Consider the following 70,537-nt stretch of genomic DNA (forward strand, 5'->3'; position numbering starts at 1 on the left):
CCAGAGGTCTAACCCAGACTAATAAATATTTTCACTCTAAATGATAAGGTTTCTTCGGATCCCCCAAAACATTTGCCCTGAAAGAGGAACAGTCTAAAGTACGTGTTAAATGGAAAGATCTAGAAAGTAATTAAGGGAAAGGCTCTGATATTCTTATGCCAGGGTAAGGCCGTGTTTATACCTTTCCAGAAAAATGAACTAAGTCCCAGAAGGCTCCTTGCTCCAATGCATCCAATCAGAGCAGCCTCCTGGAGACCACAGAAGATTGGTTCAGAAGGTGAAGGAGGAAGCTACCAAGAGGAGACATCTCAACAGATAAGCTAAGCTGAGGACTTATGGAGACAGGGACTTGGTACTACTGACCCAGAAAGGGTGCTGTTACATTTGCAGACTGCATTACACGCTCATTCCCAGCTGCCAACGCAAAGTCTAAACAGATCCTCAGGGAGGATCAAAAGCACACATTAGTAATCCTAGCATTTGGGAGATGGAGGCAGTCAGATCTCTATGAGTTCAAGGCCAACCTGATCTGCAGAGAGAGTTCAGCCAGGGCTACACAGAGAGACCCTGTCTCCAAAGCAATAAACAGTGAAAAGAAAGACTGCCTGTGGTAGAAGACGGATGGTGCTTTGCTAAGGGTTTGTTTTTGGTCCCAGAAATGAAGACTGGAATACAAAGGGAGGTTTCAGAAATGGCCTTTACGGTTAGTACAACTGCTGACATGACAGCAAAAGTATGAGAAGAAATTAGTCAGGAGATAGGCAGACAACAGCTACTCTGGGTTGTTTGTGGCTCAAGTGTAGTCCTAGGCGGTCAATAATTTCCTGGCGTGTGTTACTTTAATGTGTCAGGTTTTTCTCATTCTATTGATGGTCAAATTAAAGAGATCTGTCTGACTAAAGAGATAAGCCAAAGTCCCTCAAGTGAACTGTGGATGGCCATCTTGGTTAAGATGGCTTCCCCGTGCCCTGGTTGTCTGTTAGCTATTCTTGTAACTATCCTATGCTTTCTTTTCTTTTTTTTTTTTAAAGATTTATTTATTTATTATATATAAGTACACTGTAGCTGTCTTCAGATACACCAGAAGAGGGCATCAGATCTCTTTACAGATGGTTGTGAGCCACCATGTGGTTGCTGGGAATTGAACTCAGGACCTCTGGAAGAGCAGTCAGTGCTCTTAACCACTGAGCCATCTCTCCAGCCCTATCCTATGCTTTCTAACAGACTAGCCACACAGTGATCCATTCAACCTTGGCCTCTATTACAACTGTAAGTTTCTCTTTTTAAAAAGACTTTGAGATGCAGGAGACAGGGAGATCCTTGTGCTCACAGATGAACAGCCTGCAGCATTAAACACAGGGGGTGTTCCTTCACAGAAGGGAATACAAGGGCTGCATAGCCTGCTATCGGCAGAGAAGGCCTGGAGAAGATGTGGCCTTTGCACTATTGTGTGACCTCTCCAAAACCACACTGGGTCCTCCCCCAGACCAAGCTCTGGATCTTGTCGCTTTATAAAACCCATCTTTATGAAAGATGTCACATCTATAGAAGCCATTTCCTTATTTGTTTGTTTGTTTATGGTTTTGTGAGGCAGAGTTTCTGTGTAGCCCTGGCTGTTCTGGAACTTGCTTTTAGACCTGACTGGCCTCAAACTCAGAAATCTGCCTGCCTTTGCCTCCCAGGTGCTGAGATTAAAGGCTAGAGCCACCGTGCCCGGCTGTAGAAACCATCTTTTTTTCTTTTTTTCTTTTTTTTCCTAATTATATATGAGTACACTGTCGCTGTCTTCAGGCACCACAAGAGGGCATCAGATCCCATTACAGATGGTTGTGGGCCACCATGTGGTCGCTGGGATTTGAACTCAGGACCTCTGGAAGAGCAGTCAGTGCTCCTAACCACTGAGCCACCTCTCCAGCCCTGTAGAAACCATCTTAAGAGAAGATGTCGGGTTGGGGATTTAGCTCAGTGGTAGAGCGCTTGCCTAGGAAGCGCAAGGCCCTGGGTTCGGTCCCCAGCTCCGAAAAAAAAAAAAGAACCAAAAAAAAAAAAAAGAGAGAGAAGATGTCACAGGTATTTTACACAGAGTTGCAATGGAGTCTCAAGCTTTGTTGTGCTCATGGGACTGAGTTAATCATCACCAGGAAGGTTTTCACCAACTTGGGATGTGCCTAAAATATGTGTGTCTAAAATATGCCTAAATAAATTCCTCTGGTCAGACTCCTTTTGAACCAACACTGGCTACTGACCCACGTTAAACTAAACTATCTTTCTTGACTCCTGTGGATTGTTACTCTTCTGCCTATGGTAGTCTCTCTCTCTCTTTCTCTCTCTCTCTCTCTCTCTCTCTCTCTCTCTCTCTCTCTCTCGCACACACACACACACACACACACACACTCACGCACACACACCCTGCAAAGTAGTGTATACTCACAGTTTCTGAGTCATCTCTCTGGCTCTTTATTTATTTAACTTCAAAATACTATTTGTTTTATTATAATTTTTTGTGTATATGTGTTTATCCCTTTGACTTTAGCGACCTCAGAGTCCAGAAGAGGAGGACATTGGATTCACGGGAGCTGGAGTTACAGCTGTGGCTGTGGGTCATCCAACATGGGTTCAGGGATCTGAGGTGGGAGCCTCTGCAAGAACAAGTGCTTTCCCACGTGGAGCCGTCTCTTAGAACCTATTTACACTTTGGAGACGGTTCTATGTGGTCCAGGCTCTCATATTCATATGTATACACACACATATATATATGTATATATGTATATATGTATATATGTATATATACATACATTCACACACATACATACACACAGATACATACATACACATACATACACATATACATATATACAGACATACATACACAGACATACACATATACATATATACAGACATACATACATACACACACATACAAACACATACACATACATACATACACATATACATACTACACACATACATACACATATACATATATACAGACATACAGACACATACATACACATATACATATATACAGACATACAGACACATACATACACATATACATATATACAGACATACACACACATACAAACACATACACATACATACATACATACATACACACATACACACATACACACATACATACACATATACATATATACAGACATACATACACATACATACACATATACATATATACAGACACACATACACACATACACATACATACATGCATGCATACATACATACATACATACATACATACATACATACTACAGCCAAGGATGGCCTAGAAGTCCTGTGCGCCATGCTGTGCTCTTCTACGCTTGCTTCCACAGCCCACACAGCCCCTGACTAGACTACCAGACACCCTTGTGACTCCACTCCTCTTCTCCCCTCTCTTCCTTTTCTCTTCTTCTTTCTTTCTGGTAGTTGGGGCTGGACCTAGCTTTACACATACTAGCTCAAACGCTGTACCACAGAGCCTCGCCCTCTTCCCTTCCTCTATTTTAAGAATTTTCAATTTTAACTGTTTCCTTTACTTTTGTGGGGGAAGGGAGACAGGATCTCTCTGTGTACCATGGCTGTCCCGGAACTCACTCTGTAGATCAGACTGGGCTCCAACTCAGAGATCCACTTGTCCTGCCTCCTGAGTGCTGGGGTAAAGGCACCACAACTGCCCAGCTCCTTTCCATTTTTTAAAGAAATTTGTGTGTGCCAGCACCTGTGTGTGTGTGTGTGTGTGTGTGTGTGTGTGTGTGTGTATTGGTCAGATGACAGCTGGCAGGAGTTTGAGCTTTTCTTTCACCCTGTGGGTCCTGGAGATGGAATTCAAGTTGTCATACTTAATGTGGTAAGTGCCTTTGCCTGCTGAGAAATCTTGCTAGTGCCCACTCTGCACTCTTAAATGACATGTGCATTAAGAAGAAGCAGAACCCCGACCCACACAATGAAACACAGTTCGGTTTCCTGCCACCTGGGTGCCCCATGAAAAGGCAGCTGGTGATCTCGCTTCCGTTGAACATTAACCATTCTTTATTTTCTCGAGATTTATTACATAAATATCTCATTATAGGTGGTTGTGGTTGCTGGGAATTGAACTCAAGACCTCTGGAAGAGAGCACCTGGAAGGCAGCACCCAGTGCTCTTATCCTCTGAGCCATCTCTCCAGCACTAACTACTTCTCATTCTAGAACTTATTTTAGATCATGTCTGTCAATATTTCAAACCTTCCACTGACTAAAGAAAACTTTTGTTTATTGAGACAGGGTCTCAAGTACCACAGGCTGGCCTCAAACTCCTGTGTAGCTGAGGCTTGCCTTGAACTGCTTCTCCTCCTCCATCTCCCAAGTGCTCGGATGATAGTGTGTGTTACTACACCTGTGTGGTGGTTTGAGCGTGTTCGGCCCATGGGAAGTGGCACTATTAGGGCTCCTGGCCTTGTCTGAATAGATGTGGCCTTGTTGGAGGAAGTTGTCACTGTGTAAGAGGGCTTTAAGACCTCCTATGGTCAGGCTTTGCCCAGTGCGGTAGATAGTCCTCTCCTGGCTGCCTTTGGTCAGGATGTAGAACTCTAGGCTCCTTCAACACCGCATGCCATCTTACCACCATGATGATAATGGACTGAACGTCTGAACTGTAAGCCAGCCTTAATTAAATGTCGTCCTTTATAAAAGTTGCCTTGTCATGGTGTCTTTTCATGGCAATGGAAACCCTAAGGCAAACTGGCTACACTTTTTTTTTAATTGGGCCTCACAGCTGGACAGTGGTGGCACATGCCTTTAATTCCAGCACTCTTGATCACAGCCTTCTCAAGTCAGAGATAGGCAGATCTCCGAGTCCAAGGCTAGCCTGGTTCAGGATAGCTAGAGCCACAGGGAGAAACCCTATCTCAAAAAGCAAAACAACAAAACAAAACAAAAAGCCTCACTAGCTCATGCTTCCTGGAAATTACTCTTCTTGTCTCAGATCACAGTCTATTTAGTTTGAATATGTGAATTGTTTCGTATCTCCCAAGGGACTTCTCTGTCACTAATTGTTCCCATGAGTGTGTGTGTGTGTGTGTGTGTGTGTAGAGAAGCTGGAGGGCAGCCTAAAGAAGCTTCTTGTATTGCTTTCCAGCCCCTCCCCCACCCCACCCCCCGGGGCCAAGTACTCTACCACTGAGCTAAATCCCCAACCCTGCTTTCCAGCTTTTTTTTTTTTTTTTTTTTTTTCTATTCTTTTTTCCGGAGCTGGGGATCGAACCCAGGGTGCTTTCCAGCTTTTTAAGGTTTGGTTTTAGTTTTTTTTTCAAGATTTATTTATTATGTATATGTACACTATAGCTGTCTTCAGACACCAGAAGAGGGCATCGGATCCCATTATAGATGGTTGTGAGCCACCATGTGGTTGCTGGAAATTGAACTCAGGACCTCTGGAAGAGCAGTCAGTGATCTTAACCACTGAGCCGTCTCTCCAGCCCCTGGTTTTAGATTTTTAAGTTTATTTTTACATATGTGAGTGGTTTTTTGTTTACCTTTGTGATTGTATGTCTGGTGCTCAGGAAGGTAAAGAGAGCACGTCAGAATCCCCTGGAACTGGAGATATGGGTGGTTGTGAGCAGCCGTGTAGCTGCCATGAACCGAATTTGGGTCCTCTGCAAGAGCAGCCAGTGTTCTTGACAGCTGAGCAACTTCCAGCCCCTCCACTTCAGCTTCTGAGACAAGGTTTCCCAGTGAACCTGGAGCTCTTCAGTCAGATAGACTGGCCGGTGAGCTCCAGGGACCCAGACCTGTATTTACAGGTGGATGGTGGGACAGTGGACCTGACCACCCCCCCCATGTCCTTTTTGTCTTCTTTTTCCTTCTTTTCTTTTCTTTTTCTTCTTTCTTTCTTTCTTTCTTTCTTTCCTTCTTTCTTTCTTTCTTTCTTTGATATTTTAAGACAGAGTCTCTCTACATAGCTATGGCTGTCCTGGAACTCACTATACAAAATAGGCTAGCTTTGAACTCAGACAGAGCATCCTGCCTTTGCCTCCCAAGCGTACAACCACAACTAGCTTTTAAGGCTGAGGCAGCCTGTTGCCCATGCTGGCTTCAGACCCACACTCTTCAATCACCCACCCCCCTCACCCACCCCCCTTACCCACCCCCCTCATCTACCCCTCTCACCCACCCCTCTCAGGATAGGTGTTTTCTGCACTTGCAGCTTTTCTCTTTCTTTCTTTCCCCAAAGATTTATTTATTTGTTTTATGTATACGAGTACACTGTGGCTATGTTCAGACACATAAGAAGGGGGCATCGAATCACATTGCAGATGGTTGTGAGCCACCTCGTGGTTGCTGAGAATTGAACTCAGGACCCGTGGAAGAGCAGCCGTCTCTCCTGTGCCCTCACAGCTATTTTCAAAACTTCCTTTTCAGGGTGGACATGGTGGCATACACCTTTAAACCCAGCACTCGGTAGAGGAAGGGATATCTCTCCCAGTCCGGTCTACATAGCAACATTCAGGACAGCTAGGACCCCAGGGAGGCTCAGTCTCTAATATAATAATAATAATAATGGGGGTTGGGGATTTAGCTCAGTGGTAGAGCGCTTGCCTAGGAAGCGCAAGGCCCTGGGTTCGGTCCCCAGCTCTGAAAAAAAGAACCAAAAAAAAAAAAATAATGGTGATGATGATGATGATGATGATGATGATGATGATGATGATGACGGGTGGTGGTGGTGCAGTCCTTTAATCCCAGCTCTCAGAGGCACATGCAGGGATATCTCTTTGAGCTTCAGGACAGCCAAAGCTACATAGAGAAACTCTGTCTTGAAAAAACAAAACAAAACAAAAACATCTAACCCAATAACAACCACCACAATAAAAAAACTTTAAAAAATGATTTATTTTGTATTGGAGAGTGAGTGTACTGGCTGGTTTTATGACTGGACACAAGCTAGAGTTATCAGAGAGGAGAGAATCTCAACTTAGAAAATGTCTCCACGGGGCTGGGGATTTAGCTCAGTGGTAGAGCGCTTACCTAGGAAGCGCAAGGCCCTGGGTTCGGTCCCCAGCTCTGGAAAAAAAACAAAAAAAAAAAAAGAAAATGTCTCCACAAGATGGGCTGGAGGCAAGCCTGTAGGGTAGCTTTTTAGTGATTGATGTGGAAGGGCTGAGCAAGCCATGGCACACAAGCCAGCACCTCTCCATGGCCTCTGCATCAGCTCCTGCCCCCAGGTTCCCACCCTCACTGCCGTTGGTGAACCGTTACATGGAACCTTGAGTGAACTAAACCCTTTCTTTCCTCCTCTGGTTGCCTTTGGTGTTTCCTTATAACAAGAGTAAACCTGTCTAAGACAGAGAGGTAGCTCACCAATTAAACACATTGGCTGTTTTTGTAGAGGCCCTGAGTTCAAGTCCCAGCATCCATACGATGGTCCACAATTGCTAGTAACTTTAATTCCAGGGGATCCATCGCTCTTCTGGCCTCTGAGGGCACTGTATGAACATGGAGTACAAACATACATGTAGCCAAACACACATACCCATAAAATAAAAGCAATACAATGAAAAGGCAACCTTCAAGGGTAACTCATTGGAGGCTGGAGAGATGGATCAGTGGTTAAGAGCTCCAACTGCTCTTCCAGAGGTCCTGAGTTCAATTCCCAGCAACCACATGGCAGCTCACAACCATCTGTAATGGGATCCAAAACCTTCTTCTGGTGTGTCTGAAGACAGCTACAGTGCACTCACATACATAAAATAAGTAAAAATCTTTAAAAAGAGAAGAGTAATTCATTTATTTTTTGTTTGTGTGTCTGTGCTTGCCTGTGGTTTTTTTTAATGATTATTATATAAGACTTTACTTCCCATGGCTTCTCCAGGATCAAGGCAGGTGAGAACATTCTGGGATGAGCATGGCTGGGTTTTTATCTTTATGCCACTTGACTGCTCGCTTTTTTTGTTTTTCTCTATCTGTGTGTATGTGGGTGCACCCAGGCACACGTTGAGTGGAGGTAAGAAGAGGGCATCAGATTCCCTGGAGCTGGAGTTACAGGTGGTATGTATGTTCCTGCTGTGGTTGCTGGGAACTGAACTCAAGTCCTGAGGAAAAACAGCCAGTGCTTTTAGCCAAGAAACCATTTCTCTCCAGCCCTGCCTTCCTTTTCTTTTCTTTTTTCTCTTTTTTCTTCTTTCTCTCTCTCTCTCTCTTTCTTTCTTTCTTTCTTCCTTTCTTTCTTTTCTTCTTTCTTTCTTTCTTTCTTTCTTTCTTTCTTTCTTTCTTTCTTTCTTTCTTTCTTTTCTTTCTTTTTTTTGAGACAAGGTCTCACTATGTAGCCCTACCTGGTTGGCAGAGAACTAAAGGAGATCCTCCAGCTTCTGCCTCCCCAGTGCTGGCTGCCAAGGAACATTCCGCTCCTCCTATTTTATTCCCTCCCAATTTGTGTTCAAACTCTCAAATTCTTGCCAATCGAATGAATGAACAGAAGACAACTTTTTCTTCATCTACTAGTTCACGGTCAGTGCTCAGAACCCGGACAAAAATTGACTGGCCGGTGATGGTGGAGCTCACCTTTAATCCCAGCACTAGGGAGACAGAGGTAGACGGATCTCTGAGTTGGAGGCCCAGGGCTGCACAGAGAAACCCTGTCTCAAAAAAAACAAAAACACCAAAACAAAACAAAACAAAACAACAACAACAACAACAACAAAAATGACTGGCAAGCAGATGCAACACACTAATTGTTCACAGAGAGGAGTCCACAGAGACAGACAACTGGAAACAAGAAGGTGGCTGCCCCCAACGCCCCTCCCTGGCCACGCCCCTTGTGGCGCGGGACTGCCATAGGCGGCGCGCTGGGGGCGGGGTCAGGCGGGGCAGGGCGGGGCCTGAGGCGCGGTGTCTCCCCGCCCGCTTGGGTTGGGGTCGCTCTGGCTTCGGACTCAGCTCCCCTCGGTTGCGGCCATGGAGGACGATCGGAAGGACGCAGTGTATGGTAGGAGTAGCCTCCGGCCTGTAGGTCGCCTGTGCGGACTTGGAAAGGAGGGGGTTTTGAGGAAGGGCGACATCTGAGAGCCTTAAAACAAAACGCTCGTGGCTGCAGGCAGGACGAAGGCCCTTCTGTCCGCGTCCTCAGGCCTCTGCATCCCGCGCTGGCTCAGCCGGAGCGCTTGGCCCTAGCCCACGTTGTCCCCTTTTCCCCCTGTGTTTCTTTTCGGGATCTTCAAGCTTACCCCCTTCCTGAGCGATGGGCCGGGACTTATGGCGCATGCTCCTCCCCTGGAGGTCCCGTTATCTAGGAGGATTAGATGATGGGCGGGGGAGGGGATGCACGGAGATCTTAGCTTGGGGTGTGGGCTCGCTTCATGTCCCATCTCCTTAAGACTCCAACGTCCCCCACGTCTTCGCAATTTACATCCAGAAGTAGTGACGCCAAGCTTTAAGACTAGATGGGGAAACTGAGGCAAGGCTTGATAGTCCCGAATAACTGGAATTAGGTGCCCAACGCGAGGGTGCCTTTGATAAGGGAGCAGTGCCTTTGATAAAGGAGCAGGCGGGGAGCAATGTAGAAACTTTACCTGCCTATTCTGATTGTCGCAGGTGCCTGTAATTTTAAGGTCCAGGAGACCCGGACCTAAGTAAGGCCTGAGGGTGGCCTCTGTCACTTGGAGCTGGAGCTGGGGGTGGGGCCAAGATGCGGCTTTCTCACCCCACCCGACTCCGGGTTCCCACGGACGGGGTGTTGAACTCTGAGCCTCCTTCCTCTTATCTATTTTGGGTTCCCTGGGCCTAAATCTGCCACAAGCCTTAAGAGGCATGGCTGAGACTATGGCGGAGGGGCTCTATTCCTCCCCCGAAATACCACTTAGTGTGATGGGAACTTCCTGGAAACTGCTAGACTCTAGAGTCTTGGGGAGGGGGCCGGAAACGGTTCAAAAATAACTAGAAGAGCTAAGTAGGCTCTCTCTGAGCTTTCCTCCTCTTTCCTGGGACTGTGCCCTCAGGGGAGAAAAAAAAAAAAAAAGAATAGACAGATCCCAGACACTCCCTTCCTGGCCTAAAGGAAGGTAGAAGGACCTAGCCTTTAAGGGATCTCCCAGCTTGAAGTTGACAGCCTCAGACCTCCAGAAGGTCTTCCTGTCTGAAGCCTCAGGCAGTGGGGGTTGCTGTGCAACTCTTGAGTGCCGCTGGCTGTCTCTGGTGTGGGAGGCTTAGTCTGGGAACCTGGGTATGCTTGGGTGGCAAACCTAAGAGAATCTTTGGTCTTCTTGAGGTCTGTTTGGAATAAGAGTGGGGCAGACTGAGCAAGGATATGATTTCCCAGGCTTCAATTTGGCCAAGGGGTGGAACTGTTTTTTGTGGGGAGAGGCAGAGGGGAGCTGTACGTTGTGCTGAGAAGGAAACTGGGGACTCTCTGGGCATGGTCAGTAAGCAGTGGAGTTGAAAAGCTAGGACCCTGGCTCGTGTTTAGCAAGAACTGGACTCTAAATGGTTTCACTCATGCTCAGAAAGCACTGGTGCTTATGTGTGGGTGGGGATGGAACCCAGGGCTTCTTGTGAGCTCTGCAAGCGCTGAGACTGAAACTTAAGGCAAAAAAACGCTTGCTCAGCAGGCGGCAGGGACTGGAAGCCAAGGCCTCTGCCATGTTCAGCAAGTGGTTGAACCTAGATCCCACTCTGCTGCTCAGCAAACCCCGCCTCCCTCCAATTTCAGGCCCCCTAGAATTTAATGAATCTTTTACAGGCAAAGGTCTGACTGGGAACGCAGCAGTCCACCCAGCAGAGGAAGGCTTAGACCGCAAGAGGAGGAGTGAACATGTAATTGTAGGTTGTTAAGGTTGTAGAGCGATGGACATGGTGCTATGTGTGGAAGAGCCACTAGGGTCTATTTTAAGAAGTAAAGGTTGGTGTGTGCTGGTCAGGTGAGATGACGTGAAACAAGTGTGTTTCAGGAAACACATCCAGGTGGACCACCCTGACTGCTTGCAAATGGATTTTTTTTTTTTTTTGGTTCTTTTTTGGAGCTGGGGACCGAACCCAGGGCCTTGGGCTTGCTAGGCAAGCGCTCTACCACTGAGCTAAATCCCCAACCCTGCAAATGGAATTTTTTTGTTCTCTTTTTTTCTTTTCTTTTCCTTCCTCTCTTCCTTTTTCTCTCCTTCTCTCCTTCCCTCCCCCTTCCCTTCCTCCCTTTCTTTATGGATACTGAGGCTTGAACCTAGGCCTTGAGCATGCAAATTTGTGAGGTAGGTTCTCTCTCGAAGGGAAACTCAGACAGCCTTGACCTTGGTCATCCCATCTTTGTACCTCAAGCCCTTACAAGACTGGGATTGTAGGCTACCAGGCCTTACTATGGGGAGGACCTTGTTTTGCCTGAAACTTAGTCCACCTCACCAAAATGAAAAAACCTGGACTGCACACGCATCCCCAGAACATTTCTGCAAAATAGTTTAAGCTTCCTCTCTAAATTCACTATGTAGCTGCATGACTGCTCCTCTTGCCCCGCCCTCTAAATTCTGGGGTGATAGTTGTACACCACCGGGCCTAGTTGATGCAGCAGTGGGGGAAAAATATCCAAGGTTTCCTATATGTGTAAGCACTCTATAGCCCAATGTCAGCTTTCTCATGGGCATAATGGCTAATCCTGTGGTAAGTGACTTCCCATTCTTCACTGTGACCAATGGGAATGGCTTCAGGAGATTGTTACAGGATAGCTTTAGACAGATCCAGCTTCAAATCAAGGTTCTGATCTTTTTGGTTTTTGAGACATGGTTTCAGGATTTTACTGTCTGTCTGTCCTAGAACTCGATTTGTAGACCAGACTGGCCCTGAACTCAGAGATTGCCTGTCTCTCTGTCCCTCTGCCCCTCTCTGCCCCTGCCCCTTCTGGGATGAAGGCACAACCATGCCTGGTTAAGGTTCTGATCTTTACATGCTGTGAGACTGGGTGAGCGGGTGGCCTCTCTGAGACTGCACAATTATGCATAGGACTAGCGGTTGCTAGGTTTTTGACACAGGATCACATGTAGTGCAGGCTGGACTTGAACTCACTACCTAGCCCAGGATGACCCTCAATTTATTATCCTGCTCCACCTCCTATGTGCAAGGGTGACAGGCATGTGCCTGCATGCTTGGCTGGACTCACATTGTCAGTGATATGTGGGAAGGCCTTGTGTGCTCAGATATCCCTGGGGCTGGTGGCATGGGGGGTGGAGTTTTTCTATGAACTAATGGATGGGCAAACCTATGTCGGTAAATAGTGAGGCATGACCCAGCAGGGCGGGGCAGGAAGCACCTTTCCTGGTAGATTACATGAATCTGGAAGAAGATGGCAGCTTCACAGGAAAGGGAAATGGCTCAGGGCCTAGCCGGCATCCTTAATGGCCTTCCTCCCAGCCCAGCCTTGGCATGAGCAGGCAAAGGTTCTAGGATCCAAAGCAGAGTAACACACAGTGAAGCCTGGCTAATAAGCAGACATCTTTGCTGGGGATTGTTACCACTGGCACAGTGCTTGCCAGGGATGTATGGATCCCCAGGCTCTGCCCCCAGCACCTCATGGACCGGGTGTGGTCGTGCGTACCAGTTCTCAGGAGGGGGGGGGTAGGAAGGTTAGAATTCATCGGTGGATAAAGTAAGGCTAGGAGGCTCAGTATTTGAGAGAGTTTCCTGTTCTAATAGGGGACTGGTTTCCAGCGCCCAAACTCAGAACACAACCGCTAGTAACTCCAACTCTGTAGGATCTCGCAAGGATCCTCTGTAGGATCCTCCAAGGGCATGGTGCACATAAACGCAGGCACACATACCTCACACATGCACATACACACTGGGTGTGGTGTGTGCATCTTTAGTTCCAGCACTGGTAGACAGAGGCAGGCAGATCTCTGAGAGTTTTAGGCCAGCGTGGTCTACCTAGTGATTTCTAGAGGGTCAGGGCCCAGAAAGTGTTCTTAACTACTGAGCCTTCTGCTCAGCCCCGTTATGATTATTTTTATAGCACACTGGATGTACTTGAATCATAGTCACCCCTCACCCCCTATCACCGCTCCCGGGTCGATCTTTCTAACAGATCTTTCCCCACTACCCTCCCCATCCCCCTGTGATTTTGTAACAGTGGAACTTACTCTGTAAACCAGGCTGGCCTTGAACTCACAGAGATCTGCCTGCCTCTGCCTCCTGAGTACTGGGATTAAAGGTGTGTGGCACCACTGCCAGATGCACAAACCCCCTTTTCCTTTCCTATCTTTTAATGTGTGATCCAGCGAGTGGTGGGGTCACTTACACAGTGTGTGTGAGGGGCTCAGGGCTGTTAGCTTCTCACCAATGGTCACGGCACTGAGGAAATGTCTCTCCCTCCCCAGCAGCCATATCCTCCCATATGGATATATGGGTGTGTGTGTGTGCGTGTGTGTGTGTGTGTGTGTGTGTGTGTGTGTGTGTGTGTGTGTAGGGAGGGTCCGAGTTCTGCCTCACCACTGAGGTGTTTGAATGCTGCTCGGGCAGACAAAATGGAGAGGTACTAGGCTACATTCCATTCTTGGGGTGCCAGGCTCGTGGAACGCAGCCTAAGATGGGGACCCCAGTCCAGGTGAGAAACAGTGCAGGCCAAGGCTCAGGCTGGTTCCCAAACTCCTGGGCATCCAGATGCCGCTGCGAATTGAGAGGCCCTTAGAGGTGGGTGTTCGGTGCTTGGAAGGGCCGTCTGTGGAGCCTTAGGCAGCTTGGCTATGTAGTGAAGGTTTCCTCCCACCGAGGTTCTTGATGAGAAAGACAGTTCTTGGATACCCAAACCGTTTACTCATCGTGGAAACTCGGGGTTTACCAGATTAAATACCTGGAAGGAATGTCCAAGAAGGGAAGCGTGTTGGCTAAACCCTCAGGTCCCATCTACATACCTCATTAACATGGAGGACCCTGGGCTCTATGCTACACAACCAGTCGCCGTGGTCCTCATGTACAGTGTCATGGTCACATGCCCCAAGGCAGGAACCGGGTTGGGAACAAATTCAAATACCTACCGTTCTCAATGATGAGAATTGCTGGGGTTTTTGTCTGGTGACACAGTTCCACATGCCCCACATGTGCGGTCATGTGTACATATGTGGAGACCACAAGCTGACACCTGGTGTAAAGTTTCCACTTCTTTAAAATTTATTATTTATGGGCTGGAGAGATGGCTCAGCGGTTAAGAGCACCCGACTGCTCTTCCAGAGGTCATGAGTTCAATTCCCAGCAACCACATGGTGGCTCACAACCATCTGTAAAGAGATCTGATGCCCTCTTCTGGTGTATCTGAGGACAGCTACAGTGTACTTGTATATAATAAATAAATAAATCTTTAAAAAAAAAATTTATTATTTATGAGTACACTGTCGCTGTCTTCAGACACCAGAAGAGGGCATCACATCCCATTACAGATGGTTGTGAGCCACCATGTGGTTGCTGGGATTTGAACTCAGAACCTCTGGAAGAGCAGTCAGTGCTCCTAACCACTGAGCCATCTCTCCAGCCTAAGTTTCCACTTTTATAAGGTTTTCACTTTTATAAAGTTGGGGTTTTGTTTGTTTTGTTTTTTGTTTTATTTTTGTTTTTTTCCTGAGACAGGGTTTCTCTCTCTGTGTAGCCCTGGCTGTCTTGGTACTTGCTCTGTAGACCAGGCTGGCCTTGATCTCACAAAGATTTACCTGTCTCTGCTTTCCTAGTGCTGGGCATGGCCATGGCTACCACTGCCCTGCCACTTTCGTTAAGTTTTTAAGAATATATTTACTGTGTTTGTGTGAGACGATGTGTGTGTGTGTGTGTGTGTGTGTGTGTGTGTGTGAGAGAGAGAGAGAGAGAGAGAGAGAGAGAGAGAGAGAGAGAGAGCGGTTCCCTTCAACAGTGTGAATCGAGGATGGTGCAGAGGGCATCTGGCTTGGCATTGAGTTTGCTTGTTGTCTCTAACTTATGTTCAGAGACAGTGTCTGTGCCTAAGCATGTTACAGTTTTTACCCCAACTTTTATGTGGATGCTGGGGTCTGGAAAACCAAGGTTTTTGCCCACTAAGCCTATTTCCCCAGGACTCCTCCTTATCTGTATCTTTTTAGACTTATGATTTTAGTCTTATATGTATGGGTGTTTTGCCTGCATGTCTGCGTAGGTGCAGAGGTCAGAAGGTGTTGGGTCCCCTAGAACTGGAGTTACTCGTGGTTGTGAGCCACCATGTGGTGCTGGGAAAGGGTCCTCTGTAAAAGATGTGCTCAGTGAAATACTGGAGTGAGGGATGGCTCAGTGGTTAGGAACACTAGCTGTTCGTTCCCAGAACCCAGGTGGTGGCTCACAACCATCATTAACTTTAGTCCCAGGGGACCTGGTTCTCTCTTCTAACCTCTGCAGGCATCAGGCGTGCCCATTGTGCACAGAGATAACATGCAGGCAAGACACTCCGGTAAAATAAAAAGAATAGGTCTAATTTAAACAAGCTTTAAATAGGTTACTTTGTAGCCTTATCCAAGAAGGAGGTTAGACTTGCTGGAGAGAAATAATATGTAGTTCTGTTACCCTGTGAATTAGCCAGGAGGGAATAGTGTGGGCAGTGAGATTCCAGGTGTGGGTGAGACTCAAAGACAGTAAACGTTCCTGTGGTTCATCCTAGCACCAAACACATGGAGCTTAGGAGACAGTGGGTTACAGATGTGTTCGGTTTGTGGCCTGCAGACAGCATCTGGAGAGAAAGGGGGAAATACTCAGAACTTGCCTGGGGGAGGAAGTGAGGGTAAAAGTGGCTCCTTCCTCTCTGTCTTTTGACTGTTTTTTTTTTAAGATCTATATTGAAGTGTCTGTATGTGCTATGTGTCTGTGTCTGTATGTGACAGGGTCTTTAGTAGCCCAGGCTGCCCTCACACTCAGATTCAGACTCAGTTGAAAGCACAGGACTTGCTTTGAACTCCTGACTTGCCTCCCTTCACCATCTGAAGGCTGGGGTGACAGACATGCACCATGCCGCTCAGTCGATGCGATGGTGGGAAAGAGCCCAGCTTTCTCAGGATTCACCAAAGCCAGTGCTCTAATTTATGAACACAAAGCCAGGGCTCCACCAGTGATACCTGTGAGCCTTTATTATATTTATTTATTCATTCATTCATTTTCTGAGCCAGGGTCTCTCTACTTAACTCTGGGTGTCCCGGTACTCAATATAGAACAAGGCTGGCCTCAAATTCATAGAGATCTTCCTGCCTTTGCTGGGACTAAAGATGTGTGCCTCGGGGTTGGGGATTTAGCTCAGCGGTAGAGCGCTTGCCTAGCTAGCGCAAGGCCCTGGGTTCGGTCCCCAGCTCCAAAAAAAAAAAAAGATGTGTGCCTCTATGCCCAGTTTTTTTGGTTTTGTTTTTTTTTTTTGGGGGGGGTTCTTTTTTTCGGAGCTGGGGACCGAACCCAGGGCCTTGCGCTTCCTAGGTAAGCGCTCTACCACTGAGCTAAATCCCCAGCCCCGCCCAGTTTTTAACTAATTAATTTATAAATTGTTTAGTTTACTTCATTATTTTATTTTTAGAGGTAAACTCAGGCTGCTCTAGAATTCACTCAGCAGCCTCAACTGGTCTCAATTTTACCATCCTCCTGACTTAGTTACCCGAGTGCTGGAATTTCAGGCATCAGCTACCAGACCCAACTCTGTCCCTTCACTGCATGGGCACTGCCCCCAAAGCCTTGTCAGAAGAACTTGTCTGAGGAGCCAAAATCTCTCTGGGCCAGGCCCAGACTTCTGGGAAGGCAGTATCTGTGTAGGCGAAGCCTTGGACACTGGAGCCCTTGACTTAGACAGTGTTTGGAAGTTGTGGGGGCAGGGTGCCACTTGATGTCCCGGCAAAAGCATCATGGCAAACTGCCTATGTCAGTTCCCTTATCTCCCACCCTGACTGTGCTTGGGTAGATGAGCCCTCATGCCCAGCTTGGCTGGACCTCCCTCCACTGACTTCACAGTCTAGCTGCTGCTGCCCTCTCCCCAGCCCCCACTGCCTCTTCCTGGATCTGGGTCTGGTTGGTTTTGCTCTTAACTCCATGCTGTAGACCATAGACCATGTAAGTTATACAAAACGAGAGTTAGCTCCGAGTTTGATCCAAGGTCACAGGATTTTATGTGGTGGTGATTTTCTTGCTGGAAGAAATCTGAGGCAGGTGACCCCCCCCCCGGTGTGTGTGTGTGTGTGTGTGTGTGTGTGTGTGTGTGTGTGTGTGTGTATGAGAGAGAGAGAGAGAGAGAGAGAGAGAGAGAGAGAGAGAGAGAGTGTTTCCCCATGATGCTAGGGATAGAACTGAGGGCCACTGACATGGGGGGCAAATGCTCTTCCCTAGAGCCATGCCTTCGGCCCCTCACTGGCGGATTCTAGGGAGTTCTACCACTGATCCACACCCCTATGCCTCACTGGGGATTGTCTTAGTTAGGGTTACCATTGCCTTAATGAAACACCATGACCCAAAGCAACTTGGGGAGTAAAGAGTTTTATTTGGCTTATATATCCAGAATCACAGCCCACCAAAGAAAGGCAAGTCAGGAACTTAAACTAGGGAGGAACCTAGAGAAAGGAGCTGAAGCAGAGGCCATGGAGGGGTGCTGCTCACTGGTTTGCTCTCCTGTGGCTTGCTCAGCCTGTTTTCTTATAGAACCCAGGTCCACTAGCTCAGAGGTGGCATCACCCACAATGGACTGGGCCCTTCCCCATCACTCACTAATTAAGAAAATACCCTTCTAGTACTAAGAAGTAGTGAATTTCTGTGAGTTCGAGACAAGCCAGGGCTACATAGACACCCTGTCTTGGGGCAGGGGACAGGCTACAGCCAGATTTTATGGAGGCTGTATTAATCAGGATTTTCTAGAGTCTAGAGTAACAGACCTTACAGAAAGAATCTGTCTGTCTGTCTGTCTGTCTGTCTATCTATCTATCTATCTATCTATCTATCTATCTATCTATCTATCTAAGTATTGCCTTAATTAGGGTTCCCATTGCTGTGAGGAGACACCATGACCAAGGCAACTCTTATAAAGGACAACATTTAATTGGGGCTGGCTTACAGGTCAGAGGGTCAGTCCACCATCATCAAGGTGGAAGCATGGCAGCATCCAGGCAGGCATGGTGCAGGAGGAAATGAAAGTTCAACATTTTGATCCCAAAGCAGGCGGAAGGAAGAGGGTCTCAAGGTCCATGCCCACAGTGACACACTTCCTCCAACAAGGCCACACCTCCTAATAGTGCCGCTCCCTGAGCCCAGCACAGTCAAGCCTCCACAGGTTTATTAGAATGATCTACAGGCTGCAGTCCAGCTAATCCAACAATGGCTGGCTGTGAATGGAAATCCGGGAATCTAGTAGTTGCTCAGTCCTCCAGGCGGGACGTCTTAGCTGGTCTTCTGTATATGCTGGAATCCTGAAATCCAGAAATAGGCTTTAATGCTGGTGAAGAAATGAACTTGCCAGCAAGGGCAGGGTCAGCAGGCCAAGTACAGATGGCTCAGTGGTTAAGAGCACTGACTGGGGGTTGGGGATTTAGCTCAGTGGTAGACAGCTTGCCTAGCAAGCGCAAGGCCCTGGGTTCGGTCCCCAGCTCCGAAAAAAAAAAAAAAAAAAAAAAAAAAAAAGCACTGACTGCTCTTCCAGAGGTCCTGAGTTCAAATCCCAGCAACCACATGGTGGTTCACAACCATCTGTAATGGGATCTGGTGCCCTCTTCTGGTGTGTCTGAAGACAGCTACAGTATATTTAATAAATAAATCTTTTATTTTAAAGCTTCCTTCTTCCATGTCCTTTATAGCCTTCCTGCAGAAGGCATGGCCCAGCTTAGCTCTGAATAAAAGATCTGGATTAAAGGTGTCTTCCTACATCAAAGATCTGGAGTAGAAGTGGATCTTCCTACTTCAAATTATGCAGAAATTCTTCACAGGTGTGCCCTCCAGTTTTGGAGTTTTAGTTCCATATGTAGTCAAGTTGACAACCAAGAAGAGCCAACCTGGAGGCATTTTCTCAATTATGGTTTACTCTTAGATGACCCCAGCTTGTGCCAAGTTGGCATAAAGTCAGCTATGACAGGGATGCCAGGCAAGTGCTGTACCACTGAGCCACGCCCCTAGCCCCTCAATAGTGGATTCTCTCCACAAGGATTCTACGGCTAGTCACGTTCAAAAGCTGACCTTTTGGGGGGCGGGAGTATAAAGAGAAATGGTTTATTTGTCACACTTGGAGGTACAGTCATGTGGGGAGGGTAAGACGACAGGAGCTTAAGGCAGTGGGAAGAGAATGACCGCGTTAGGGTGGTTTTGCGCCCCTTCTGTGTTTGAATTTGTTATACTCTGGCCTCAGCCTCCTCAGTGGGGAGGATGACAGGCTGGTGCCACAGACCCAGCTCTATTAGAAAGCCACCAGGGCTCAACCACGAGGCAAAAAAAAAAAAAAAAAAAAAAATCCCTAATCATCTCCCAAAGGCCCCACTGTGTACAGCTAGTCTTTGTCTTATACCTCCCAGTGAGGATTGTAGCTGGGGAGGGCACAGACTGCATTCCAATCCTACACGCAGGAGCTCCCAGAGAAACAGCCAGATTAGACGCTGGAGGGCTTGGTTGTCATCTAAACTGTGGTGCTATGTTGGTCACCAGCTATGTGGATTAGCCAGAGGCCTCAGTTTAACTGTCAAGCAAGATCCCACTTAAGTTAGCTTTTGCTTTTCTATTTTCATCTTTCCTCTCCACCTCTGTGTGTGTGTGTGTGTGTGTGTGTGTGTGTCTGTCTGTCTGTCTGTGTGTATGTCTGTGTCTCTGTGTGTGTCTCTGTCTCTGTGTGTGTATGTCTGTGTGTGTCTCTGTCTCTGTGTCTGTGTGTGTGTCTCTGTGTGTCTCTGTGTCTCTGTGTATGTGTCTCTGTGTGTGTGTATGTCTGTGTCTCTGTGTGTCTCTGGGTGTGTGCCTGTGTGTGTCTCTGTGTGTATGTCTGTGTGTGTGTGTGTGTGTGTGTGTGTGGGTGTATTGTGACAAGGTCTCATGTAGCTCAAGCAGATTTTGAAAAAAAATGTTTGTGCCAGGCATGGTGGGGCAGGCCTTTAATCCCAGCACTCACAAGGCAGAGACAGGAGGATCTCTGTGAGTTGAGTTCGAGGTTAGCCTGATCTACAGAGTGAGTTTCAGGACAGCCAGGGCTATGGAGAGATATTTTTTTCAAAACAAACAAAACAGCAGCACAAAAAGATTTATTTATTGTATGTGCATGTTTGTGCCTTGAGTTTCAAATGTAAGGCAGAGTACAGCCTGCTGAGACTGCTTCTCTGGCATCTCACTAGACCAAAGCGACACTCGCCATCTTCTTTGTGTGTGGTATGAGCACTTGAGAGTAGAGAACTGAGGTAACCTTGTCTTCTTCGGCTACTCTCTGCCTTTTGTTTGAGGTTTTTTGTTTGTTTTGTTTTGAGACAGGGTTTCTCTGTGTAACTTTGGCTGTCCTGGAACTCACTTTGTAGACCAGGCTGGCCTCAGACTCAGAGATGTGCCTGCCTCTGTCAATTGGTGAGATTAGGGCGTGAGGCGCCGCCGGCTTTTTTTATTTTTCTTTCTTCAGGGTCTTTCTATGCAGTACTGACTGACCTGGAACTGACTGAGATTAAATGTGTGTGCCACCATGTCTGGTTTATGCCATTGTTTGACAACATTTCCTGAGGAAAGGAAACACACTTGTCTACTCACCCCAGATAGGGAACTCACAGCAGACCAAAGTGGGGCAGATACCAGCTTGGTGAACAATGAGTTTTACCAGGGGTTACTTACAGGAATAATGGATGTGGAGTTACAGGAGAAGTAAATCAAAAACTGCTACATCACCAAAGCCCACCCCAGCATGGGTGACAACTCCCAAAGCAGGGAATCTGGAGCACATTTGCACAGCTCGCAGGCAGCTCAATAGGTTGGAGGGTGACCTTTCTGGGAGCCTCAGTTGGTCTAAACCTCTTCCAGGCAGTTCTTTTTGTGTGGGTGTCTTTGCAGTTTTTTCCTCCTCTCCTTTGCCTCTTAGCTTCATCTCCTCTGAGAGGGACTCTCAGCTTTTATTCTTTACTCTGACAAAGAGGGTCTAGTGAATCTACTCAATTTTAGGGAGTTCTTGAAGCCACTTTGTTGTTCTTTGCCCTCCTGCAGGATAGAATGTTTTTAGTCTTGGAGGCTGCTACACACATAGTAAGACCTCTGTTGTTGTTTTTCTTCATCCCCCACCCCAGGGTTTCTCTGTGTAGCCCTGGCTGTCCTGGAATGCTGTAAGACCAGGGTAGCTTTGAATTTACACAGATCTGCCTGCCCCTACCTCTCAAGTGCTGGGACTAAAGGCATGGCCACTATGCCCAGCTGAGTGACTCCTTTAATGGATTCTTGGAATTCACACTTGGGCCCTCATGCTTATAGATCAAATGCTCTTACCCATTTAGCTGTAGTCCCAGTCAGTGACCTCAAACTTCCCATTCTCCTACCTCTTTTTCCCAAGGGTTGACATGAAGCGCAGAGCACGTGTGTATTCTGCACTAGGAGTGGAGAAGGACTTCATACCTCCTAAACAGGGGCCTTAGCCACTTCCCCTCCCCACTCTCACACTCAGCTTTCTGTTCACATTGTCTGGTTTTGTGGTTGCAAAGACCCAGGCCTCTCCCATCCTGCAGTGGGTGAACCAGCCTCCATGATCAGAAACTCTTGCAAGCTTCCCCTCCTCTCTCATCCAGCTTCCCTTCCCCAAGCAGCTGAGCTTAATGAGGGTTACTGGAACCCATTAGACTGTGCCAGGAATGTTCTCAATTTTTCCTGAGAGGCCTCGGTACCAGGCTGGAGCCAAGTCCGTCCCGGTGCCTTCTCTACAGTTACGTGAAATTACATCTATCTATTCTGTGTGTGTGGGCCTGCAGGCAGGCATGCTCGTTTATTTCATGGCATCACACGGAGGTCAGAGGTCAGAGGTCAGAGGCTAACTTGCAGGAGTCAGTTCTTTGTCTTCAGCATTCGAGGCCTGGAGATGGAACTCAGGTCATCGGTCTCTGCAGCAAGTACCTGTAACCTCTGAGCCATCCCACCGCTCCCAGTCCCCGCAATCCCAATTCTATCTGAAGGTTAATCTGAGTTCTATCTTTCTGTAACAGAGAGAGCTGTCAGCTGCTAGACTACACAGACGTTTCCTTCCCTCACAGGTTTATGCTACTGCTCAGTCACTCTCAGTGGCTTCCCCCTGCCCATCAAACCTAACTGGGGGTGGACAGTGTAGGAGGCCTGGCAGGGATGGGTTCCCCAGGTAAAGAGGGTGACACAGTACCTGTCTTCATGTGGCTGTCCCTTGGGTCAGGGACCCCAGTTGACAGCAGAATCATCGAATACTCCCTTATCTTGCTCCCCACTCCGTCTGCCGGCCTCCCTGTCAAAGACACAGTTTCTTGCAGTTTCTTCATGCTTCTAATAGTTTGGGTTTTTGTTTTTTTTTTTTAATATTAGCATGATTAATTCTTGTGGAATTTATTGCCTCTGAGTCAGGGCAAGGTTAAATTTATTGACTTCCACCTACATCCCAGGCCTGCTGACTTAAAGACTTGTTTTATCTGTGGACTGAAAATCTGTAGCTGGGGCTTACCTTCTATGTAGTAGGCCCTCAGTTTACTGTATAGCTGAGGCCAGCTATGCATCTTCCCCAGGGCACCTTCATAATGCTGGGTCACAGGTGTGGGACACGGGGCCAGCTTTAAACTCTTGGTTTAGTTTCTGTTTTGCTTTGGTGTTTTTTTTTTTTTTTGTTTTTTTTTGTTTTAAAAACAAAACAAAAAAAAACCCCAAAAAACCAAAAAACCATTGTCTTACTGTGTAGCACTGAGTTAGAACTCCCTATGTAGACTAGGTTGGCCCAGAACTCAGGAGGTCCACTTGCCTCTACCTCCAGAGTGCTGGGATTACAGCTATGGGCTACAGTGACCTGCTCAGGGGTTATAAAATGTTTAAAACACAGCCAGGCAGTGGTGGTGCATGCCTTTAATTCCAGCATCTGGAGGCAGAGCCAAGCAGATCTGAGTTCCAAGATAGCCAGGGCTACGCAAAGAAACTGTGCCTTGAACACCCCACCCCATCCCAATAAATAAATACACACATAGAGTTTTTAAAGCACTTATTTACTTTTTTGTGGTTTATGTGCATGTGTGAGTGCCTGCATGCTTATTCATCATGTTCCTGCATGGTCCCCTTAGAGGTAGGAAGAGGATGGCTTGTCTCCTGGACTCGAGCTACAGGTGAAGCTGCCATGTGGGAGCTGGGAACTAAATTCCCATCCTCTGCAAGGACAGCAAGTGCTCTTAACCACTGAGCCACCTCTCCAGCCCCAAGGGTTTAAATTTTTTTTAAATTCAGGGTTTAGCTATGTAACTCAGGGTGGCCTCAACTCAAGGCATTCCTCCTGTCTCAGCTTCTCAGATGATGGGTGCAGTTGTAGGCCACCAAGCCCAGCATTTAGGGGAAAGAGTTTGCTGAGGACTGGATTGAACCTAAGGCTTTACAGAAATCAAGCTACTAAGCTCTCTATCTCAAAGGAACTGGGTAGGAGACAGACTCACTGGGCTCTGACCTGAGCCCGGCGTGGAAGGAGCAGTCATCACCTTGCTGGTCCTAGCTGAGAGATGGAGGTTTGCATGTGACCTTGACAAGGATAAGGTGAACCTGAGGCCTCTGTGAAGAGTTGTGGGCTCAGGATGAATCCGTGGGAGGGAGCAACTAGAGGGCTGTCATTGAGGATGTGGTGGTGGGGCGACCGCTCACACTGTCTAGCTGGGAACAGAAGCTGCTTGTAGCCTGGGACCGAATCTACTCTGTCCACTGCTAAACCTAGTCGAGGCGTACCTAGCTGTGTGAAGGCTGCTTGGGGCTTTGGGAAACAGCTTCTTTGGGAGTTCTGGTCAACCTCAGTCTGGAAGCTTTTGGCCCTGCCTGTTTGTTGAAGCCTGTGGCTTAGGGGTCACCTAAGGCTTCCTTACAGTGAGCCAGAGGAGGGGAGGTGGCCTTTTTCTAAGGACAACTGAGGAGAGTGCAGGGCCTGGCTGGGTGTGCTGGGCTGGGAGGCGGCTGCTGTAGGTATTCATGGTTTTTGTGTGAGAATGCTCAGTGCTTTCAAATCTTAGGCAGTCGTAAGTCTGGCCACTGAGCCATGCCCCCATCATTGGGGGATTCTACCACTGAACCACCCCCACCCCGTCCTTCACTAGGGAATTCTAGGTAGGGATGTACACCTCTAAGCCATGCGCCAGTGTGGCTTGGTGGTTGGTTTGAGTGTGTGTAGTAGAGTTGAAGGTACAGTGACTCTCACCATGCACACATTACATGTCCTATGGTAATGTACACATCACAATCACACCAATGGCATACCTGTTTCTTCAGTGCACTTCCTGGTGGATTAAATACCCTTATGGAAATGTACAGTATACTTAAATTTGTGTGGATACCTTTATGCCAATTGTATAGCATTACTCCAGCTGTATGCCCCACACTGGCACCTGCTGCTGGCCCCTACGTTGACTGAAGACTGAAGAGAAAAGTTACTAGGATGTGGAAGAAGTGGACCTGTTTAGCAACAGTTCTTTGGGGCAAGCATGATCTTCTTTGGCAGCAGTTCAGTCCTGTAGCAAACATCAAATACGACTCAGCAGTAGCAGACCAGTCCTCTAGGCAGGCAGATACCAGGCACGAACAAGCAGCTACAGTCCAGTCCTTTTAGCAACCAGAAGCAGAAAGCTGTTGCAGGAACCACCCTTTTTGGTGAGTTTCTCTCATTGGGGGCATTAACACAAGTTGAGCTTAACAATGCTATGTAAGGAGAACCAATACTCGAGAGTCGTTAGCAAAGAGTATCAAGGCAGAGTAACCAAACCAAGCTCGTCTCCCGCTGTTGGTGGGGTCATATTTATGCTCCATCAAGCATCCTTTCTTGTGTCTGCTATATCAAAACATCCTTTCACCTGTGTCTGCCTCAGGAAAACATTCTTTCACGTGTTTGCTTTAGCAAGACCTCCTTTCACCTGTGTGCCCCAGCAAACCATCATTTGAGATAACTGACTTTCCAAAGAACTAGACGTTTCCATTTTTGCAGCCCTAGTGCTAGCTGCTTCCCCCCTGGCCTCCTGTGCCCAATCTCTGAGGCCAGGATTGGTGTTTCCTACAGCAGTAGTTGTGGGACTCTGTATCCCAGACTCTTGAACTTGATTTTACATTTGATCTAGCCAGATATTTCTTGTTTTGAGAGATTGGAGAGGCTGACCTCTTAGATTTATGCAAATTAACTAACCAACCCATATACATACATCATACACATAAATAGCAAATTAAAAATTATATATGTATGACAAGTTGGCCTGTGCCTTTTATCCCAGCACTCTGGAGGCCAAAGTGGGTGGCTCCTTGAGAGTTAGAGGCTAGCCAAGGCTACATAGTGAGATTCTGTATCAAAATAAACCAGTTAATAAATAAGGGGGCTGGAGAGGTGGCTCAGTGGTTAAGAGCACTTGCTGCTCTTGTGAAAGACCTGGGTTGGGTTTCCAGTACCCACATGGTGGTGTGGCTCTCAAGAGTCTGTAACTCCAGTTCCAGAGAATCAGATGCCCTCTTCTAACGTCAGCGGGCACCACACATGCACATAGAGAACATGTGTGCACACAGGCAAACACCCATACACATAAAATAAGCTAAATAAATCTAAAAATAAATTAGGAAATCCAAACTTTCAAGGGGTTGGACTTGAGCAGCTAAGTGCTACAATTGTCAGGAGGATAGTGAGTTCCAGGCCAGCCTGGACTACACAGTGAGCTTTTGTTACAAACATCCAATCCAGAGTAAGGGTTAGAGTTGTAACTTGATTCATTAAGTGTTTGCCTGGTAGGTGAGAAGCTCTAGGTTCCATTCCCATCGCCTAATAAACAGCCTAATTTAATCCCAGCACTGGGAAGGTGGAGACACAAGATGAGTAGGTTAAGGTTATGCTTGGTGGAACAGTGAGTTGTACACAAGCCTAAGCTATGACACTCAATAAATAGATAAATAAAGGGCCAATCGACCCCCCCCCCCATTCATCCATTTATTTGAGTTTTAGACCAAATGCCTTCTCTTTGGTGTCTGCTGTTTTCCTTCCTCCCTGTGCCTCAGTTTCCGTCCTGCAGGGTGGAATAGTCTAGGTGATGTTTTAGGGTTTAGAGGTGTCCCTGGATACATTGCCTCTTGGGTAGGTGGAAAGTGGGTGGGTGGAGGACAAAACCAGAGGCACCTCAGGCTCCAGGGTAGGGGCTGGGTAAAGGTGGGGGCAGGGAGGGCTAAATCTGGCCTGCCAATGAGTGGCAGTAGCAGCTGCGGCCCCACCCGGCTCTGCCCCCTGGCACGGTCCCTCCCCTTGGTTCTTTGGCTGAGGCCTGTCCGACCGGTTTGGGCTGTCCTGGAGCAGCTGCAGCGGGTGGCGGCTGTGTCCCGGAGAGCTCCGACAGCCCGGGCGCCGTCAGGGCTGCACCGCAGGAATGGGGAAGGATTCGCAGCATTACTACGGGAAGCACGGTACGCGAGCTTTCCTTAGGCACCCCAGGGGCAGCAGCGGGGACCGCGAACTGGCAAGGAAGGTTGCAAAAGGGAGGTGAAAGGGATTGCACTTGAGTCGCGGTCCCCATGCTAGATTCCATCACCCCAGTGGTCCCCACAGCTGCCACAGACACCCTTCCACTCTTCTCTACGGAGGACCTGGCCGGCACGCTTCCCTAGAACACCAGTGCCTCTCCACAGAGAGCTTTGTGTTGTTTACTCTGGTCATTGTAAGCCCTTTCAGGCACTTTTCTTGGGTGACAGCCGGCTGACGAATCAGACCACGGACAATGGTCTGATGACCTCGGACCTTGGGTGTAGTCCCCTGTTGGAAGGATGCAGATACAATTAAGAGCTCCTGATGGCTTAGGAGCCAGCATCTTCTGATGTCTGTATCATTTTCTCACCCTACTTCATCCTGTTGACTTTCAGGGACGCCTCAGAAATATGACCCCACCTTTAAAGGACCCATTTACAACAGGTAAAAACACTTCCCGGGGTTGGGGATTTAGCTCAGCGGTAGAGCGCTTGCCCAGCGAGGGCAAGGCCCTGGGTTCGGTCCCCAGCTCCGGAAAAAAAAAAAAAAAAAAAACAAAACAAAACACTTCCCTCCTGGGCACGAGGGAAGGAAGGGGAGATGTGTCCCATTGTGTGTACTCTAGCAAAGCAGGATAACCATTGCAATGTTCAGTGATTCAAAACCTAGTTCCCGTAAGGTCCTAGACGACTCCTAGTGGAGCCTGGAATAGAACTGAGCCTCGCACACACTAGGCATGCATTGTGCACATATACACAGATCGTTTTCTTTTTTACATTTATTTATGTGCGCTCCTGCCTGCATGTACGGGTGTGGTGGTCAGAGGACATCTTGTATGAGTTGGTTTTCTTCATTATGTGTCCCAAAGATCCAAAATAGTCCACTCCCATCTCCTGAGCCATCACCATGGCCACCTCCCTCACCCCCACTCCCCTGCCTCAGTACTAAGCCAGGGCTCCACCACTGGGTGCTATTCCCACCCCATCTTTTTGTTTGTTTGTTTAGTTTGGGGTGATTGTTAATTTGTGTTCGAAACAGGGTCTCTCTGTGTAGCCCTAGCCGTCCTGGAACTCTCTATGTAGTCCAGGTTGGCCTTGAACTCGCAGACCCACCTGCCTCTGCGTGAGCCTTGTACACATAGACAAAACTATTTTGAGCTGAATAAGTGCCTTTCAAGTTCTGTGAGTCCAGCTACTTAAGAGGCAAGAGGATCAAAAGTTCAAGGCCTGGGGGAGGGAAGAGGTATTGATACACTCATGATCTATTGTATGGAATTCTCAAATTATTAATAAAAGTATTAATTTAAAAAGAGCACTGGGTTAAAGGTATGTACTGCTACACCCAGCTTCTGCTTAGTATTCCTTCTTAGATTTAATTTTATGTGCATGAACATTTTGTCTGCATCGCACCATATGGAGGATGAGAGAGGGTCTCAGAGCCCCTGGAACTGTAGAGATGTTTTCCTACCTTTATGTCTGTGGTCTGCGCTGTGGCTGGCTGCTATTCAAGGAGGAGAAGAGGGGGTCAGATTCTCTTGGACTGAAGTTACCGAAGGTTGTGGGTCTCCAGGTGAACGGTTGGAATCAAACTTAGTGCTTTTAAACTGAGAACTATCTCTTTTAGTGTGTGTGTGTGTGTGTGTGTGTGTGTGTGTGTATTATAAATATTATATATATATTTGTTTTTTGAGACAGGGCTTCTCTGTGTAGCCTTGGCCATTCTGGAACTTCTTCTTTAACCAGGCTGGCCACCACTCCCTGGCTAGTTATTTAAAAAAAAAAAAAAAATAGTTCAAGGCCTTCTTCCTGGGAGATTTGTTTTGTTTTTTTTTACATGTGTGTTTGTGTGCATGTATGTATGTATGTGCATCACATGCATGTGTGCTGCCCACTGAGGTCAGAAGAAGGCATCAGACCCTTTGCTGTCGTTACTGACGGTTAAGAGCCACCATGTAGGGGCTGAGAACTGAGCCCATGCCCTCCAGAAGAGGAGAGCAGCAGGTCCTGGGTTGGTTTGGTCTGCTTTGGTTTTTCAAGACAGGGTTTCCCTGTGTAACAACGCCCTGGCTGTCCTGGATGTGATTTGCTGGCCTCAAACTCACAAAGGTCCAGCTGCTTCTGCTTCAGAGTTGGTGGGGTTGAAGGTGTGAGCCTCCTGTGTGCTTGGGTTGCCTCCTCATCCCGGTTGAGCTTACTCAGTGCGGGAGGGGAACGCAGGGCTTCCTGCATACTGGGTAAACACTGTCAGCTAACCATATCTCCAGTCCTGCGTGAGGTTTGTGGTGGTGGTTTTTGGGGGAGGGGCGGTGGGGTTGTTTGTTTGTTTTTTGTTTTGTTTTGTTTTTGAGACAAAGTTACAAGGTTTCTCTACATGGCCCTGTAACTCCTTATGTAGACTAGGCTGGCTTCCAACTCAGAGATCCACCTGTCTTTGCTGGGATTGAAGAGGTGCATACCACACTCAACCTGCAACAAGTGGTTCTTCACTGAGAGAATTTTGCAGCACCTCGGACTTTGTAAAAATTTTTATTTATTTATTTATTTATTTATTTATTTATTTATTTATTTTTAACGTATGAGTGCTCTGTCTGCCAGCACACCTGCATGCCAGATGAAGGCATCAGAGGAGTCGCCATGTGGGTGCTGGGAATTGAATTTAGGACCTCTGGAGAGCAGGGGTGCTCTTAACCACTGAGTCATCTCTCCAGCCCCAGGTTTTTTGCTTTCTTAAAGCCAGGACTGGAGATATGGTTAGCTGATAGAGTGTTTACCCAGTATGCAGGAAGCCCTGCCTTCTACTCCCGCACTGAGTAAGCTCAACAGGGATGAGGAGGCAACCCAAGCACACAGTGGAGGCAGAACCCTCAGGGCTTCAGGGTGAACTTGGCTACATAGCAACTTTGAGTAGAGCCCTGAGTATGTGGGACCCTGTGTTAAATGAGTAAATAAACAGAAAAGGGTCATAAGGTGGCTCGGCAAGTAAAGGCCTTTGCCAGGAAGCCTGACAACTGCCATTCAGTCCTTGGGACCTGCATAATGGTGAGAGGAAATGAACCCCTCAAAGTTACGAGCATACATTTGCACACACACCCCTGACCCCCATACCACCCCCCCACACACATCCCCACACCACACACACCCCCACACCATACACACACACACCCGACCCCCACACCACCCACATCCCCACACCAAACACCCCCCCCACTAGACCCCCCCATCCCACCACACACACCACACAAGAGAGAGGAGAGAGACAGAGATGGATTTGTTTTTAAGTGTTGTGGATTGAGAAGTATGGCGACATGGAGAGATGGCTCAGTGGTTAAGAGCGCTTGTCCACTCCTATGGCCTGGAGTTTGGATCTTAGCTCCTCCATAGCAAGCCAGGTACCTTCAAAATGCCTGTAACTCCAGGCAGCTCACTCTTCTGGCTTCCGGCTGTGCACAGGCACATAGAAAAGTGTAGGACCAGAGAGATGGCTCAGCCATTAAACATATTTGCTGCAAATCTAGAGGACCAGGATTTGTTCCCAGCACCCATACAGTGCCTTACAACCACCTGCAACTTGAGTTTGTGGCCTTGCTCGAGGCACACATGTGATGCGATTAAACACTCCCACACATAAAAAATAAGCCTTAAGAAAAAAGATTTGGGGGCTGGGGATTTAGCTCAGTGGTAGAGCGCTTACCTAGGAAGCGCAAGGCCCTGGGTTCAGTCCCCAGCTCCGAAAAAAAGAACCAAAAAAAAAAAAAGAAAAAAGATTTGAAAAAAAAAAAACCCAAACAATAAAACTTAAGGCCGGAAGAAATGTTTAGTGGGTAAAAAAAGGAGTCTGTCTCTCTCTCTCTCTCTCTCTCTCTCTCTCTCTCTTTCTCTCTCTCTCTCTCTCTCTCTCTCTCTCTCTCTCTCTCACACACACACACACAATTAGGACATTTAGAAGCAGCACAATTCATATGACTTGGGGCTGGTGAGATGGCTGAGGGTTCAGGGGACCTCATGCCCTCCTCTGGAGTCCATGGGCACTAGGCACACACACTGTGAGGTTATGACACCCATACACGTAAGTATAAAAATTAAAAGTTTTTAAAATGAACATAGGCCAGGTGTGGTGGCACACTTCTTCAATCGAAATATTCAGGAGGCAGAGGTAGATGGGTCTCTGAGTTTGAGGCCAGCCTGGTCTACATAGCAGGTCTTGGGCCAGCCAAGGCTACATGGTGAGTCCCGTTTTCAAATAATGGGAAAAAAAAAAAGTGCAGGCATGGCAGCACACACCTTTAATGCCAGCATTCGGAAGGCAGACACAGACAAGATTGCTTCGAGTTCGAGGCCAGCCTGGTCTACAGAGTGAGTGTAAGGCTAGCCAAGGCTATATACAGAGAAACCCTGTCTCAAACAACCAGGGAGGAAAGCACAGGATTCTTGGTCCACATTTCAGATTATTCATAAAAAGGGGGTGTTTAATGTGACATGTACTAATGCTGCTCTGCTCCCCAGGGGATGCACGGATATCATTTGCTGTGTGTTGCTCTTCCTGGCCATCGTAGGCTACGTGGCTGTGGGCATCATAGGTGAGTGCTGGCAGGGCAGGCACAGCCACTGCCATTCAGGGTGGTGCTGTGGCTGAGAAGTGAAGAGCCTATCTATCTCTGGGTCTCTCCACAGCCTGGACCCATGGAGACCCTCGGAAGGTGATCTACCCCACTGATAGCCGGGGCGAGTTCTGTGGGCAAAAGGGAACAAAAAATGCGTGAGTTTATTTATTTGCCTATGCGCATTTAAGAGCAACACCCACATGGAGGTCTTGGCAGACCACAGCAGGCTTAGTGTTAAGCGCCTTAACCCCCTGAATCATCTCTGGGCCCAGTAGTTAAGAACTCTTGACCAACTCTATTCACCCTCCAACCCCAGGGACAAACCATTCTTGTTTTACTTCAACATCGTGAAGTGTGCCAGCCCCCTGGTCCTGCTGGAATTTCACTGTCCCACCCCTCAGGTAACGCGTTCCACCTCTTCCGCCTGATGTTTCCCGTAGCTCCCCTCATAAGCATCACGTGGGGCCTCCGTGTCGGGTCCTGGATGGGGTCTCGTTCCTGATTCCATATCCCTTCCTTGCGCTTCCCCAGATCTGCGTGAAGCAGTGTCCAGACCGCTATCTCACCTTTCTGAGTGCGCGCAACTCTCGCGACTTTGACTACTACAAGCAGTTCTGTGTGCCCGGCTTCAAGAACAATAAAGTGAGCAGAAAGACCCCTTTGGTGCTCGGGTGGTGGACACAGGAAGGGGCCCACCTCAGGGATTCCCTTCTTCCCATTCTCCTTGCAGGGGGTAGCTGAGGTGCTCAGAGATGGGGAGTGCCCAGCGGTTATCATCCCCAGCAAACCCTGTGAGTATTGGGGGTCCCACAAAGATCAGGTGCAGACGGGGGAATGTGCACGGACTCCCTCTGACGGCGCCTTCTGTCCCCCAGTGGCCCAGCGGTGCTTCCCGGCCATCCATGCCAGCAAAGGGGTCCTCATGGTGGGCAATGAGACGACCTATGAGGACGGACACGGCACCAGGAAGAATGTTACAGATCTAGTGGAGGGTGCCAAGTGAGAGGACAGCCCTCTAGTGTGTGGCATCTGGCATCCTGGGGTGGGACTGGAGCTGACCTGCTCTGGGTATGACTTGAGTCTCTTCCAACCCTAGAAAGGCCAACAAGGTTCTAGAGGCCCGGCAGCTCGCCATGCAGATTTTTGAAGATTACACTGTATCCTGGTACTGGATTGTCATGTGAGTTGGAAGGAAGGTGGCTGTCCCCCGGCTACCACATCCCTGAGCCTAAGGACAGTGTCACTCATGCCCCCGTCTCATCCCCAGAGGTCTGGTCATCGCCATGCTGCTGAGCCTCATGTTCATTGTCCTGCTGCGATTCCTGGCAGGCGTCATGGTCTGGGTGATGATCGTCATGGTGATTCTGGTACTTGGCTATGGTGCGTCTCCCCCTCCTCCTCCTCTCCCTGCCTAAGGTCCGCAGAGTACCCAGTGTCTGCTGCCCTGGCGACAGCTTTCAAACGAGTCATCCTAAGCCTTCAGATGCTCTTCACTGTTTACCTGACGTGTTTATGGAGAGGTTCGTGCCACTGCTGTGGATACCTGGGGGCAGCAGAGCCCGTCAAGAGGGGATGGATGAAACCCAGCTTCAGGCATGAAACACAGGCATGTGCCTGTAGCCCTCCAGAGAGGTGCTACGGCTCTGGCTCAGGGGTAGATCCCCTTCTTAGAATCCCCCAGCGGGGGGCTGGGCTTGTGACTCGGTGGCACAATGCAAGCACATGCAAGGCCTTCAGTTCCTTCCCCTCTACCACAGAAAGAGAAAAGAATAAAAACTTACCTCTCAACTTTGAGACCCAGGGCCCAGTTTGGTATTTCCATCAACAACAAAAGGCATTCTGAAGACCTCTCTTTAGCCCAGCGACTAGGCTTCTCACTGTGGTGCCCAAGGTGCCAGTTCAAATCCCAGCTTTGCTGCTTCCTAGCTCTGTCCTGGGGCACATGGCTAAGCCTCCTGTGTTTAATTACTTCCACCACTCAATGGGAATAGTTGGTATTCTGGGTCGGAAACTCAATGAGAAGGTAGTAACGTAGTATTGTGACGATCACATCAAGAGGACAGCCTGCACAGGGTAGAGGCCTGGCTCACAAACCTGTGTCTCACGTTCTGATTAAGTTTTCTTCTTCTGTGGGTTTTTTTTTTTTTTTAGCGGGGTGTGGGGGTGAGGGAGTGGTTGAAAGACTTTCTCGATGTAGCCCTGGCTGCCCTGGAACTGACCCTGTAGACCAGGCTGACCTTGAACTCAGTTCCACCCGCTGCTGCCTTCCGAGTGCTGGGACTGAGTGCATTCGGTACCATTGCCTGGCTCTTCTGTATTTTCATATTATGTTCACTTATTATGTGTGTTTGTGTGCATGCACATGTGCATGACTGCATGCATGCATATATAGAGGTCAGAGGACAAATTCCAAAAGCGGTTTCTCTCCTTTTTCTATGTGGGTGCCAGGGATTGGATTCAGGGTTGGCAGCACACGTCTTTCCCCACGGATCCGTTCCTGGCCCTTGTGCTGGTTGTCTTCCTTTTAAACTTCCTGAAAGGAACCTTCATCTTAGGCTCCACATACCAAGACAGACATACTAGCATGGTGGTGCATGTGTGTCGTCTTCTGCCAAGGAGGCAGAGTCGGGGGATCATAATTTGACTATGGATCCTGCTACATAGTAAGACATAGTCTCAAAAACCAATGAGAAAGTTGTTCATGTTAATCATGGCTGGAGCTGTTGTTGGCATTTTAGGTGACGTGATATTATTGGTTTTTTTGAGACAGGGTCTCAGGTATAGCCCTGGCTGGCCTGGAAGTGGCTACATAGAGGTCTGCCTTTTTCTGCCTCCCAAGTGCTGGCATTAAAGGGGTGCGCCTCCGTCCCTGGCTGGCGTCGGCTGTCATTAGACTGGAGGCATCCTAACACCCAATCATTCCTCATCCACTCTTCAAGCACAAGCCTGGGCTATTTATTAAGTTCTAGGCCAGTCAGGGCTCCATAGTACCTGTCTCTACATACTGCCCTGTCTCAAAACACAGTCAAGAAAGTTACCGTTTGCACTTGTGGCTCCATGCAGGCATATTCCACTGCTACGCGGAGTACTCGAGACTCCGTGGAGAGGCAGGCTCCGACGTCTCCCTGGTGGACCTTGGCTTCCAGACGGACCTCCGAGTGTACCTGCACTTGAGGCAGACTTGGATGGCTTTCAGTGAGTTGGGGCACCCCTCCCCCCATGCTTATGGAGGGATGGAAGAGGGACTCCAAAACAGGTTACTCACAGCTCTTAAGAAATCAAAGATTTATTTATTTTATTTATATGTTAGTACACTGTAGTTCTCTTCAGACACTTCAGAAGAGACCATCCCATTACAGATGGCTGTGAGCCACCATGTGGTTACTGGGAATTGAACTCAGGACCTCTGGAAGAGCAGTCAATGCCCTTAACCACTGAGCCATCTCTCCAGCCCTAATTGTGTTTTTTTAAATCAATCTCATTTCTTATTACTTTTAACTTTTAAAAGTTAAATTGTATATTATTCCCTTGTTGAGAGGGGTGGTCTATAACAAGACCCTGCTGTGTGGAGATCAGACAGAGGAAGCTCTCACTAATTCTCTGCTTCTCCCATGGGTTCTTGGGAGTGTAGTGTCTTTACCTGATGAGCCATCCTGATGGCTACCCACCTTCTCCACAGTGATCATTTTAAGCATCCTGGAAGTGGTCATCATCCTGTTACTCATCTTTCTGCGCAAAAGGATCTTGATCGCCATAGCCCTCATCAAAGAAGCCAGCAGGTGGAACCTGGATAGCCAGGGGTGTGCCTGGGGGGCCCAGCCCAGGGCATTTGAGCTTGACATCTTTCTCTTTCTCCCCAGGGCTGTGGGACATGTCATGTGCTCCATGCTCTACCCACTGGTGACTTTCTTCCTCTTGTGTCTCTGCATTGCCTACTGGGCCAGCACTTCTGTGTATCTACCACTTGTTAGTCTGGGGTCCCCAGGGACTGATGTCCCTAAAATGCCCTGCAGTGACGGTGGGGCTGTACCTTCGTGATGGGTGTGTGATCCTTTTCTAAGAGCACCTCCTGCCTGCCTCCGGTGGCTCTTGTTTTACAAACTTTACATTTATGTTGGTTAAGGGGGAAGCAGTACTAAAGGTCTAAAGACACGATGTGGGGGCTGTGCACTCCCCTGCGGGGGGGGGGATTTCTGGGGATCCAACTCAGGTCGTTAGGCCTGGTGGCAAGCACCTTTGTCACTGAGCAGGCCTCCCCACCTCGGCCTCCACAGTCTCAGGATTCCAAGGGTGAGCCAGCACTCCTGAGTTCCCCCCACACCTTGGGTTCTCAGTTCCAGCTTTCGGTTTCCTCAATGAACCTTTCAGCTTCCTGTCTACCTCTAATGTAGCCGTGTACAAGATTGTTGATGACACGCCCTGCCCACTTTTGGGGAAAACCTGCAACCCAGAGGTAGGCGTCCTATCCCTGTGGGGAGGACAGGACTGCCCTGGCAACCTCCCCTTGATGTTTTGCTCTGTGTTTTTGGCGGAGTGGGGTAGGGCTTTCAAGCCCTTACTGGATCTGGTAGTTTTTCAGGCAAAGTCAGGAGCTCATCCAGTGGGCTGTCCCCAGCCCTGCATGTTTTACTTTTTCATCTGATGTCATTTTGTCCCTCTAACTTTTTCTTGATTCTGGAGTGTGTGTGTGTGTGTGTGTGTGTGTGTGTGTGTGTGTGTGTGTGTACATATGTGTCTGTGGAGGTGTCCTACTTTACCTTTCTCAGACTTATTCCTTTCAGACAGTACCTCTCACTAAATACGGAGCTAAGCTGGTATCTTAGCTCCCTATGGTACTGGGGCTACAGGCTAGGACATGGCCACACCCACCTATTCATGAGTGGAATGGAGACTTGAACTCAAGTCCTTTTTTTTTTTTTTTTCTTTTCTTTTTTTCGGAGCTGGGGACGGAACCCAGGGCCTTGCGCTTGCTAGGCAAGCGCTCTACCACTGAGCTAAATCCCCAACCCCTCAAGTCCTTATTTTTAAGTCCCCTTATCTATTGAGCCATCTCTCCAGGCCTCCAACACCTTTTTCTGAACTTCTTTAATGGGTAGTTTTACGTCTAGGACCAGCCCTTGATCTAACCTCAGTGTACTCTGAACTGACACTGGCTCCTTACCCCTCCCCCAGACCTTCCCATTGAATGAGAGCCGCCAGTGTCCTAATGGCCGCTGTCAGTTTGCCTTCTATGGCGGCGAGTCGACCTACCACCGTGCCCTGCTGGGCCTGCAGATCTTCAATGCATTCATGTTCTTCTGGCTAGCCAACTTCGTGCTAGCCCTGGGCCAGGTGACACTGGCTGGAGCCTTTGCCTCCTATTACTGGGCTATGCGAAAGCCCGATGACATGCCTGCCTTCCCCCTCTTCTCTGCTTTTGGCCGCGCACTCAGGTAAAGAGGAGCGTTGGGGTGGGAAGGGAAGGGATGCAGGGACCTCATCTGTTTGGGCCACTGATCCGCGATTCTGATTCTAGGTACCACACGGGCTCCTTGGCTTTTGGCTCTCTTATCCTAGCCATCGTGCAGATCATCCGAGTGATGCTGGAGTACCTGGATCAGCGCCTGAAAGGTTCTGCCATTCCTGTAGCTTCAATGAGGGACTGGACTTAGCCCCTGATTGGGTCATGCTTGAGGGGTGGGGCCGCTTGTGGAAGGGGTGGGGCTAAGTGGCAGAGGAGCAGGTAGAAGAGCCAATTGAAGGCAGGTATGGTGGCACGGGTCGTTAATCCCAGTACTCCAGAGTCAGGCAGAGCTGTTGTGAGAGTTCGAGGCCAGCCCTGGTCTACAGAGCCAATTCTAGGACTGCCAGAGCAACAAAGTGAACCCCTGAAAAGTCAAGTGAACTGCTTGGAGTCCTGGGTATCTGGAGGCGGGGTGGGTCCAGGGAGAGCAGCTCTGGCTAGCAAGGCTGTTTTGTTTTGTATTATTTTGAGGCAGCTTTTTTCTGGAGAGTCCTAGCAGGCCTCAAACTCTGATATTGAGAGCCACCTGCCTCTGTTTCTGAGGGCTTGGATTAAAGTTATACATCGCCACCCCTGCTTTGTTTTTTTTTTTTTTTTTTTTTTGGTTCTTTTTTTCGGAGCTGGGGACCGAACCCAGGGCCTTGCGCTTCCTAGGAAAGCGCTCTACCACTGAGCTAAATCCCCAGCCCCTCCTGCTTTGTTTTAAAAGCATTAAATAGCCAAGGATGATCTTACTTCCTGATCCTTGGAGATGGCAGTGTGATTAATTTTCTTACGCTGAGGCAGTGTCACTAAGTTGTTGGCCTTGTAGTTCAGGCACACCTCAGACTTTGAAGTCCTTAGCTGTCTTGCTGGCGTCTGGGGGGGGGGGGGGTCTCATCTTACCTTCATACCTTCCCTTCTCTTTCAGCTGCACAGAACAAGTTTGCCAAGTTCCTCATGGTCTGTCTCAAGTGCTGCTTCTGGTGCCTAGAGAAGTTTATCAAATTCCTGAATAGGAATGCCTACATCATGGTGAACGACAGGACCGAGTTGCTGCCCTGGGTGGGAGGATTCCCCATCTCCGTCCCCTGGGCCTCAAATCTCCTTCTGTTCACTCCAGATTGCTATCTATGGCACCAACTTCTGCACCTCAGCCAGGAACGCCTTCTTCCTGCTTATGAGAAATATCATCAGGTTAGGGGGACACCCCTTCATCTCCCAGCCTGCCTTTCCCATCTCACCTTTCCCAGCCCTCCTCCTGCTCTAGCCCCCTTTCTCAACCAGTCTTCCACTTATTGCGCCTCCCCCCTCACCTCTCCCCTCTCCCCATCTGAACCTACCGTCCCACTGCCCCTTCACTCTCCCCTACAGGGTGGCCGTCCTGGACAAAGTTACAGACTTCCTCTTCCTGTTGGGCAAACTTCTGATTGTGGGTAGCGTGGGTGAGTGGAGCCAAAGGGCCTGTCTATACTGGCATGTGGGAGTCAGTTGGGAGTGACTGTAAAGTGGTGTCAGGCTCGGGTAATCTCGGAGCCCTTCCTTGGGGACTCAGCATGTCTCTTCATCCACCACAGGCATCCTGGCCTTCTTCTTCTTCACCCATCGGATCAGAATTGTGCAAGACACGGCCCCACCTCTCAATTATTATTGGGTCCCCATACTGGTGAGCACCTTTGGGGGACAGACGAGGGTCAGGGGTGGTAGGTAGGGGTAGGGATTTGCTTAGATTCCTTTGGTGAAGGTTAGGGGTGGAACAGTCATTGGTTATTTGGTCCCTAAATCTTTACTGAATGCCGGCTGCATACAAGGCAGGGGATGGAGGGACTTTTCCTTGAGAGGCACTAGAGTTACTGTCATTAACATTTGTTTGCTTTGTGCGGGGTGGATGCACTTGTGGAAGGAAAACAAAGACTCTCAGACACTTGTAGGAAATTTGGTTCTCCAACCATGTTTTAGGGATTGGACACAGGTCATCTGGCTTGGTGATAAGCATTTCAGTCACCAAGCCATCTTGCCAGCCCTAATAATAATTAATAATAGGTCTTATTATTACTATTATTGTAGGAAAATATTATTTTGTTATTTATTTAGGGTATCCGCCCCCCCATTTTGTTCGGTTTTTTGAGACAGGGTTTCCCTGTGTAGCCCTGCCTGATCTGGAACTTGCTCTGTAGACCAGGCTGGCCTGCAGTTCACAGAGATCCACCTCCTTTTGCTTCCCATGTGCTGGGACTATATACCACCACTGCCCTGCTCTCTTCTTGTGTTTTGAGGCAGGATCTGTCTACATATTCTGGCTGACCTGAAGCTCTCTATGTAGACCAGACTGGCCTCAAACTCTGTGTTTTTGTTTTTTATTTTGAGACAAAAGTCTAAAGCCAAAAGCTTTGGCTGATTTGAAACTCCATATTTAGACCAGGCTAGCCTCAGACTCATAGACACCTGCCTGCTCCGGCCTCTTAAGTGCTATAGTTTTTTTTTTTTTTTTAAACATTTATTATGTATATGTGTACATTGTAGCTGTCTTCAGATACACCAGAAGAGGGCATCAGATCTCATTACAAATGGTTGTGAGCCACCATGTGGTTGCTGGGATTTGAACTCAGGACCTTTGGAAGAGCAGTCAGTGTTCTTAACCACTGAGCCATCTCTCCAGCCCTTAAGTGCTATAGTTAAAGGTGTGTGTCTTTAGTATTTTGGTTTTTTTTTTAATTTTTTTTCATCTTTATTTACTTTAGTATTTCTTATTTGCATTTTGATTGTTATTCCCTTTCCCGGTTTCCGGGCCAACATCCCCCTAACCCCTCCCCCTCCCCTTCTACATTGGTGTTACCCTCCCCATCCTCCCCCCATTACCGCCCTCTCCCCAACAATCACAGTCACTGGGGGTTCAGTCTTGGCAGGACCAAGGGCTTCCCCTTCCACTGGTGCTCTTCCTAGGCTATTCATTGCTACATATGAGGTTGGAGCCCAGGGTCAGTCCGCCTTTAGTGTTTTTTTGTTTTATTGTTTTTTTGTTTTTTTTTTTTTTTTTGAGCTGGGGACCGAACCCAGGGCCTTGCGCTTGCTAGGCAAGCGCTCTACCACTGAGCTAAATCCCCAACCCAGCCTTTAGTGTTTTTTATGATTTTTTTTTATTGTTTAGTTTTTTAAAAGATTTATTTACTTTATATATGTGAGTACACTGTTGCTTCAGACACACCAGAAGAGACCATCAGAACCCATGACAGATGGTTGTGAGCCACCATGTGGTTGCTGGGAATTGAATTCAGGTCCTCTGAAAGAGCAGCCAGTGCTCTTAACCACTAAGCCATCTCTCCAGCCCTTTTTCCGATTTCCTGACTTTTATGTGTTTTGGTGTTTTGCCTGCATGTGTGTCTGTTTATCACATGCATGCACGATGCCCATGGTGGCCAAAAGAAGGCATCATGTTCTCTGGACCTGGGATGTGAGGTTACAGATGATTGTGAACTGCCATGCGGGTCTGAGAATTGACCCCAGGGCCTTTGCAGGAGCAGCAGCCGTGCAGCAGGAGGGCAGTGTTGCTCTCGCTAAGGACTCATGTTCAATTCCCAGCGACTGCACTAGACTATGTAACTCCAGCTCCAGGTGATCTGATGTCCTCTTCTGGCCTCCCTGAGCAATTGCTCTTAGGTGCCTGTGCCCGTACCTAGAATCAAAACTAAACATGAGGGAAAACAGGAAGTGATTTACTCATCATAGCCACATTGGCATGACGAATAAATAAATGATTTATTTTGAGACCGGGTCTCACTATGTAATCCTGGCCAGATTGCAACTCTGTGTACACCACGCTGGTCCTGAGCTCATAGAGATCCCCCTGCCTCTGTCTTCCAAGTGCTGGGATGAAAGGCATGAACCACACATGAAGCTGAGAGGGAAATGTTTTTAGGGCTGGAAAGACAGCTCAGCAGTTAAGAGGACAGTTACTCTTGCAGAGGGCCTGGGTTCAGTCCTCACCTCCAGCCCCAGAGGATCTGGCAACTTCTGATGCTCTGGGTTATCAGGCTACACATATAAACATGCCAGCAAGATACTTGCACAAATGTTTTGTAAAAGGTAAACAGATGTTTCAAAGATGAGGCAGGGGGATTGCCATGAATTCTGTAAATACAGTCTGCCTCTTGGCTCATGAGAGTAAGAGGTTTCTCAGCCTAGGGAGGACAGTGATGGGGCCAGCTGGAAAAACGATGTTTTCTCTTGAATAGACAGTGATCATTGGCTCCTACTTGATCGCGCACGGCTTCTTCAGCGTCTATGGCATGTGCGTGGACACACTGTTCCTCTGTTTCTGTGAGTGACCCCTTTATCTCAGCACACCAGGGGCCCTGACTTCCTTCTCCCCAGAGGACAGGAAATGCCTCCCTCTAATGAAAGCACAAAGCCACCCTCACCCCAGAGTCCCCCAGGGCCAGAGGTGTTCCTTCTAGGCCCACGCATGCCTTCCTGGCCTCCTCACCACACTTCAAGCTAACTGTTCCTCACCCGCCTGTCCAGACATAGCTGGAATATTCTATCCCCTGGGTCTGTGGCTTTGAAATTTCTGGCTTTGTTGGGGACTAGTGCAGGGTTCATGGGTGCCACTAACTCTGGTCTCCACGTGTCTTTTTCTTCCTCCTCCCCTTCCTCCCCCCCATGCCTGCTGGCTTCTTTTCCGTTTTTTCCTCTGCCTCCCTTTTCCAACCCCCTTCTTTCCTGACCACCCTATTTTCCACCCCTGCTGGTTCCTGGGGGGCCCAGGTGAGGACCTTGAGAGGAATGACGGCTCTCAGGAGCGACCCTACTTCATGTCGCCCGAGCTGAAAGACATCCTATTGAAGGGGAGTTCGCAGGCGGGCAAGCAGGAGGAAGTTGAGGAGGAGTAGAGAGTGAGGGAGACTGGCAAGCTGGCCAGTGGGCCTCTGGAGACCGGGTTTGTGCATGTGATGGTGCTTCTTTGACTGGGAACGTGGGGCTCCTGTAGTCCTTCCTCATCCCTTTCTTTTGCAAAACTAGGCAGTCATCCTATCCCGGAGCCGAAAGCCCATCCATCCTCTCACTGGGGCGTTTAGTCGGAGACTCAGCCGCTGAGCCACGCCCCCAGTCTCTTGGAGGGTGGGGGGACTAGGCAGGGGCTCAGCCCCTGAGCCACGCTCTCAGCCCCTCTCTGGGTAATGTTAGGCCGTAGCTGTCCCCAGCCCCTCGCTGGGGGATGCTAGGCAAGTGTTCTGCCACTAAACTAAGCCCTGGCCTTGTTAACTTTGTAGTTTGAGACAATGTCTCACTCGGTTGCCCAGGCTGGCCTTGACCTTAAGGTAGTGAAAGCAGGCCTTGAGGCTGGCGTTGTTCTGTTTCGGCTTCTTAAATACCTTGGGTAACAGACCTTTGCTGCCACGCCCTGTGCTCCTGTGTGTTGCGTTCTAACCCTGAGGCTTCTCTACGGCCCTCTGTTCCCCTGTTCCCCGTCCCCAACCCCCACGCCTTCCTGTCAACTCCCTCTCACATCACGTGCTTTGGGGCTCTGTCCACAGTGGAGGATCTGGAGAGAAACGACGGCTCAGCCGAGAGGCCTTACTTCATGTCTTCCACTCTCAAGAAACTCCTGAATAAAACCAACAAGAAAGTAGCAGAATCCTAAAGATGCCTGCCGCCCAGCCCTCTCAGGACGCTGTGATCCGGTGCTTGCTGTGCAGCTGGGTCCCAGTTCCCAGCTCATCAGACTTGTGTAACGTCACATCACTGCCTCTCTGCCACCCTCCCCGAGTCCCCATTTCCAGGGACCCAGAGGAATTGGGGCATCTCTGTCCTATGCCAAAGGGCACTTGGGAGTTTTCGGTGCAGCCCTGGGAAATGGGACAGAATGGGTCTCTCCAATCCTTGCTGGCTCAGACGGTGCCAATATGGCGAAGCGACTTGAAGTTGAGGATGGGAGATGGCCCGAGGATGTGTGCAGCCAACTTCTTTGTATTTCGGTAACCCTTCTGGCCAAGAGGGGAAGACTGGATGAGACGAGCTCAATGAACACTAGCTCCAAGCTTCCTAGCCAGAATAAAACTGGATCTCCACGACTGGCTGATGTCGCCTAAGGGCCAACAAATAACATGTCTCACTCTTAGTCCTTTGCAGCCTAGACAGACGGTAAGAGGCCCACCTGCTTCTCTTCCACCAGGCTCCATAGCTGAGTGGAGTCACCAAGAGTGCCTTCACATGTAACCCCACCTCCAGCCTGGGGTGGCTGGGGTCACAGGAAGGAGTGTGTACCCAGAACTGGAGGAGTTTTCCAGATAAACATCCATCCGGGAGGAGGGCCCTGTGCAAGGAACGAGAGCGGTGGTGGGGGTTGGGAGTGGCTCTGGAAAACAGGCTTCTGTACTTAGATCCTACAGAGTACCTTTGACTGATGGCTTCCAAACGGAAAACTTGAGGTTGGAAAATGAGTGAAAATAGGGTCTGCCTCCCCACCCCTCTCTCTTCCAGTAATACACACTGCCCTCTTTGTGAGAGGAAAGAAACTGAAGTTCACCCAAGGGATGGTTTCAGGGGATGAGGTGTGGGTGTGTTGTGTATTCCAAGTTAACTAGGCCTATCTGGTTTCTTTCACTTGAAACTAGAGACTCTGTTTGCCAAACTTCTTAATCTTGGGGGCCAGTAGACTGGTTCCTCACTTTACCTATCATATGCTAAGACCCTCCCCTCACCCCACTATGGCTATCCGTGAGATACCAGGATGTTGGAAACCAGAGGCTCCCAGCCTGGAGGCCCAGGCTTTCCTATGCCTGCCTGTGTGCCATCGCGCCCCACCCTTCTCTTGTATGCCCTGCCCTGTGCTTACGTAATTGCATTCCAGCCAGTTAATAAAGTGCCTCTTGTACAGATACTGACCTGGTGTGGTTAATAGGGATGTGGGATGCTGTGGGAGGGAGGGTATCTCAGAGGGAAGGAGAGATAGAAAACAGCCTGGAGTTTACTGCCAAAGCGTGCCCTGCAGCTTCTGTTGGCTCCTGTAGGACCCTAGTGAAAAAAAGCTTCCACTCATTCCTAGGGTCCAGGAACAGCCGCTTGCTTCTCCTCTCCTCCCCTCAGTAACTGCCCTGGACACAGGCGGACCCTGCACCTGCACCAAGCGTCACAGTGGAGGGAAGTGCATATTCCTTTAGTCTATTTTGTAGCTTCTGTGTTTCTGGGTGAGTGTATGCCATGTGGATGCAGTTTTCCATAGAGACCAGCAGCAGGCATTGGAGCCCCTGGGGTTGGACTAGAGGTCATGAGGCCCCTTGTCAAGGCTGGAAATCGACTGGTTCCTTCGAAAGATCAGGATACATTTACTGTTTAAATTGTTTTTATGTTTTTGGGCATTTTGTCTGCATGTATATCTGTGCCCTATGCCTATGCCTCCTTGGTCTCAGAGACCAGAAGTGGGGCTTAGGGTCCTCTGGAATTATAGACAGTTGTGAGCTCCACACGCCCTAGCACACACAAAAAGTTGTTTCTTTTTCTGTTGTTTTTGCTTGTTTTTATTTTTTTTCTTTTTTTCGGAGTTGAGAACTGAACCCAGGGCCTTGCCCTTACTAGGCAAGCGCTCTACCACTGAGCTAAATCCCCAACCCCTTTGCTTATTTTTAAAGCTGCAAACTGAAGTGAGATGGTTCAGCTATTAAGAGGACTGGCTGCTGCTTCCAGAGGACCTGGTTCTATGCCCAGCACCTGAATGGCACCTACACATTCAAAATAGCAGATGATGATGATGATGATGATGATGATGATGATGATGATGATGATGATGATGATGAAGAAGATGAAGAAGAAGGAGAAGGAGAAGGAGAAGGAGGAGGAGGAGGAGGAAGAAGAGGAGGAGGAAGAGGAGGAAGAAGAAGAAGAGGAGGAAGAAATAGTACAGGGGCTGGGGCTGGAGAAAAGGCTCAAGGGTTTTGTGTGTATTCTGCTCTTATAGAGGACAAGATTGGTTCCCAGCTTCTTCGTCAGCCAAATACAACCTCCTATAACTTCAGCTCCAGGGGCCCTGACATACTGGTCTTCTTGGACACCCACATGCAAACACAGACACAAACACAAATACTTTTATTTTAGTTTTTTTTTTCAAGACAGGTTTCTGTGTGTAGCCCTGGGTGTCCTGGAAATATCACTGTAGATCAGGCTGACCTTGAACTCAGAGATTAGCCTGCCTCTACCTCCTGAATTCTAGGATTAATGGAGTGCACCACCACTGCTTGGCTCAATAATAAGTATTTTTAAAATATTTTTTTCTTTTTTTTTTTTCGGAGCTGGGGACTGAACCCAGGGCCTTGCGCTTGCTAGGCAAACTACCACTGAGCCAAATCCCCAACCCCTAAAATATTTTTAATTAAAAAAAAAAATCTAGGATGGATATGGTGGCAAAGGCCTTTTATCCCAGCACTCCAGAGGCAGAGGCAGGCAGACCTCTGTGAGTTCAAGGCCAGCCTAGTCTATAGAGTGATAATGTTTGTGTACCAAGGTACATACTTGTTGCTTGCAGAGGCAGAAGACTCCTGGCACTGGACTTATAGATGATTGTGAGTCACCATATAGGTTCTGGGAATTAAACCAAGGTCCTTTGGAAGAACAGCCAGTCAGCCAGTGCTCTTAACCAATAAACTCTCTTTCTAGCCACTTAAATTTTGTGTGTGTGTGTGTGTGTGTGTGTGTGTGTGTGTGTGTGTCTGTCTGTCTGTCTGTCTGTCTGTCTGTCTGTCCCAGGAATGGAACTCGGGTTTTCAGGTTTGTGACAAATGCCTTCAGTGGCTAAGCTCCCTTTGCTTCTGAGTGGCTCTTTGGGTCAGTCTGGTTGTCAGACTGAAGGCTTACTGCTGCCACCTGTTGCCTACTTTTGTTACTGCAGCTTGCCAACTATTGTTCCTGGAAAAAAATCTCAAATCTATCAAACTTCCCATAACCCCATCTGTCTTTGTCCCTCTCCTTTTTAGTAAGAAGTATTGTATTGAACAGGATTTTCACATACCAGCAAGTGTCATATACATAACATAAATCTTAAAAAACAACCAAAAAATCCCAGGTATTTGTGTATGCTGGCAAGCCAATCGAGCCAGCCCTCATTTTTTAATATTTCTTTAATTTTAACTTTATTTTTATTATTTTTAAAGGTTTTATATTTAATATTATGTATGTGTCTGTGTATACATGTGGATGCAGAGGCCATAAGAGGGTGGTGTCTGATCCCCAGGAGCTGTAGTTAGAGGCGATTGGGAGCCACCATAAACACATAAACACAAGTCCTCTGCAGAAGAGGACTGTATACCCATAAGCACTGAGGCCTCCCTCCAGTCCACCCTCTCCACTTTTAAAAACAAATCTGAGACAGGGTCTCACTGTATAAACCAAGCTAGCCTCAGACACACAGAGACCCGCCTGCCTCTGTCTCCTGAATCCTGAAACTAAAAATGTACTTCCAGCCCTGTAATTATTTTTTGAGATAGGGTCCACTTGTGTAGCCCAAGGTGGCCTGCAATTTCCTAAGTAGCCCAAGATGGCCTCAAACCTACAATCTTGGTCCAGGCTCCCTAATAGATGGCATCTCAGGCACGCTCCATCACTCTTGGCTTTAGTCTTGGGAGGGAAGTTCCAGGAGTCATCTTGTTGCCTGAGGAGCATGGATGGCTTTGAAGAAGGGACGCTAGACGTATGTTTTTATGTCGGTATGTCTGTCTGTTTCTCCAGTTCCATTAGCAAGCAGTAGGCCCAGGAGCAGAGGCAGAGGAGGGTAGGCTGTGTGTGATGCTGGGGGGTAGGGCAGGGACAGAAGTGAGAAACAGAAGGCCATTCATTGAGATTCAGAAATTCCAAGACCTCTTCTGCCTCTCCTTCCCTCCCTTCCCCTCCTCTCTCCTCAGTGACAGAGATGAATGCTAAGGGCTCAGTTATGTGTCTTTGCTGTGAAAGAAACTAAAGGACTGTTGGGGTCTGGGAATTGTCACACAAACCATTTGTACACCAATCTCCGTTAAGTAAGAATGGTTTATTATACCACACCACACTACTGGATGTCCAGGTCCACAAGAAGGAAAAACCTAATTGTGGCACCAGTTTGTCCTCAGGGCAGGTTTTTTTTTTTTAATATTAAAAACCAGGTTCAAAAGTTCAAAGGCAAACAGGGGAGTGGTACAGCATTTTTGACTAACTAGACAGAGTATCGTCAGCTGACCTTTAAGCTAATTGGTCCTGAGCGAGGTAAGGGGTGGTGGACAGGTGATGAACAGGGAAGTTTCAGAACATTGAGATAACAGGGTACAAGTGATCCAACAATAACTTTTTGGCTTATTAGTAACATTCTTCAGGGTCAGTTAAAGTAGCAACCATGAACTCAGTCTCAATACAAAATGGAAACATTTATGTTAAAAGGAGCAGGCCTCCGGGTTGGGGATTTAGCTCAGTGGTAGAGCGCTTGCCTAGCAAGCGCAAGGCCCTGGGTTCGGTCCCCAGCTCTGAAAAAAAAAAAAAAAAAAGACTACATTCTTCCTAGTTTTCCGTGTTAAATCCTTACCAGTTCAGGATGCTATTTGTAACTAAGAATAGATTGTTCCTACTGCTTCCATCTGATGTTAACTGCAAAAGACGTTTTTCTTTCTTTTTTTAAAAAATATTTTATTTATCTTATGTATATGATGAGTACACTGTAGCTGTCTTCAGACACACCAGAAGAGGGCATCAGTTCACACTGTAGATGGTTGTGAGCCACCATGTGGTTGCTGGGAATTGAACTCAGGACCTCTGGAAGAGCAGCCATTGCTCTTTTTTTTTTTATTTATTGGTTTTCATTAACTTGAGTATTTCTTATATACATTTCGAGTGTTATTCCCTTTCCCGGTTTCCGGGCAAACATCCCCCTCCCCCCCTCCCCTTCCTTATGGGTGTTCCCCTCCCAACCCTCCCCCCATTGCCGCCCTCCCCCCATAGTCTAGTTCACTGGGGGTTCAGTCTTAGCAGGACCCAGGGCTTCCCCTTCCACTGGTGCTCTTACTAGGGTATTCATTGCTACCTATGAGGTCAGAGTCCAGGGTCAGTCCATGTATAGTCTTTAGGTAGTGGCTTAGTCCCTGGAAGCTCTGGTTGCTTGACATTGTTGTACTTTTGGGGTCTCGAGCCCCTTCAAGCTCTTCCAGTTCTTTCTCTGATTCCTTCAATAGGGGACCTATTCTCAGTTCAGTGGTTTGCTGCTGGCATTCGCCTCTGTATTTGCTGTATTCTGGCTGTGTCTCTCAGGAGCGATCTACATCCGGCTCCTGTCGGTCTGCACTTCTTTGCTTCATCCATCTTGTCTAATTGGGTGGCTGTATATGTATGGGTCACATGTGGGGCAGGCTCTGAATGGGTGTTCCTTCAGTCTCTGTTTTAATCTTTGCCTCTCCCTTCCCTGCCAAGGGTATTCTTTTTCCTCATTTAAAGAAGGAGTGAAGCATTCACATTTTGATCATCCGTCTTGAGTTTCGTTTGTTCTAGGCATCTAGGGTAATTCAAGCATTTGGGCTAATAGCCACTTATCAATGAGTGCATACCATGTATGTCTTTCTGTGATTGGGTTAGCTCACTCAGGATGATATTTTCCAGTTCCAACCATTTGCCTACGAATTTCATAAACTCGTTGTTTTTGATAGCTGAGTAATATTCCATTGTGTAGATGTACCACATTTTCTGTATCCATTCCTCTGTTGAAGGGCATCTGGGTTCTTTCCAGTTTCTGGCTATTATAAATAAGGCTGCGATGAACATAGTGGAGCACGTGTCTCTTTTATATGTTGAAGCATCTTTTGGGTATATGCCCAAGAGAGGTATAGCTGGATCCTCAGGCAGTTCAATGTCCAATTTTCTGAGGAATCTCCAGACTGATTTCCAGAATGGTTTTACCAGTCTGCAATCCCACCAACAATGGAGGAGTGTTCCTCTTTCTCCACATCCTCGCCAGCATCTGCTGTCACCTGAGTTTTTGATCTTAGCCATTCTCACTGGTGTGAGGTGAAATCTCAGGGTTGTTTTGATTTGCATTTCCCTTATGACTAAAGATGTTGAACATTTCTTTAGGTGTTTCTCAGCCATTCGGCATTCCTCAGCTGTGAATTCTTTGTTTAGCTCTGAACCCCATTTTTTAATAGGGTTATTTGTTTCCCTGCGGTCTAACTTCTTGAGTTCTTTGTATATTTTGGATATAAGGCCTCTATCTGTTGTAGGATTGGTAAAGATCTTTTCCCAATCTGTTGGTTGCCGTTTTGTCCTAACCACAGTGTCCTTTGCCTTACAGAAGCTTTGCAGTTTTATGAGATCCCATTTGTCAATTCTTGATCTTAGAGCGTAAGCCATTGGTGTTTTGTTCAGGAAATTTTTTCCAGTGCCCATGTGTTCCAGATGCTTTCCTAGTTTTTCTTCTATTAGTTTGAGTGTGTCTGGTTTGATGTGGAGGTCCTTGATCCACTTGGACTTAAGCTTTGTACAGGGTGATAAGCATGGATCGATCTGCATTCTTCTACATGTTGACCTCCAGTTGAACCAGCACCATTTTCTGAAAATGCTATCTTTTTTCCATTGGATGGTTTTGGCTCCTTTGTCAAAAATCAAGTGACCATAGGTGTGTGGGTTCATTTCTGGGTCTTCAATTCTGTTCCATTATTCTATCTGTCTGTCTCTGTACCAATACCATGCAGTTTTTTTTATCACTGTTGCTCTTTAATACTGCTTGAGTTCAGGGATAGTGATTCCCCCTGAAGTCCTTTTATTGTTGAGGATAGTTTTAGCTATCCTGGGTTTTTTGTTATTCCAGATGAATTTGCAAATTGTTCTAACTCTTTGAAGAAATGGATTGGTATTTTGATGGGGATTGCATTGAATCCGTAGATCGCTTTTGGTAAAATGGCCATTTTTACTATATTAATCCTGCCAATCCATGAGCATGGGAGATCTTTCCATCTTCTGAGGTCTTCTTCAATTTCTTTCTTCAGAGTCTTGAAGTTCTTATTGTACAAATCTTTTACTTGCTTGGTTAAAGTCACACCGAGGTACTTTATATTATTTGGGTCTTTTATGAAGGGTGTTGTTTCCCTAATTTCTTTCTCGGCTTGTTTCTCTTTTGTGTAGAGGAAGGCTACTGATTTATTTGAGTTAGTTTTATACCCAGCCCTTTGCTGAAGTTGTTTATCAGCTTTAGTAGTTCTCTGGTGGAAATTTTGGGATCACTTAAATATACTCTCATATCATCTGCAAATAGTGATATTTTGACTTCTTTTTTTCCAATCTGTATCCCCTTGATCTTTTGTTGTCTGATTGCTCTGGCTAGAACTTCAAAAACTATATTGAATAAGTAGGGAGAGAGTGGGCAGCCTTGTCTAGTCCCTGATTTTAGTGGGATTGCTTCAAGTTTCTCTACATTTAGTTTACTGTTAGCAACTGGTTTGCTGTATATGGCTTTTACTATGTTTAGGTATGGGCCTTGAATTCCTATTCTTTCCAGGACTTTTATCATGAATGGGTGTTGAATTTTGTCAAATGCTTTCTGAGCATCTAATGAAATGATCATGTGGTTTTGTTCTTTCAGTTTGTTTATATAATGAATGACGTTGATGGTTTTCCGTATATTAAACCATCCCTGCATGCCTGGGATGAAGCCTACTTGGTCATGGTGGATGATTGTTTTGATGTGCTCTTGGATTCGTTTTGTCAGAATTTTATTGAGTATTTTTGCGTCGATATTCATAAGGAAAATTGGTCTGAAGTTTTCTTTCTTTGTTGGGTCTTTGTGTGGTTTAGGTATAAGAGTAATTGTGGCTTCATAGAAGGAATTCGGTAGTGCTCCATCTGTTTCAATTTTGTGGAATAGTTTGGATAATATTGGTATGAGGTCTTCTATGAAGGTCTGATAGAATTCTGCACTAAACCCGTCTGGACCTGGGCTCTTTTTGGTTGGGAGACCTTTAATGACTGCTTCTATTTCCTTAGGATTTATGGGGTGGTTTATCTGTTCCTGATTTAACTTCGATACCTGGTATCTGTCTAGGAAATTGTCCATTTCCTGAAGATTTTCAAGTTTTGTTGAATATAGGCTTTTATAGTAAGATCTGATGACTTTTTGAATTTCCTCTGAATCTGTAGTTATGTCTCCCTTTTCATTTCTGATTTTGTTAATTTGGACACAGTCTCTGTGTCCTCTCGTTAGTCTGGCTAAGGGTTTATCTATCTTGTTGATTTTCTCAAAGAACAAACTTTTGGTTCTGTTGATTCTTTCTATGGTCCTCTTTGTTTCTACTTGGTTGATTTCAGCTCTGAGTTTGATTATTTCCTGCCTTCTCGTCCTCCTGGGTGTATTTGCTTCTTTTTGTTCTAGAGCTTTTAGGTGTGCTGTCAAGCTGCTGACATATGCTCTTTCCTGTTTCTTTCTGCAGGCACTGAGCGCTATGAGTTTTCCTCTTAGCACAGCTTTCATTGTGTCCCATAAGTTTGGGTATGTTGTACCTTCATTTTCTTTAAATTCTAAGAAGTCTTTAATTTCTTTCTTTATTTCTTCCTTGACCAGGTTATCATTGAGTAGAGCATTGTTCAATTTCCACGTATATGTGGGCATTCTTCCCTAATTGTTATTGAAGACCAGCTTTAGCCCGTGGTGGTCAGATAGCAGGCGTGGGATTATTTCTATCTTTCTGTGCCTGTTGAGGCCCGTTTTTTGACCAATTATATGGTCAATTTTGGAGAAAGTACCATGAGGAGCTGAGAAGAAGGTATATCCTTTTGCTTTAAGATAGAATGTTCTATAAATATCTGTTAAGTCCATTTGGCTCATGACTACGTCTGTCTATGTCTCTGTTTAATTTCTGTTTCCATGATCTGTCCATTGATGAGAGTGGGGTGTTGAAATCTCCTACTATTATTGTGTGAGGTTCAATGTGTGTTTTGAGCTTGAGTAAGGTTTCTTTTACGTATGTAGGTGCCCTTGTATTTGGGGCATAGATATTTAGGATTGAGAGTTCATCTTGGTGGATTTTTCCTTTGATGAATATGAAGTGGCCTTCCTTATCTTTTTTGATGACTTTTAGTTGAAAATTGATTTTATTTGATATTAGAATGGCTACTCCAGCTTGCTTCTTCCGACCATTTGCTTGGAACGTTGTTTTCCAGCCTTTCACTCTGAGGTAGTGTCTGTCTTTGTCTCTGAGGTGTGTTTCCTGTAGGCAGCAGAATGCAGGGTCCTCGTTGCAGATCCAGTTTGTTAATCTATGTCTTTTTATTGGGGAGTTGAGGCCATTGATGTTGAGAGATATTAAAGAATAGTGATTATTGCTTCCTGTTATATTCATATTTGAATATGAGGTTATGTTTGTGTGCTTTTCTTCTCTTTGTTTTGTTGCCAAGACGATTAGTTTCTTGCTTCTTCTAGGGTATAGCTTGCTTCCTTATGTTGGGCTTTACCCTTTATTATCCTTTGTAGTGCTGGATTTGTAGAAAGATATTGTGTAAATTTGGTTTTGTCATGGAATATCTTGGTTTCTCCATCTATGTTAATTGAGGGTTTTGCAGGATACAGTAACCTGGGCTGGCATTTGTGTTCTCTTAGGGTCTGTATGACATCTGTCCAGGATCTTCTGGCTTTCATAGTTTCTGGCGAAAAGTCTGGTGTGATTCTGATAGGTCTGCCTTTATATGTTACTTGACCTTTTTCCCTTACTGCTTTCAATATTCTTTCTTTATTTTGTGCGTTTGGTGTTTTGACTATTATGTGACGGGAGGTGTTTCTTTTCTGGTCCAATCTATTTGGAGTTCTGTAGGCTTCTTGTATGCCTATGGGTATCCCTTTTTTTAGGTTAGGGAAGTTTTCTTCTATGATTTTGTTGAAGATATTTACTGGTCCTTTGAGCTAGGAGTCTTCACTCTCTTCTATACCTATTATCCTTAGGTTTGATCTTCTCATTGAGTCCTGGATTTCCTGTATGCTTTGGACCAGTATCTTTTTCCGTTTTACATTATCTTTGACAGTTGAGTCAATAATTTCTATGGAATCTTCTGCTCCTGAGATTCTCTCTTCCATCTCTTGTATTCTGTTGGTGAAGCTCGTATCTACAGCTCCTTGTCTCTTCTTTTGGTTTTCTATATCCAGGGTTGTTTCCATGTGTTCTTTCTTGATTGCTTCTATTTCCATTTTTAATTCCTTCAACTGTTTGATTGTGTTTTCCTGGCATTCTTTCAGGGATTTTTGTGACTCCTCTCTATGGGCTTCTACTTGTTTATTTATGTTTTCCTGGAATTCTTTCTGGTATTTTTGCGATTCCTCTCTGTAGGCTGCTACTTGTTTATTAATGTTTTCCTGTGTTTCTCTAAGGGAGTTCTTCATGTCTTTCTTGAAGTCCTCCAGCGTCATGATCAAATATGATTTTGAAACTAGATCTTGCCTTTCGGGTGTGTTTGGATATTCAGTGTTTGCTTTGGTGGCAGAATTGGGCTCCGATGATGCCATGTAGTCTTGGTTTCTGTTGCTTGGGTTCCTGTGCTTGCCTCTCGCCATCAGATTATCTCCAGTGTTACTTTGTTCTGCTATTTCTGACAGTGGCTAGACTGTCCTATAAGCCTGTGTGTCAGGAGTGCTGTAGACCTGTTTTCCTGTTTTCTTTCAGCCAGTTATGGGGACAGAGTGTTCTGCTTTCGGGCGTGTAGTTTTTCCTATCTACAGGTCTTCAGCTGTTCCTGTGGGCCTGTGTCTGGAGTTCACCAGGCAGGTCACTTGCAGCAGAAAAGTTGGTCTTACCTGTGGTTCTGAGGCTCAAGTTTGCTCGTGGGGTGTTGCTTATGAGCTCTCTGCTGCGGCAGGAACCCAGAAGATCTGCGCCGCCCATTCCGGGAGCTTCCTTGCACCAGGGTTCCAGATGGCGTTTGGTGTTTTCCTCTGGCGTCAGAGATGTGTGCAGAGTGCAGTCTCTTCTGGTTTCCCAGGCGTGTCTGCCTCTCTGAAGGTTTAGCTCTTCCTCCCACGGGATTTGGGTGCAGAGAACTGTTTATCCGGTCGGTCTCTTCAGGTTCTGGCGGTGTCTCAGACGCAGTGGACCTGCTGCTCCTGGGCCCTCCTCTACGGGAATCCAGAGGCCGTATACAGTTTTCTCTTGGGCCAGGGATGTGAGCAGGGGTGGGCAGTGTTGGTGGTCTCTTCTGCTCTGCAGCCTCAGGAGTGCCCACCTGACCAGGCGGTGAGGTCTCTCTCCCACGGGGTTTGGGAACAGAGAGCTGCTGCGGGCAGGGATCCGAGGGTTTGGGACTCCCGCTAACCACTGGAAGTGCCTGGTCCTTGAAAGTTTCTTTACACAAAGGAACACTTAGGTTGTTTACATAGGTAATTGTTGGTACTGCTACATTGAACATAGATTGCAAATATCTCTGTAAGCCTCCCTTGAGTGTATGGCCATAGTCATTTTGTTGGGGTGTTTAGTTTGTATAGTTATAGTTTTTTTTTTTTTTTGGTTCTTTTTTTTCGGAGCTGGGGACCGAACCCAGGGCCTTGCGCTTCCTAGGCAAGGGCTCTACCACTGAGCTAAATCCCCAACCCCATAGTTTTAGGAGGAGTTTTGATGCTGTTTTCCAGCTAGCTCTACCAATTTTTCTTCCATTCAGAATGGAAATATATGCAAACACTTTTGTCTTTCTTATTTACATGCCATTTATTTCTTTTTCTTACTTAATTGGCTCAAGCTTGTAGTATTATGATGAATATAATTTCCAAGCAGGGATATTGTTTTTGATCTTAAACGAAAAGCCCTGGAATTTCTTTGAGTATGATGCCTGCCACTGGTTTGACATACATATATCATCACTAAGAAATTAAGGTGCAATAATTTCTGTATCCTACTTGTTGAGAGCATCAGGAAAGGATGTTGGCTTTTTAAGTGCCTTTTATATTTGTAACTTTTTCTAAGGAGATTTTCTTATTCTGTCTTGTGATATGTGACACCTGATTATTGCATATGTTGAGTAAACATTGCATTATAGGTGTAAATCAAAATCACAGTACATGATCAATTTGTAAAATAAGTGCTTTAAATGTGATGACTATCAAAAGACAGACACGGACTGACAAGATGGCTCACTGATTAAAGGCACTTGTCACTAAACCTGACAGCCTGAGTTTGACTCCCAAAATACACATGATAGAAGAAAAGAACTGACTTTCTTGCAGGTTATCCTCTGGCTTCCACATTAATGATACACATGAGCATACACATACAGAAAATAAATGTGAAAATAAGACACGAGGAACCCACAGGCTATTCTGAATAGGGAAGCAGGTAGGCTACGTGCTGATCATTACCTTTTCCACTGCTCCTCCTAATCCAATACCCCAGTCCATTCCCAGTCCATCCCCAGCCCTGCAGCAGACCATTTGCTGTGGCCTGTCTCCCTCCCAACTCCCATCACCAGGGGATCACACAGATCTTCCCCTTCTAACTTTCCTTCCCCCAGGTATTGCTTTACCCCAATCTTCAACTCCAACAGGCCACTCCCTGGGAAATTGTAGGCCACTCCAGCCAAGGAGGCAGGTAGGCTTACTGAAGAGCTTCACCTCTCCCTCCGTGCCTCCAAATTCAATCCCCTAGTCTTATCCCTAGCTCTGTAGCAGACTCCTTTCCTCATTCACAACTAAGCAGATTCTGGTGGAACACCCTGCTTTTCTTCCACAAATCATTTTAGTCCCCTTTTCTGGAAATCCCCACTTCTAAGAAGCTCCCAATACCTAGAAATATGTTTTACCCAGAGCCACTGTGGCCACACCTATCAGGATACCAGAAGAATCTCCTACTAGGCAACACAGAGCCACCGCACTCTAAGTATGAGGGAAATCAGAAGAAACCAAGGAACAAAACACCCACCTAATAATAGCTAGGATGTATTTCCACTATAGTCCAGCAACTATAGTAGGCTCTTTCTGTACACCATAGCTGATGCACAAGAAAAAGATCATAAAATATATTATGCATATGATAGAGGCCCTTAAGGAAGAAATGAGTAAATTCCTTGAAGAAATTTATGAAAATATAAATAGTTAAACATATGAATGAAATAGTTCAAGAACTGAAAGTGGAAATAGAATCAAGAAAAAAAAATCAAACTGAGGAACCTCAGAAAGTGAAAAATTTAGGAATTTTAACAGGAACCTCAGAGGCAAGCATCACTTGTAGACTATAAGAGATGAAAGTAAGTCTCACTCATTGAGGTTATGGTAAAAGAAATAGATACATTGGTCAAAGAGAGTGTTAAATCTATAAAACTCAAGACACTAAACATCTAGGAAATCTAAGAATAATAGGAACAGAGGAAAGAAGTCCAGGTCAAAGGCTCAGAAAATACTTCAATAAAATTATAGAAGAAAATTTCTATAAGCTAATGCCTATCAAGGTACAAAAAGCATACAGAACACAAATAGTCTGGACCAGGAAAGGAAATCTCTTTGGCACATAATCAAAACACTAAATGTAGAAAACAATACAAAAAACTGCAAGGGGAAAAGAAGAAATAACATATAAAGGCACATTATTAGAACCATACCTGTTATCTTAAAGAAGACTCTAAAAGCACCAGAAGGACCTGGTGAAGTGCTGCAGACTCTTAGCAGACCACAGATGCCATCCCAGTCTACACAGAAAAACTTTCATTCACCATAGATAGAAAATGATACATTTCATTATAAAACCAAATTTAAGTAACATCTATCTACAAAGGCAGCCCTACTGAAGGCACTAGAAGGAAAACTCAAGTGTAAAAATATTAACTACAAAATCCACAAGGAAAAATTGATCCCAGACCAGCAAATCAAAAGAAGACACCCACCACCACCACCACCACCACCACCACCACCACCACCCACCACAGTGAATATAACAGGAATCAACAAACTGCTCATTGAGATCTCTCAACATCACTGGTCTCAATTTCCTAATAAAAAGAAACAGAGTAATGATATGGATGAAAACCCAGACTCCATCCTTCTACTGCATCTAAGGAACATACCTTCACATTAAGGATAGACATCATCTCCGGGGAAAAAGGACGGAAAAGATACTCAAAGAAAATGAACTTGTATTGGCTGGTTTTGTGTGTCAATTTGATACAAGTGAGAGTCATCAGAGAGGAAGGCGCCTCAGTTGAGGAAATGACTCCATGAAATCCATGTGTAAGGCATCTTCTCAATTAGTGATTAATGGGGGAGGGCCCAGCCCACGGTTGGTGGTGCCACCTCTAGACTGGTAGTTCTGGGTTCTGTAAGAAAGTAGGCTGAGCAAGTCATAGGAAGGAAGCAAGCCAGTAAGCAGTACTCCTCCTTGGCCTCTGCATCAGCTCCTGAGTCCAGATTTCAGCCTTGCTTAAGTTCCTGAGTTTGTCCAATAATGGAAATGTAAACCAAGTAAACCCTTTCCTCCTAACTTGATTTTTGTCATGGTGTTTTGTTGCAGCAACAGAAACCCTTTAAAAATTGGTACCAGCATAGTGGGGGTATTTCTGTGACAACCCCGACCATGTTTTTAGGAGTATTATGGGCTTTAGAACTTTGGTCTAGCAGAGCCATTGTATGTTAAGAGCTCTGTGGGATATTCTGTAGGAGCCTGACTGCAGTGAAGAAGGCCTGGCTTATATTTCAGAGGGGAGAGCAAAGACTATCATGGCCATTTGCTGTTAAAGACCAGCTTTGGGGCAGCAGGGTGCAGGGGGTGGTGGTGGTGGGGAGAGCTGGGTTCTTACTAGAGTAGACAATCCTGAGAGCTCAGAGGAGACAACTACTTCTGCTCACATTCCTGAACCAAGAGGAACCCACCTAGTGCCCTCTGTGTCCTCTGAGCACAGGAAACTAGGAGCGGTCAGGGGCAAGGACCCTTCTAATTTCTGCCTGCACCAAGAACCAAAAGCCAGTTGCCAGGAGCACCTACACACCTGAGAGCAGAGAGGTAAGACCAACTCTTCTGCTCCAAGTAAGCCGCCTAGGAGACGAGAGAATCTCAGGTGTAGAAGATACCATAGAAAACATTGACCCAACCATCAAAGATAATGTAAAACACAAAAAGCTCCTAACCCAATACATCCAGGAAATCCAGGACATGTTGAGAAGATCAAACCTAAGGATAATAGGTATAGAAGAAAGCAAAGACTCTCAACTTAAAGGCCAGTAAATATCTTAAAAAAATTATGGAAGAGAACTTCCCTAACATAAAGAAAGAGATGCCCATAAACATACAAGAAGCATACAGAACTCCAAATAGATTGGACCAGAAAAGAAATTCCTCTCATTATATAATAATCAAAACACAAAATGCACAAAACAAAGAACGAATACAACAACCTTAGAAAACAAGGCTACTTGGCAACATCAGAACCCAGTTCTCCCACCACAGCAAGTCCTGGATACCCCATCACACCGGAAAAGTAAGATTTGGATTTAAAATCACATCTCATGATGAAAATAGAGGGCTTTAGGAAGGACATAAATAACTCCCTGAAATAAATTCAGGAGAACACAGGGAAACAGGGAGAAGCCCTTAAAGAGGAAACACAAAACTTCCTTAAAGAATTATAGGAGAACACAACCAAACAGGTAAAGCATACAGGATATAAAAGTGGAAATAGAAATGATAAAAACACCACAAAGAGAGACAATTCTGGAGATAGAAAACCTAGGAAACTTCTGGTTTCTGCTTGTGCCCAAAACTGACCTGGTCCCACACCTCTCTGTACCCAAATCCCATGGGGAGAGAGCTGGACTCTCAGAAGTGTAGACAATCCTGAGAACTCAGGGGAGACCACTACTTCTGTTCACATTCCTGGCCCAAGAGAAACACAACTAGAGCCCTCTGGACACAGGAACCTAGGAGCAGTCAGGAAGAGGATCCTTCAGATCTCTGCCTGCACCCAGAGCTGAAAGACAGTTGAACCAGCAGCATTTGTTGAAAATGCTATCTTTTTTCCATTGGATAGTTTCAGCTCCTTTGTCAAATATCAAGTGACCATAAGTGTGTGGGCTCATTTTTGAGTCTTCAATTCTTTCTTTTTTTTTTATCTTTATTAACTTGAGTATTTCTTATTTACATTTTGATTGTTATTCCCCTTCTCGGTTTCCGGGCCAACATCTGTTGTAGGATTGGTAAAGAGCTTTTCCCAATCTGTTGGTTGCCATTTTGTCCTAACAAAAGTGTCCTTTGCCTTACAGAAGCTTTGCAGTTTTATGAGATCCCATTTGTTGATTCTTGATCTTAGAACATAGGCCATTGGTGTTTTGTTCAGGAAATTTTTTCCAGTGCCCATGTGTTTGAGATTCTTCCCCACTTTTTCTTTTTCTTCTTCTTTTTTTTTTAGCAACAGTGCTGATTTTTTCATTTTATTGCTGTCAGTGTCAGATTTTGACTATAGTCTTTTCCACTCTAGGAGATAAAGAAGGGTGTGTACATAAAGCATCAAGTCAGCTGCTGGGGCATTCTTGAGCACTTATTCGTGTTGCAATTTTACTGGACCATTTTTCTCAGGAAACACCTTTTTTATATACTTAAAATAACATCTGATAGACAAGCTATCATTGTTCATGTTGTGTCTCTGGGAGATACATTGTTGAAAAAAAAAGAACAGAACTAACTTGTCACTTCAAAGAAAGGAAACCATAGAAATTTTACTAATATTAAAATTCAAGATTTCAAGGGAAAATGAGAAGACTCATATCTGCCATTGTGGGATTTGACAGCTTTTTTTTTTTTATTAACTTGAGTATTTCTTATATACATTTCAAGTGTTATTCCCTTTCCCGGTTTCCGGGCAAACACCCCCCTCCCCCATCCCCTTCCTTATGGGTGTTCCCCTCCCAACCCTCCCCCCATTGCCGCCCTGCCCCCATAGTCTAGTTCACTGGGGGTTCAGTCTTAGCAGGACCCAGGGCTTCCCCTTCCACTGGTGCTCTTACTAGGATATTCATTGCTACCTATGGGGTCAGAGTCCAGGGTCAGTCCATGTATAGTCTTTAGGTAGTGGCTTAGTCCCTGGAAGCTCTGGTTGCTTGGCATTGTTGTACTTTTGGGGTCTCGAGCCCCTTCAAGCTCTTCCAGTTCTTTCTCTAATTCCTTCAACGGGGGACCTATTCTCAGTTCAGTGGTTTGCTGCTGGCATTCGCCTCTGTATTTGCTGTATTCTGGCTGTGTCTCTCAGGAGCGATCTACATCCGGCTCCTGTCGGTCTGCACTTCTTTGCTTCATCCATCTTGTCTAATTGGTTGGCTGTATATGTATGGGCCACATGTGGGGCAGGCTCTGAATGGGTGTTCCTTCAGTCTCTGTTTTAATCTTTGCCTCTCTATTCCCTGCCAAGGGTATTCTTTTTCCTCATTTAAAGAAGGAGTGAAGCATTCACATTTTGATCATCTGTCTTGAGTTTCGTTTGTTCTAGGGATCTAGGGTAATTCAAGCATTTGGGCTAATAGCCACTTATCAATGAGTGCATACCATGTATGTCTTTCTGTGATTGGGTTAGCTCACTCAGGATGATATTTTCCAGTTCCAACCATTTGCCTACGAATTTCATAAAGTCATTGTTTTTGATAGCTGAGTAATATTCCATTGTGTAGATGTACCACATTTTCTGTATCCATTCATCTGTTGAAGGGCATCTGGGTTCTTTCCATTTTCTGGCTATTATAAATAAGGCTGCAATGAACATAGTGGAGCACGTGTCTCTTTTATATGTTGAGGCATCTTTTGGGTATATGCCCAAGAGAGGTATAGCTGGATCCTCAGGCAGTTCAATGTCCAATTTACTGAGGAACCTCCAGACTGATTTCCAGAATGGTTTTACCAGTCTGCAATCCCACCAACAATGGAGGAGTGTTCCTCTTTCTCCACATCCTCGCCAGCATCTGCTGTCACCTGAGTTTTTGATCTTAGCCATTCTCACTGGTGTGAGGTGAAATCTCAGGGTTGTTTTGATTTGCATTTCCCTTATGACTAAAGATGTTGAACATTTCTTTAGGTGTTTCTCAGCCATTCGGCATTCCTCAGCTGTGAATTCTTTGTTTAGCTCTGAACCCCATTTTTTAATAGGGTTATTTGTTTCCCTGCGGTCTAACTTCTTGAGTTCTTTGTATATTTTGGATATAAGGCCTCTATCTGTTGTAGGATTGGTAAAGATCTTTTCCCAATCTGTTGGTTGCCGTTTTGTCCTAACCACAGTGTCCTTTGCCTTACAGAAGCTTTGCAGTTTTATGAGATCCCATTTGTCAATTCTTGATCTTAGAGCGTAAGCCATTGGTGTTTTGTTCAGGAAATTTTTTCCAGTGCCCATGTGTTCCAGATGCTTTCCTAGTTTTTCTTCTATTAGTTTGAGTGTGTCTGGTTTGATGTGGAGGTCCTTGATCCACTTGGACTTAAGCTTTGTACAGGGTGATAAGGATGGATCGATCTGCATTCTTCTACATGTTGCCCTCCAGTTGAACCAGCACCATTTGCTGAAAATGCTATCTTTTTTCCATTGGATGGTTTTGGCTCCTTTGTCAAAAATCAAGTGACCATAGGTGTGTGGGTTCATTTCTGGGTCTTCAATTCTATTCCATTGGTCTATCTGTCTGTCTCTGTACCAATACCATGCAGTTTTTATCACTATTGCTCTGTAATACTGCTTGAGTTTAGGGATAGTGATTCCCCCTGAAGTCCTTTTATTGTTGAGGATAGCTTTAGCTATCCTGGGTTTTTTGTTATTCCAGATGAATTTGCAAATTGTTCTGTCTAACTCTTTGAAGAATTGGATTGGTATTTTGATGGGGATTGCATTGAATCTGTAGATTGCTTTTGGTAAAATGGCCATTTTTACTATATTAATCCTGCCAATCCATGAGCATGGGAGATCTTTCCATCTTCTGAGGTCTTCTTCAATTTCCTTCTTCAGTGTCTTGAAGTTCTTTTTTTTTTTTTTTTTTTTTTTTGGTTCTTTTTTTCGGAGCTGGGGACCGAACCCAGGGTCTTGAGCTTCCTAGGTAAGTGCTCTACCACTGAGCTAAATCCCCAGCCCCTTGAAGTTCTTATTGTACAGATCTTTTACTTGCTTGGTTAAAGTCACACCGAGGTACTTTATATTATTTGGGTCTATTATGAAGGGTGTTGTTTCCCTAATTTCTTTCTCGGCTTGTTTCTCTTTTGTGTAGAGGAAGGCTACTGATTTATTTGAGTTAATTTTATACCCAGCCACTTTGCTGAAGTTGTTTATCAGCTTTAGTAGTTCTCTGGTGGAACTTTTGGGATCACTTAAATATACTATCATATCATCTGCAAACAGTGATATTTTGACTTCTTCTTTTCCGATCTGTATCCCCTTGACCTCCTTTTGTTGTCTGATTGCTCTGGCTAGAACTTCAAGAACTATATTGAATAAGTAGGGAGAGAGTTGGCAGCCTTGTCTAGTCCCTGATTTTAGTGGGATTGCTTCGAGTTTCTCTCCATTTAGTTTAATGTTAGCAACTGGTTTACAGCCATTGCTCTTAACCACTGAGCCATCTCTCCAGCCCAAAAGATGTTTTTCAGTCTACACTAAACTTGTAACTCCATTCAGATGTTGTAGATCCTTACCCTTATTCTTTCTCTTTCATTGTATCTTCTGTTTGTTTGTTTGTTTGTTTGTTTTTGTTTGAGACAGGGTTTCTCTGCATAGCTCTAGCTGTCCTGGAACTTGCTCTGTAGACCAGGCTGGCCTTGAACTCGGAGGTTTATCTACCTGCCTCTGCTTCCTGAGTTCTGGGATTAAAGGCATGTGCCATCCTTATCTGGTGTACTGTATCTTTCTAACAGTGTATAACAGGCAACTCCTCTCCTCTGCATACCTGATCTCTCCTATAAAAGGACCTCGAGCTGGGCATTGGTGCACACCTTTAGCCCCAGCACTCCAGAGGGAGAGGTAGGAGGACCTCTGAGTTCGAGGCCAGCCTGGTCTACAGAGTGAAACCCTGTCTTGAAACCCCACCCCACCCCCACCTTCCCAAAGGACCTCAAAAGGCCACAAGGCCTGCTGTCTCAAATCCCAACTTAGGGTGAGACAGTCAGCTTGCCACTCATGGTTACATCCCCAAATCCAATTGTTTTACCAGACAATTGTAGATTTGGTCTTTCTCTCATGATTCTCAGGTTTAATGCAAGTCCTAAGATTAAAGGTGTGTAGCCACCACTGTTGCTAATTCGTAATTTCGTTTTCTGTTTTTGCTTTTGTTTTTGCTTCGCCTGTGTTGTGGGACTCTTCCAGTGTCAGTGAGAGCTCACATGCCAGTGAGAAGACGTCTTCAGTGGACTGAAGCCAGGACGCTCAGGTCTCATCTGTCTCATTTCATACTCTAAAGCCACGAGGTGGGGTAGTCATCAGGTTGCTAGGGGTAAGGACCTGTTTCAGGTTATTTCCTGGTCATTCTGCTCCGGGTAGCAAGTGATGTCATGCAGTGCTTTAAGCAAATCACTAAATAAACCAATAAATCAGTATTTAATAAATCATCTTTTCTACTTTATCCTACTTTATTCCCTCCACCTCACCTTGATAACACCTCATAAATCTATCCTGAAGGAATGGTTGGCGCTCCCCGGGCATCACCTGCATGGCACCCGATTGGATTTCCTTTGTACCTCTAGCCATAATCCTTTTAATGACTTTTGGGCATTTTTTTATACTGTCCTTGATTGATTGGTATAACACAGCATTTCTCATTCAAAACCATGTGCTTGGGGGTTGGGGATTTAGCTCAGTGGTAGAGCGCTTGCCTAGGAAGCGCAAGGTCCTGGGTTCGGTCCCCAGCCCTGAAAAACAAAACAAAACAAAACAAAACAAAACAAAACAAAACAAAACCATGTGCTTCCCTTCCCAGTGGCAATCAAATCTAATCCTCCGTGGTTGCAGAGGACCATTGCTGCTGACTGACAACGGTATCTGATTCTGAAGAGTGCTTTTCTGAACAGTGGTTGAGTTTGTCTTGCTCCGAATAGAGAATAGAGCTGGCTATGTTGAACCTGTTCTTTGCTGACTACAAAAGCATCAGTGGCCATGTACTCTGTCAGGGCCATTCCTAGCAGAACTGGTAAAAGTATAGGGGTTTTCATATATATATATATATATATATATATATATATATATATGTATATGTATATATATATATATATGTATATATATGTATATGTATATTTGTATATATATATGTATATATATATTTGTATATATATATATATATATATATATATATATATATATATATATATATATATCACATCTCAGTCTGAGGCCAGTCTGCAACTGTCTCCCAGGGATCATTAATCCCCAGGTTTTCCCTGTAAGATGGGCTCATTTTTTTTTTTTTTTTGGTTCTTTTTTTCGGAGCTGGGGACCGAACCCAGGGCCTTGCGCTTCCTAGGCAAGCGCTCTACCACTGAGCTAAATCCACAACCCCAAGATGGGCCCATTTTTGCCTTAACTCCGTGTCCCTCTGTGGAAGCTCTCTTCCAGGTCCCATTCATGGCGAAGGTCACATGTGACCAGTATTTATGATGAGACTAATAGTTCCTCCCACGATCCCTTTTTTGTCTTCTGGCCACTGTCCAGAGGCTGTCACTAGCTAGAGCCATCTCCAGAAGGAATCCGTGTGCTGTGCTGGTGTGGGCAGTCAGATATCGGCTTGGTGAGGTCCTGGGGTGAGTGCGCTATGTATGAATGGTTCATTCCCAGGAAGCATTGCGTGAAAGAGATAAGGCAGAAGCCCTGTGGAGGACAGTGGGTTCTATTGATGAGTTTCTAGGAATTGGAGCTGCCCTGGCACAAGGTTGCATTCCAGAATACTTTATGTGACAGGTTGAGGCGTTGTTGAAAATTTGAGTCCAGACCCAGGGTTTCTATCCCATCTTTGACCACTCAGTTCTCAGATAAAAAAGCACACACAATCTTTATATTTACAAAAACCCTTAAAAATCACAAGAGCTAGGCAGCCATCTACTCTTCATGCTATTAGACTCTGCTTTCCTACCAATAACCCTAAGTTATTACATACTATGTTTCATCTGGGCTGTCCTTAACTGGAATTGGCCAGCCCTTGGGGCCATGTTCTCTTGAACTCACCTCAGCCATGGCAGCTTCTCCTCCACTCACCTTCTCTGTCTCTTGGTTCTCCTTGGACCCCAAGCACAGGAATCCTAAACCCCACCTATGTCTCTTCTGCCCAGCTATTGGCTGTTGGTGTCTTTATTTACCATTCAGAAATAACTTAGGGGCAGGGTCACATAGTGTCGCTTGTATCTTTGGGGCCCACATTTAGCACTGCAATAGACAGCAAGAACAAGCCTCAATGCTGAGGTACTGCATGGACGCACACTTGCAGGCTCAAGAAGGGCATCAAGAGTCAGAGTAGGGGGCTGGAGAGATGGCTCAGAGGTTAAGAGCACTGTCTGCTCTTCCAGAGGTCCTGAGTTCAAGTCCCAGCAACCACATGGTGGCTCACAACCATCTGTAATGGGATCTGATGCCCTCTTCTGGTGTGTCTGAAGACAGTGACAGTGTACTCGCATACATAAAATAAATAAATAAATCTTAAAAAAAAAAGAGTCAGAGTAGGGGTCAACGTCCCCATTCTGAGGTCATTTTGAAATGGTCAGTTTCTGGGGCTAATCCAGGCTGACTCTCCTGGGTCACTGCTGCCCTGAGTCTACAGCAGCTTTGGCATGGGCATGGTGTATCCATGGCTCGACACCTGCAACATTAACAGCTGAGAAAGTGGGCAATGTTTGGGCAGTATCATCCAAATCTTTCAAGAACTACTAGAGGTGGTTGTGTCTACACTCTCAAAGGTCCCCCGATCTCTAAATGCGCCAAAACAGCACAAGTGGCAGGCAGGATTCTGGCCAAGGGAGGCTCTTTCTTGGCAGTGTTTGGACAGTGCTGTTTTGAGAGTCCTATTTGTTCTCTCAACTTGGCCTGAAGAAGGAAGGTGGGTACCCCATTATTTCTCTAGGTGGTAAAAGAAGTGCTCATGTCCACTTCTTGAAGCTCACAACTGTTTTTGTGTTGGTGTGGGTCCTGGGTCCCTGCTTGGGACTAGGCTGAGCACACTGCAGACAGACAGGCTGTGCTGGCTTGTTGGGTCGGTGTTAGCAACCTTGGGACCAGCAAGTATCCTTGCAACAATTTGTGTAGGCAAGCTTTTACAGTCGGGTTGCTTCATGAGCTTGTCATAGGAGTCTGGGAACTATCACCTCTGGAATTACCTGTGCTCATCGGCCAGCTCTTCTGGGTTGCTCTTTTTCTTTCTTCTGGCTTCTATGAGGGAGCTCTGCAAGCAGGAAGAGTATAAACATATCTTCTGGGAGGTAATGGGGGACTGCAGAGTTGTGTTTTCATGGACTAGATCTTGGCGCTTTGTGTGAGCTTGGCAGAGCGCCACTGCCACAGCCCAGTGTGTGTGTGTGTGTGTGTGTGTGTGTGTGTGTGTGTGTGTGTGTGTGTGTGACAGGCAGGCAGCTTCTAGGATTTGAGATTTGGTCTCTGTTTTAATTTCTTTGCCCCTGAGGTTCCCTTTCTCCATATATGGCTGTTTTGAGTGTCTTGATGTTAGGGGCTATTCCTCCTGTTGCAGGCTTCAGCTCCCTTCCGTAAAAAGTTTCCTATCTGAATTGGGGAGAGTTCATCCTTTAAGTCTTGCATTGAGAAGAAAATCTCTTCTAAAATCCTTGTAGTCGTGGAGAAGCTCACCTTTCTTTTCAGGCATCTTGTTCCTGGACTTAGATCCTAGTGACATTGCTGTGACTTCTTGGATGAGTGGAGGGCCTGGCATTTTCCTCAGAGACAGTGTGGATGCTGCTGGATGAGCAGGATGAGCAGGATGAGGAGGTCTTGTGAATGCCTTCATACCTACCTTGTGTCACTGACAACAGAATCGCTTAGTGAGGCAGCATCGTGAGCCATCACATGCATACAGGAATGTGTGGCTCTCACTTTGTGGCTGTGCAGACCAGGTTTATGCGTGCCTCACTATATCCCCATGCCTGTCAGCTCCTATTGCTGAAGGCGATTGCTGGTTCACATGAGTCTCCAGTGGTCTCACTTAGATCCCACAGCTACAGGGACATAAGCCTAGGACACTCATGCACATTTATTTAGAAGTTATACATTCCAATTTTTTTTTCGGGAGCTGAGGAGTGAACCCAGGGTCTTGCACTCTACCACTGAGCTAAATCTCCAACCCCTATACATTCCAATTTTAAATTCATAGTCCATTTCTCCAGAGACCAATACCATGATTATTAATATTCTGTATATATTATTACTCTAGTGACGGTTATTTCTTAACCCACCATTTTCCAAATAAAAGACATAAAGACCGTTTAGATTTATAAGAAGCTCTAATACTAGAGCTGGGCACATATCGACTCTCTAAGCTTACCTGTCTGCTTCCCTGCCAAAATTCCCATGAACACTTGCATCTGCTCAGTTTGGGCTGTTTCTGTTCCGTCAGTCCTGTCCCCAGAACAAGCTTCTCTTCACCACATGCTCATCGAGCACACTACTCCATGGTGACTCGCTTCCTCCTCCTCCTCCTCTCTCTACCCTGTGGTTCCAACCTGAGACCCCAAGCCTAGGAATGCAAACTTTGCCTACCTGTCTTCTACCCAGCTACAGTCTGCCAGCAACTTTATTATCCAATCAGAGATAACTTGGGGGAGGCAAGGTTTATACAACAAAAGCTGGTTGTATAAACCAGCTGGTTGTATGAGGGAATTCACTAGTCTTGGGGGCAACCAGATCTTGGAATATGGTCTTTAGCATCTGAGTTCACAGCAGCATCGGGCCAACCCCAGTGTTTCTCCCTTTTGGTCTATCTAATAAAAAAGATCTTTCTCAATAAAAAACACACAGTAGGAAAAATATGAAACAACTATGAAAATAAATAGGTAAGAGCTACATTCCTAAAATCCTGGCCATTTGTGTTTGGCAACTTTGAATGAAGTATTTCATTATCTATCCTATCTTGGTGAGTTCAGAGCTTTATATTTAAATTGTTTTTTCATTACTATCTTTAAATATTTAAATCCTTTAACTTTCATAACCTGTAATTACCAACCTTAAAACACCACAATATCAATGTCTTAGAATCCCTCTGAGGCCTTTCTTTGGAGACCAGTGCCACCTCCCACCAGGGCTTCTGATGCAATATTCCTCTGGTGCTTGTGATGGTTTGCATATGCTTGGCCCAGGGGGTGACACTATTAGAAGGTGTGGCCTTATTGGAGGAAGTGTGTCACTGTGGGGGTGGACTTACCTCCTCCATGCTGCCTGAGGATGCTCAGTCTGTTCCTGGCTTCCTTTGGTTGAAGATGTAGAACTCAGCTCCTCCTGCACCATGCCTGCCTGGACACTGCCATGCTCCCACCTTGATAACGGACTGAACCTGTGACCTGTAAGCCAGCCCCAATCAAATGTCCTTGATAAAACTTACATTGGTCATAGGGTCTGTTCACAGCAATAAGACCCTAACTAAGACAGTGCTTGACCCCCCTTGGCTCTTCCTAGGTCTCTGGGGCAGGGGGTTTATCCTTACCCGGTCTGGACGTCCAGCCTAGTCTTGTCTTCTAGTCAGAGACTCTGGTGCTGGGTCTCACAGTCCCCTTAACCTCTGGCAGGGGATACACTTCCGAGTTGCAAAGACTTTCAGTGTGCTGAGAGATGCAGGGGCGGTAGTCTCTTTTGACCAATTTTGTCTGTTGAAGATTTCACGGTGGTCTCCAGGGATGATGGGAAACTTCTTCTGGAGTGTTCTGAAACCAGTGGAGGAGAGGAGATGTCATTGGTAGCCCAACGCTAGGATGCTCCTGAAGGCTTCAATGCTGGGACCAGTTGGCATTCTCTCTCTCTGCTTCCCAAGTGCTGGGATTAAAGGTGTGGACCACCACTGCTTGGCTGCATTCTCGTACTCTAAAATCACAGTCAAGCAAGGGAGATTTTACAGAAGCCCACAGGACAGCAGATTGCTTAGGGCAACACCCCATTGTTTTAGCCATTTCTCCAGGCCATTATGTTCCATGAAGCAAGTGATGTCATGTTTTGCAGATAAGCAGTGCCAGCAGTGCTTTAATAGCTGAACATGTCACTAAATCAGTGTCTGCCTTTTCCACCTCAGTCCATGTCACCTGCAAGTATATATGTGTACTGGGTGTCTGAGAAGGTCAGAAGACGGTGTTGGATCCCCCAGAACTGACAATAAGAGCACTGTAAGCTGCCATGTAGCTGCTGTAATTGAAACCCAAGTCGTCTTCAAGAGCAACAAGTGCTCCAAACTGCTGAAACCTTTCTCCAGCCACAAAGCACTGTTGCTCTTGCCTTTAGACTAGGTCTCCCTATATAGCCCTGATTGGCCTTGGGTTTAGAGCTTTGCCTGCCTCTGCCTCCTAAGTGCTGGGATTAAAGGCTTGAAGGTCCACAACCAGCTACAGATATATTTAAGTTTTACTTTATTTTTTTTATTAATGTATGTATGTTTGTGGGTACCCATAGAGGTCAGGAGAGAAGGTCAGAAGAGGGCTGAATTACAGGAAATTGTGAGCATACTGATATAATTGCTAGGAACCAAATTTTGGTCCAGTCCCTATTGAAGATATATTTTTTTTTCCGGAGCTGAGGACCGAACCCAGGGCCTTGCGCTTGCTAGGCAAGTGCTCTACCACTGAGCTAAATCCCCAACCCGAAGATATTTTAATATAGGCTTAAGCAAAAGAACTGTCCCGTAAAGCCCCCTGTGAGACTTTACTACACGCACTTAGCTACTAAGGAACTGACCCAGGTTCTCTGCTAGAGTGGCATACACTCTTAACCACTGACCTTTTTCCAGCCCCCGTTTTCAACTGGTACCAGCTGGAGAGATGGCTCAGTGGTTAAGAACACTGACTGTTCTCCTACAGGTCTGAGTTCAATTCCCAGCAACCACATGGTGGCTCCTGACCATCTGTAATGAGATCTGGTGTCTTCTTCTGACCTGCATACAGCAGGCAGAACACTGTATACATAATAAATAAATAGTTTTTTTTAAGTTGCGGGACAAGTTGGATGTGGCAAATGTTTATCATTTCAGTATTCCAGAGGCAGAGGGAGATGGCTCTCTGCTCTTTGCTGAGATCAAGGTCAGCTTGGGTGAGACCCTGTCCTAAAAAAGAAAGGTTGTGTTACAGAGGCTTGTGAGATAGCTCACTGGTGCTTGCTACCAGGCCTGGGGACTCAAGTTTGAGGACTGAGAAGCTGATGTGGACAAGGAGGTTGGAGGACACCTGTCACAGTGGCCTTGCCCCCTGTGTCCAGCAGCTCACAAGGTAGACCCTGACAGTGGTGCACTTTTAAAGCCTGGTCGTTTTTGTAAGGTATACATGGGTTTTCCACATGGAGGACAGAGGTCCATGTCATTCTGGTTGTCTTTATCACTTCAGTCTGCCTCGCTAATCACAGAGCTAACTAATTCTACTAGGCCAGCTGGCCAATGAGACTCAAGGGATCCTATGTTTCTACTTTCCCAGCCCTGGGGTTGCACTTGTAGACTATCCTGGGCTTTTTACATGGGTGCAGATAATCAATCGGCCTGAGCTCAATCCTGAGATTTCACATAAAGACAAAAGCAGAAATGTCTCTGACCTTCATACAGCATGTAGCTACACAAGCACACATACTCAGAGAGAGAGAGGGAGAGACAGAGACAGAGACAGGTAGACAAGACAGACAGAGGCAGACACTGAGAAAGGTTGAAAGAAAAATTAATTTAATAATGTCTGTCTACAGGGGCTGCTGGGGAGGTGCCTCAGAAGTAACTCCAGTTCCAGAAGATTCAACATTCTTTTCTGACTTCCTTGGGA

The 70,537-nt window shown here is 46.4% G+C and overlaps 1 protein-coding gene and 2 long non-coding RNA genes across 17 annotated transcripts; 2 read left to right on the forward strand and 1 right to left on the reverse strand.

Annotated features, from left to right (window-relative positions):
• The first annotated feature begins 8,835 nt into the window (after positions 1-8,835).
• On the forward strand, positions 8,836-43,536 carry Slc44a2 (solute carrier family 44 member 2). Of its 15 annotated transcripts, none has more exons than XM_087562670.1 (23): positions 8,836-8,961; positions 26,970-27,018; positions 31,077-31,150; positions 31,245-31,329; positions 31,491-31,575; positions 31,706-31,816; positions 31,905-31,965; positions 32,050-32,173; positions 32,271-32,354; positions 32,442-32,694; positions 34,238-34,369; positions 34,854-34,953; positions 35,035-35,127; positions 35,543-35,627; positions 36,347-36,606; positions 36,690-36,784; positions 37,588-37,691; positions 37,780-37,853; positions 38,031-38,101; positions 38,234-38,322; positions 40,889-40,973; positions 41,421-41,592; positions 42,191-43,536. In XM_087562670.1, exons 10-22 carry the CDS (start codon positions 32,658-32,660, stop codon positions 41,543-41,545), a joined length of 1,350 nt encoding a protein of 449 aa, XP_087418796.1. In that variant the 5' UTR covers positions 8,836-8,961; positions 26,970-27,018; positions 31,077-31,150; positions 31,245-31,329; positions 31,491-31,575; positions 31,706-31,816; positions 31,905-31,965; positions 32,050-32,173; positions 32,271-32,354; positions 32,442-32,657; the 3' UTR covers positions 41,546-41,592; positions 42,191-43,536. The 15 variants fall into 15 exon arrangements, with proteins under 15 accessions (XP_087418796.1, XP_087418799.1, XP_087418791.1 ...); XM_087562673.1 differs by having other exon boundaries at positions 41,421-41,548; XM_087562665.1 differs by having other exon boundaries at positions 32,442-32,554.
• LOC148003982 (uncharacterized) lies at positions 14,961-19,372 on the reverse strand. The gene is made up of 2 exons (XR_015627549.1): positions 16,414-19,372; positions 14,961-16,189 (listed from the first exon to the last, which is right to left on the reverse strand). It is a non-coding gene; the product is annotated as an uncharacterized LOC148003982 (long non-coding RNA).
• A 165-nt stretch (positions 43,537-43,701) lies between the features above and the next one.
• Positions 43,702-45,314, forward strand: LOC148003983 (uncharacterized). Its single transcript, XR_015627548.1, has 2 exons — positions 43,702-43,843; positions 44,285-45,314. It is a non-coding gene; the product is annotated as an uncharacterized LOC148003983 (long non-coding RNA).
• Positions 45,315-70,537: the final 25,223 nt, after the last annotated feature.

The sequence above is a fragment of the Rattus norvegicus genome, chromosome 8, assembly GCF_021556685.1.
Source record: "Rattus norvegicus strain SHRSP/BbbUtx chromosome 8, alternate assembly SHRSP_T2T, whole genome shotgun sequence".
Lineage (NCBI taxonomy): Eukaryota > Metazoa > Chordata > Mammalia > Rodentia > Muridae > Rattus > Rattus norvegicus.

Coding starts and splice junctions, on each gene's coding strand:
- Slc44a2 (XM_087562663.1), top strand. CDS start 26,480: ATGGGGAAGGATTCGCAGCATTACTACGGGAAGCACG. Junction 31,330..31,490: donor CAAAAGGGAACAAAAAATGC/GTGAGTTTATTT, acceptor CTCCAACCCCAG/GGACAAACCATTCTTGTTTT. Junction 35,128..35,542: donor TACTGGGCCAGCACTTCTGT/GTATCTACCACT, acceptor TGAACCTTTCAG/CTTCCTGTCTACCTCTAATG.